The following is a 72089-nucleotide window of genomic DNA, read 5'->3' as shown; positions in this document are numbered from 1 at the left end:
TGATAAGCGTGCTAATGGTTTTGTGGTGACGATCACGTGTGCTTATGAATCGGGTTTGGGCGCGGTGGAGTCTAGGGTACGTGGTGGAGGGGCACGCAGCTGCACTCATACAATATAGAAGTAATATAGGATTTTTAAGACTTAAAAAAAAAAATTCCATAATTATCCTATATTAAGTCTTCTGTTAGTATGTTCATCAAATACATGAATATATGTTTTTAAACAATTAAAACATTCACGTCTTTTTTGTACGGGTAGCCGTACATGACGTCAAAGGGTATTCGTAGCGTATGCTGAGAATGATTAGCAGTACAAACTATGGTGCGATCACTCTCTCACTGTCAAATCAGAGCACAGGGCATGCTATGAGAATGGTTAGAAGTGCTGAATCATTGGAGATCCAATTCAGGTGTGTGGCTTATCCAGGGTTATCTTTTAACCTGGTTAAGTTTGAGGTTTGCATGAAATACTATGCTATAGGCAGATATGGATGTTTAGGGATGGCTTATCTGTATGAATATTGGTTATTACCATTCACATATAGGTGTCTAAGGGAGGGAAAAGAAGTCTATGTGAATGGCGAGGATTGCACAATAGTAGCAGATCACTACTTAATTTGTAGACACATACAATTGCATGGCTCTTGTATACAAGATGCGCCTAATTTGGACTGAGTTTTGAAAGGTAGTCCGACACCTGCTATCATAACAACGTTCACTTTACAGGAAACGGGAGTTATTTACTTTGAAATAATGGAGATTGTTAGCAGGCGTCGCTTACAAGATTACGGTAACTGAGCATGTGGTTTGATTAAAAAAAAGTTGTGTTAACTCCTCTGTATGGGAAGCTGGATGTTTCCATCTGGCTGTCGATTTCGACCTTGAAAGCAGAGTCAACCAAATGAGTCGTATAAGAGCGCTATTGTCTCAAAAAGAGGTCGCTCTTATATCTGGTACAGAAACATTTGTCCTTCATGTAGCAAACACCCGCGCAGAAGTGCATGCTATATTAAATACAGACGTGCTCTTGAATTTTGGGGAGTTAATTTAGAGTATCTTTAATGTGTCCTTGACTACGGGGTTACCTTACTTTTTTAAAGTTAGAAGCAGTGGCCTTGTGACTTCTGTAGAAAGTATATTTGGTGTCTTTTCTGGATTTTTTCATTCGATTTTTTGCTGCATCTTTGTTGAATTGCGCTTAATACTCGCATTAGTTGCCGGTGCGCTTTTATTAACTTGTTTACATAAATATGGATGCACATCCTGCAGCAGACGATAATATGTCCTGGCTGTTGCTGCTTCGCAACCGAATGATTAGTTACTATGGAGCGCTGCCTCTTGCAACGTTGAGTGCAGTTTATGGATTATCGTTTCGATTCTCCTTTTTCACATGCGTTCAACCTGTCTTCCATTGCCTGAGCTGTGATTTCAACTGGGCCCTGGATTTGTGTCTCTGCAGTACGGTGTCTCCCAACGCGGATTATGACCAGCTGATGAGCCCATTACTGGTTCATGACGTGCTCTGTTCTGGTGGCGGGATTATGGCCTTAGCAGCGACACATGGAATAATGGGACGTTGGAATGTTTTTGCAGCGGCGCTTGAGTTCTTGGCACGGAGTTACATTGAAGATGACCCGAGTTTTCCTCCGATGGTGATAGAGGCTCCGGTCATTGAGGAACATGTATGTTCATTCCCACTATTGAATTGGATGGCTGAAATGTGGGCGTAGTTCGCGAAGTAGCGCTACGCGAAGCTACGCGAAGTGCACTTCGCACTACGCGAACTTCACGTAGCACTACGCGAGCTGCGTAGTAGCATGTTCGCACTGTGCAAGATGCGTTTTCGATGATTGCACAGTGCGGACAAGCATCCGGCACTGTGCAAGCATTGAAAACGCATCTTGCACAGTGCGAGCTGTAGTTTTCTGCTGCTCGAGGAGATTATTACTCGAGCGGCAGCTTTCTCAACGCGAACAGGTAGTTTCTCATTGAGAGCGGTCGCGAGCATGCGCAACCACTCACAATGAGAAACCTGACCTCCTCGCGTTGAGAATCTCGCCGGGATGTCATTTTTCTTGCTCGCGGTTGCGAACATGACGTTCAGGACCGCGAACAAGCAAAAAATGAGCACTGCACTACGCTACGCTGCACTACGCATGTTCGCACTGTGCTACGTGCCGCTCGCGTAGTGCGAAGTTGCAAAAACTTCGCAAACTCCGCGAGCGGAGCGTAGTGCTTCGCCCAGGCCTATTCAGATGAGAACAATGACTTCCTGTTGGAGGCTGTTGCTACATACTGTGCTTACACGCTGTTGGATTAAGACTCATTGATTTTTTTAAGTATTCTTTATTATTTAGCTACTGCTTTCTATCAAAGGGCGAATAACTTTTTTTTGGAAATGTGAACTTGACTTTGCTTTTTAGGCTTGGACTCTGCTTTTTTAATTCACTCACGTTTATATCACGTGCTTTGATCAAGAAAGGGTGCTGTGGGGCTGAGTGTTGCACTCACACCCTGTTAAGTTAGCATGGGTTTATTAGAAGCTTATACACTATTTTTGCTTTCCTGGTCTGCTTTGCACATGACAAGTACTTGTGATATTGTTTAGAGAAGGCTGAGTATTTTGCTTTATATGAGAATAATTTGGTATGCTAGATTTGTAAACTGCCTCGCTAGTTTTGTGTGTATAGTGAGAGCATGGAACATCAAGGTTATCTTGAATACTGTGTCTGTTCTTCAGAATGATCCTCGCACGTTCGAGCCATAATACATATGGAGCTGTGGCCACCTCTGATACTTGCGCGTTTCATAATCCATTGTGGAGGCAAAGTTACACACAGTTGGAGAACATTCGTTTCTTGACAGTTTGTGGAGCACTAAATGAGATCCACTACTGCTGAGTACCAGAGGTATGGGCTGCCCATATAATCCTATGAGACTTTCTGTAGTTATAAACTAATCTGCTAGGTAGGGAGGGTTAAATGTAGGTATATTTTAAATTTGTTTACCTTTAGCATTATAGGATGCTTTTTCCGTTTGTATTTCATAGAATAGTAACAATGTTGACAACCTTGTTTCTGATAATATGTTTGGTTGTATTTTCTAAGGTACTGTGCATGAGATTATGGTGTTAGTAATAAACATTTCAAAGTTGCACGTGTCTATATTTACATCTTGTTTTGGACTGGTGTAAGACTATATTGAAAGAGTGTTTTTGTTATCCACTTTACTTCATGTAATCTAAGTCGCATGTTCTGGGTTGACTAGTCATTGGTGTTTTTGCTCTAGGGCGAAGAACCAATGAGTCACTGATTGCTGGTTTGGTAGGGGGTTTGTGTAGTAAGGTGGGTTTTGGAACACCGTAATTCACTGAGGTCCTAAGTCTTTATGCACAGTTCTGTGTCTGAGCAGAATTCCTGGAACAGTAGTTACAACAAAAAGGCTCTATAAAGGGCTTGCACTTTGAATATGAATATAAAATATCAGAATAGTTGATAATCACAGCTAAGGAATGCAGCAATTAGATGTGTGTATGTGTGGATGATGTGTAGATTGAGTGGAAGATGAAAAACGTGAAAAATAAGAAAGGTTGGAGAGACGCAAACTACCCACTGCATTGTCAGTGAAGTGGATCTTTGGATTTACAGGTCATTACGCAGATAGGGTGTTGGATTCCGCAGTGGGAGCAAGAGAAACTAGTACAACAACTAAGGAAGAAAGATAGTGCATAAAGTACACACAGTTGGTCAGATTTACAAGGTCGTGGGAAAAATGATGCAAAAGTGGCGCAAGGGGCTTGTAAACTTGTCGCAGTGTGTGGTAGAAAAGACACAAGAAAGGACAGAAGTGTGCAAATTACCCACTGCTATTCACAGGTAGTAGTTACCAAGAAGGCTGAATAAAAGGCCTGCACTTTGAAGAATAATTGATAAGCTTAGGCAAGAATGGTAGCAAGTAGGTGTGTGTATTTGTGGTTGTTGAGTTCATTGAGTGGAAGATGACTGATGTGAAAAATTAGAGAGGTTGCAGAGATGCAAACTTTCCATTTCTTTGTAAAGGAAGTGGGTGTCTATGTTTCCAGTGCTTATATATATTCACTGAAAAAACATAGGTTTCAGGCACGTTACAGTTAAGAATTAGCGTTAAAAAACCTTAGAAATTCCCTGGAAAAAACATAGGTTTCAGCCACGTTATAGTTAGGTATTAGCATTTTAAAAACCTTAGAAATTCACTGAAAAACCATAGATTTCAGCCACGTTATAGTTAGCAGGACATTTCTCGCATACAAAACCATTGAAATTCCCCTGTTATAGTTAGTTCAGCTAACTATAACTCGTGCACCCGCAATGCATTGCTGATGACGTCACATATTACATCACTCATCACATGCGCTATTTATTTTAATGTCACAGTTTTTTCAAGAGTACTTCAAAAGATAAATTATGGCTGATGCGTTTTGGCAAGACGCCTTCAACTCGGCATATTCTTCACTAAAGTGTCTAATATTTTATAGAAACCCCTACCCCTTTTCCCTTTCTATGGCCCAACAACCCCTAGAATGTAAACCAAATCACCGAATTGTAGCTTGTCTGCATCCATTTTCCATTGGACTAGATAAACCTCTACCCATTTAATTGTGTTACCTTCGCTTTGGCTTGTACAAGATTATGATGCACTTGATCTATCAAGGCAACCATTCTATATATGTGGGCCATTAAAAATGTTACGACATTCAACCAATTTATCAGCTCTTAAAAAATACCTGATATAATTTTTATGACCATGATGATTCATACGATACTCATTTACAAAGTGTCCACAATGTTCCAGTAGAAGCCATTCTCAAACATCTAACTTTCACTATAAGGTGTGCAACTCCGAACATATTTACATCTGGGAACCCTCCAATTTCTTATTGCACATACCCCCCTGAATATGACCAGTCCTTAACTCAATCACCTCATTATCATTTTCCAAATCATTGGGTTCTCCATCGACAAAAGTAATTACAACTTCAGCAAAAGGTGCCCATGCATGAAATAATTTTCAGTATAATGCACTCTAAATCCCAAAGTGCCTCAGCAGAAAGTTCAAATGCATAAGATAATTTGTAATTTACTGTACTTCTAATCCTAAAGTGCTTTCAGTATGAAGATGGCTCTTTTTTCATAATATTCAAATAGATAAAGAGGCATAAAGTGCCATCTGGGACCAATATCTACAAAGAAGTATCCATTCATCACTAACCAACCTAAAGTGCATCATATTAAAGTGCAAAAGTTAAGCATAAAGTGCTAATGTGGCTTTAAAATTAAAATCACCATTTTCCCTCACATGATTTCTCTGCAACGGTGTTCCCATATCTGCATATACTTTTGAAATAAATCTCTGTTTTTTAAGCAATCATGCACAAGTAAATTTGAGGTAAATGAGCAAATCAAATTAAAGCATCATGATATGCACTCCATTCCAAAGCATGAACAGTACTGGGACTCCACACTCATATTCATAATATACAGATGTACATGAAGTTCCACATCAGTAATATGACCCACAGTATTTCAGTCCCCAATAAAAGGATCAATTTAACTTCTTGTTTTCTTAGTTCTTATTCTCTATCACCCCCTCTGGGATGAGCCTTAAGACGTTTTATACCACAATACTTCAATCCTACTAATGAATCCTGGTGGTATTGTATAAAGTGAATGACCATTGGATAATTCTCATCACCATTCCTGATTGCTATTATATTTTGTAGAATTCTCAATTTTAGATTCTTGATTGTGCTCCCTTTATACAGTTTACCACAAGCACATTCCAAAACATATATTGCAAACTCTGTGTTGCAAGTTATTCTGTCATGAAAGGTGCTTGTTCGTCCCTCAAAGGTCTTATATTCCTTTCGATTTTATCCATATCTGCAAGCTTTGAACATATTTCATTTTACGAAGCCATTCTCACTCTCAGTTAAGAAGTTACTTTTCCTAATAGGGTCATAATAGAGCTCTGTATTAAAATATTGCCTAAAGATGCAGGGGCATATTCCCAAGGAGCCATTCCCGAATTAATTACACTTTATCGCAGCCAAAGTCGTGATTAATTTACCCCACCATTCACAAACTGGTGCTAACAGCCCACAGCACCAGTTTTCTTGCTATAGCAGCTGCAAAAAAAAAAATCGCCACGGAGGACCACGGCAACTATCTCTAATGTGATGTAGAGTAGGCATTCCAGTGGCAAAACCCACGACAACACCACACCTCAACATTCACAACGACCAGATAGATCGGCGATAAGAACACAAAATACGTGATAAGGCGCGTTAGCAGCAGGAAATTTACACCTGCTCTGACCTGGTGTAAAGTCGAATGGCAGCCTGCACCACAGTAGGGAGCCCAGCCCAGGGCGTCATCGGATGGGCATCAGATGCCAAGGAGCAACTGGCCCCGGGTGGGCCACAACACCCACCCGGCATACCCCTCCCCCAGACCACCACAGAGGCAGCACAAACAAAGATAGCAGCCCCCCAGGAAACGCACCTGCCTCACAGGCACAACATCTGACAATATCACTATCCACTACAGGATGAAAGGGACAACCATCCTACACATTCTGTCCATCCTCGCCCAGCAGGTCAATGGCACCAACACAGCGGGCAACCAACATCCCACCCCACACCAAGCTGATGGCTGTGCTGCACTTGTTGGCCTCTGGCACACCCCAACTAACACCCACCAGAGTCGGTGGAGTCTCACAGCCAGTCACATCCAAGTCCCCCACACCTGTCCTGGACATCACCATCACCGTGGCTCCCCAGGCCCCGTATGGCCAACACAATGCGCAGGAACCACTGGAGACCAAGCAAGGACCATACGCCATAGCTTGATGCACGCACATATTGTGGGCAATCCAATGCACACGTCTCACCTATGCCCCCTGGTGACACAGCACACAATCAGCACAACAGGAAGCACACATCACACATAAATGTAAAGGCAACATCAGAACACCGTGGGACCTACACCAATGTCGCCTCCAAATACACAGCCAGTGTGCATGATCCCTTCACCCTCCGACAGTCCATCAGCAACTAGCCTTCCCAGGATGGGACCAAGGGAAATGCACAGCCCCTTGGCAAGTTCCCAATTACCAGCCCACTCACCTCAACTCCACAACCATGCAATACACAACTCTGGCAATGAACACGTCACAAGTTCACAACCAAGATGCACAACAATATACCCACCCACCAGACACGCTAGAACAACTTAAAATGGTAACCTGGGAAAGCCCCAAACATGAACAATCAACCGCATGGCACCTCAGCCACACAATAGACGAATGTGGGGAGAGGACAGAACCAGGCATGTGTGAAGGATGCAGTAGAACCAAGATTGGGAAAGTACACAAGACCAAGAGTGGCGGCAAAGTGCTGGACAGACCTCAGTATGCAGAACACACCCATATCCATGACGACATACACCCCTGGTGTATGGAGTGTAGTGGACAGTGGACGCAACCATGTTACCCCAGCCGACATGTTGCCTGTTACACCCCCTGTAAGCGTGAGCAGAGTGGGATGGCCCGGCGTACGCCAAGCCAGTGTAGGGGTGTGAATAAAAAGCACGTAGCCCTGGGCATGGTCCTCCTCTGGAAAGCCCAACGTCTCTGCCAGGACAGCACCTCCCACCCCAATACGAGGCAAACACGTCCTCATTAGCAGAGTTGTCTGACATCCTGTTTGCCTGCCATACCCCGGCCCGCTGGCCACAAACCTGTCAGGCCCGAGCGTATGCAGGCAGGCCAGACTGATTTGCATCCGACACTGATGTGTGTTATGGAGGGCCCACCACATGCCTGTGTATGCTCCAACCCTGAGGCCCTCGACCCGGCTAGCCTTTCAGGCCACCGCTGTCCCCCCTGACGGTGGCTCACGTTGCTCCTTCCTCATTGACATATTCTACCGGCATCCTATGCAGTGCAGCGTGTCCCATATGTGAAACTGTGTCCTGGCCCCTGAATGGCAGTGACCCGAAATCCGGGACAAAGGCCACAGCACCAGACTCCTTTTGATTCGTGAGGCACAGTTCCATATGCGCATCTTTTGACACGTGGTGGCACTAACCCTGTTCTAGCCATCCGGCGACACGTGCTGCCACAAACCCTGTTCAACGCCATCTGGTGACACGCGGATGAGGGACCAGAACTACCCTGTGGACCAGTAGGTCTCACATTTAGCACCTAGTCGCGATTCACAAATGGCAAAGTCCACACCAGTGGTCGCACGGAGAGGAGTAAGAAGAAGATATGGCTCGGTCCGGACGAGAGCCGGGTCACAGTCATGGAGGTGACCGAGTATGTGGTGCCACTGAACCTGAACTACGCAGACCGGTGGGGCCACCAACCTATGCCGGAAACACTCAGTGAATGGCCCGTGCTGACCACTGCCTCCATCCTACTCTGCGGTCCAGTAGGTCACAGAGTCATGATTCAGCAATGGTGGAGTTCATATCATTGTACCGGCATCATCGCAGACTGCACCCCCACTCAGGCCCAGTGCCACTAAGCCTGTTCCCCGACATTCATGGACACTCTCTGCTCGAACTGTGGTGGCGTCTGAGCCTATAGACTAGGGGGCAGTTTTCATCCTCATGTAGCTGATAGGAATTGGTGGTGGCAACGGGGCTGTCGCATTTCACTCCTCCATTTGCTGCTTCTGGATAAAATCAAACTTTTCGGCGTCTTGCCCTGGAGGACATCTTCCACTGTCCCCCGAAACACTCGGCCTTCCCCAACCCCGTTGTTCCTTGCTGGTAGTCTGTGGGGGTTGTGGGGTTCGAGTTGGCCTCTGCGCTGGGTCAGGGTGCATCCATGTTGCTACGTGCTCTGGTTTGTTTCTGGTCTATATTTCCTGAGGTATTCATGGTGCATTGGCCCGCCAGATGCATGGAATTTGCAGTTTTTGCTACTTTTTGCACCGCTTTGGCCTCATTGCATGATTGTTTGCATTCCCGTTTTGCATTTTAGTGGCGTGGCGTTGATTTTAATGCGGACATTTGGCGCGTTATCTGGTGTCTATCGCATGCTACTGCCTTGTGAATTCCACGTTGCCACAGGTTTTTTTCCTGCGATGGGCTGCGATGTTGAAAGTTGCGTTACGCTACTCTTGCGGTAGTTGTCACACGTTCTCATGCATATACCCTGCAAATTTATGATATTCACTAAGGATCACTGACATAACCTCGACAGACCGAATATCGACTGGACAAAATATCGATGACAAATTATCGACAAAAAAATTATCGATTGACTATACTTAAACAACAAACCACAAAAATATCGAAACCACAATATCGACTACTAAAAACAACGACTACAACAATATCGACTAACAACATTATCGATTTCTAAAACATCGATTATAACATATTTATATGGAAAAACAGTCAAAATATCGAATAAAAAAATATAGAAAGCAAATTGATCGACTTTTTAAAATATCGCCATTAATACATCCTTGAATAAATGACTTTATTATTTATAAATTGAGTCATACTAATCATAATTATTCAGATATTGTTTATATAAATAGATAAAATATATTATATATTTTCCTAACATTTACAACACACAATAAATACAAACATACATTTTATAATACATAAACAATGTTTCGAACCACTAAACATTTCTTACTGCAAATTATATATATTCCTCCACTTTACAAATATAAAGATAACATTACCTATACTAGATAAGGCCTTACACATTAAATAAACGTTAATTGGCGTCACCCATATAAGGAAAGCAATTAGCATAACAGAGAAAAAAATTCAAATCCACAAATAAAAACAGACTATCAATTTAAACAACCAATCCTATTTCTGAAACAATTAGACTAATACTATATAAACGAGATTACAGCAAACTAAAAATGCAGGATACATCTCCTAAGTAAAGGAAAAAGAAACTCTGCAGGATTTCTGAAAGAAAACTGATTGACTTCAACATAAACACAGCTACACATATCTAAAGTAAGTACTACTACATTATTAGTCAGCGAAAATGTAACTCTCAAACCTCACACCTATGTTTAAAAGCCAAATACCTAAAATATATGTTTTTTTTTACTACTTATCCTACAGACAAAAAGAAAATACAGAAGACCTACACAACACCTGGACATCAAAAGTTACATATAACTAAGTAAGTATATATTTGAAATGTAAATTCGACATTTAATAGATAGGTAACTAAATAGAAACTAGCTAAAAACCTCTATCAAAATATCATAAATAGTAATGAAATATCTGTACACATTTTCTCAACTTCCACAGGTACAAAAAGATATACACAGAAAATAACAGTTTGAAGAACATCAACACCTGAAAATATCTACTTTAAATCATCAAAAGATTTACAGGTAAATTAAAAATTTATTAAACTGTATAATTCGATTAGAACATTATTTTTTCTACAAATGTAATGACATTCTCTTTTAATTACCTCCTAGCACTACAATACAATGTTGACTGAAGGAGCTAAATTCATTTATTCACAAAATAGGAAAATGCTTCTTTGTTACATGGGATATGTCTACACTCAAGAGAAACAAAAAGATTTGAAAGTGTTTTGGAAGTGTACGAAATATTATGCCAACAAATGTTATGGTAGAGCTATAACTCAGGAAACTACTGTTACTTATACTAAAGAACATAATCACCCACCCAATGTAACAGAAATAGAGATTAGACAAATGCTAGATTCCCTTAAAGAAGCTAGTACTAGAACTGATCAACCAACAACTGCTATTCTGAAACACCATTTAAGTGTACTTCCCCAACATGCTTCTAGCCAATTACCATCTATCGAATCCCTTAAAAGAACTGTAGCTAGACAAAAAAGAGCAACATGCACTACTCCTCCCACACCAAAAACTTTAGAAGTCCAAATTCCCCCTGAACTCTCTGTAACTCACAATAAAGAAAATGTTATACTCTATGACAACAAATCTAAAGATAAAAGAATTATACTGTTTGCCACAGCAAACAACATGACTAAACTTACCCAATGCCAAACTTGGATGATGGACGGTACTTTTTCTGTATGCCCCAAACCTTTTTATCAATTATACACCATCCATGGTCATTTCCAAAATGCAAATATTCCATTCCTTTATGCCCTTCTACCAAACAAACAGCAAGCTACCTATCAAGAAATACTAACTGAAGTCATTCAACATACTAACAACTATTTTCCACAAAAAATTATCATTGACTGCATCCTTAAAACATACCCACACACAGCAATACAAGGTTACTATTACCATTTTAATCAATGTATCTGGCGACATCTACAAAAATCAACCTTGAGTATCCAATACGCCACTGATAGCACATTTGCTTATCAAATCAAAAAACTCATCGCCCTAGCCTATGTTCCACTAACAGATGTAACTGAGCACTATAACTTATTAATAGACAGCCCCTACTATAAAAGGAACGAAGAAAGACTAAGCCCTATGCTTGACTACTTCGAAGACACATGGGTAGGAAGGCTACACAGATCAGGCCATAGAAGACAACCCAAATACCAAATAGCTTGGTGGAATGTCTACCATAGCACACTAAATAAGGAAGCAAAAACAAACAATGCAGTTGAAGGATGGCACAATGCCTTCCAAGCAACTACAGGCCGAGGAACGCCTACCCTTCACAAATTAATACAATCCTTACAAAAAGAACAGAGTTACCAGGAGCTCCGAATGGAGCAATCAGTAACTTTGATCGGACCTAAACTCACCAAAGAAACTAAAAAAATGTATAACACACTCCAAAGTCAAGTTACCCTCTATCCAACTAGCAAAGGACTAGAATATCTATCAATGATTGCAAAAACTATTCTTTAAAACATTACATAACTATACACGTTAAATTAAGCATTTTTTTTCTAAAATCCTTGATTATAACATGTAACAATTTGAAATTAAATTATCAAATACATAATATTAACATATATAAAATGTATTTAGATAATGTATTTACAAAATGTTACATACAACGTAAGTAAAGCAAAAATTAAAACAGTTTCCCCACCCATTAAATGTTCAGAAAATACTTACATTTCTGTTGCAGCTTCAAACGTAATCCAATTCCAAGCAATCCATAGGACACCATAGCAAAAACCCATACAATCCATGGAAGCCCAAAAAAAAATGCAAAAATACAAGCAAATCCATAGCGACTCCTTTCCACTTTAATAGACACGAGATACGATAGAAAACCCGAAAAAAGTAATGTAGAAAAAAAAACGCTCCAGGAAAACTTGAAATCCCAAAAATTTGTGTGCAAAAATAAGAATATATAATACTCGTCACACAACTCTGATCAAAAAAGAAGGAACTCCTCAAAAACAGTGAAACGCGACGATAACCTAGAAAAAAAAATTACATACCCACCCACACAAAAACAGCCATACATATATAAATACACATATTTGTACACCAAAAATATTATCTTAGTAACATTTAAACATATTACCTCACCTCACACACCTACAACAAAAACGCGGTAAAAATCAAATATCGTACACTCTACCTAACACCGAACACACAATCTTCTCTTAATAACCCTATTTACATAAACCTAAACACACCACACATACACTAACAATAACTTCATTAACTTGTAAAAAACAATTAAAACAAACTTACCCTCTCTAACGCGAAGCAGCATCCAACCGCGATCTGTTGAAGCACCAAATAAGCCTAAGTAACATTACGCGGTTAAAAAGTAGTCCCTGTATACAGCAAAATCCTCTTTAATTTCTATATTCCAACACTTAAAAAAATACACAGAGTATTATATTAAGTGTAAATAATTATTTAAATTGTAGAAAATTATTTCATAAATATTCATTATTTTGAAATAATTATTCAACTGTTATGTGATACTTTAAATAATATTTGATGATTTATAAATACATTTATAAAATAATCTATATGTAAATAAAATTTGCATCGATAACTTTGTTACAAATAAATTGTTATTAAAAATTGCAAATATTATTTTAAACATTATGTATGTATATAAAAACGTATTTTTGTGTTTATCTATGTAAAAATTAATATTATAAATATGTTCAATATTCATAATATTAATTAAAAAAAAATAACATGACTTTGTAAAAAACAAAAATGTTACTGTTACAAAAGAAATGTACATATTTATCTATGACAATATATTCAATGTCTATGTGAATAAAATATTTGTTATTAAATAAAAAGTACATATGACCAATTTGTTTCTTTAACTATTTAAATTACAATATATGTAAATAAACATAAAATTATGTTAATATCATTTATGTGTTAAAAACATATATATGTACTTCATATATTTTTTAGGATAATAAAAACTGTGTATTAAAAAATGTCAATTGAAATAAAAAATTATTCTCTACTTACAATGTATTGTTTATATGTTAATAAACTGTTTTTCATTTATTGCATGTAACCCTGTGTATGTTTCCTTCTTTATTATTGTATATAAATATTAATTGCATATGAAATATTCTATATAAAAATGCCTTTTAAATTTTAATATTTGTAAAAATGTATTCATCTTTTAAGTACTACAATAACAATAATTCTAATGAGAAAATAAAATTTCTATGTAATGTAAAAACTTTACTATATTATCCTACCAATAATAATTATTTATATAAAAATGTTTTCTTATTTCCACTGCACCAATTATAAACTCACAAAACCATACTACACATTAAAACCATACAAATTACAATTCCCATTTCACCAATTGTAAAGTCATGGAAGGTGCTGGACACTGAACCCATACTAATTACTATTCCCACTCCAGTGGGTGCAAGAGTAGGGAAAGTAAATACTTCATATATTAATAAATAAATAAAAAAATAATATCAATATAATTTATTTAACAAATGATTAACTATTTAATTTAACATAATAATTAATATATTAAAATTACTAATTAACTATCATTATTTATATTACTTACCTATTAATAATAAATTACAACTAATTACCAATAATTTATTAGATAATTAAAAAAAAAATTTTTAATTTTTTTCTATTAAATACAATTAAATAAAAGATATATTAACTTTTAACACATACTTTTACAACGCATACCTTTACAACAAAACTTTAACAAAGCAAATACCATTACACCACATTTATTTACAACGAATGTTTTTACAAAGCAAATACCTTTACAACGCATAACATTACAACATAACTATTTATAATTATATAATATTTTGTTTAATGTATATTAATAGAAATATATTTTATTAAATGTATTAAAAATTAAGTAATTTAATGAAAATTTAAAATTACCTTATTTTTACCCTGTACCCCTCTACCCTAAAACCCCAAACTGACCCTGAACCCTAAAAACACCCCTTTACCCACAAACTGAAAACTGACCCTGAACCCAAAAAATACCCCTTTAGCCACAAACTCAAAACTGACCCTGAACCCTAAAAATACCCCTTTAGCGACACACTGAAAACTGACCCTGACCCCTAAAAATACCCCTTTACCCACAAACTGAAAACTGACCCTGACCCCTAAAAATACCCCTTTACCCAAAAACTGAAAACTGACCCTGACCCCTAAAAATACCCCTTTATCCACGAACTGAAAACTGACCCTGAAACCAAAAAATACCCCTTTACCCAAATACTGAAAACTGACCCTGAACGCTAAAAATACCCCTTTACCCACAAACTGAAAACTGACCCTGACCCCTAAAAATACCCCTTTACCCACAAACAGAAAACTGACCCTGAAACCTAAAAATACCCCTTTACCCAAAAACTGAAAACTGACCCTGAACCCTAAAAATACCCCTTTACCCACAAACTGAAAACTGACCCTGACCCCTAAAAATACCCCTTTACCCACAAACAGAAAACTGACCCTGAAACCTAAAAATACCCCTTTACCCAAAAACTGAAAACTGACCCTGAACCCTAAAAATACCCCTTTACCCACAAACTGAAAACTGACCCTGAACCCTAAAAATACCCCTTTACCCAAACACTGAAAACTGACCCTGCACACTAAATATACCCCTTAATCCCCAAACTGAAAACTGACCCTGAACACTAAAACGACCCCTTTACCCAAATACTGAAAACTGACCAAGAACACTAAAAATACCCCTTTACCCAACAATCCAAAGCTATAACATTTTTAATATAATTATATACTTACCAACAGTTACGTTGTAATGGTATGCATTGTAAAAATACCTGCATAGTTAAAACATTTAATCTAAATACATGCGTTACTATGGTTTTAGCGTTGTAAAAGTTTCATTGTAAAGGTAGTGCATTTTAAACGTTGTGTGCTAAACGTTTTATACCTTAATTAAATATTAATATTTCCTTATTTATTATTATATTACTTCCCAATCTATTCCCCTATAAACAAACAACCCACTCCAGAAAAGTAAAAATGTTATGTAACATAATTAGCAATTAAACAATTAGATTACATTATTTACCAATTATATTTTAAATAATGAACATTAATTTTTTTATGAGCAAATAATTAAATATTACTACCAATTAATAAAATTACATATTTAATTGATTATAATTTAATTACTTCCCACCCTATTTCCCTATAACCTCACAACCCCCTACATAACATAAATTACTTAAAATAACATAAATAGCAATTACTCAATTAAATTATATTATTTACCAATTAAAATTAAAATAATTAAAATACATTATTTAAGTTACAATTATTATAATATTACAACCAATTAATATTTTTAACTTTTGTAAATAATAATAATAAAATTACTTACCACCCTATTCCCCTATAAACCCACAACTCGCTACATGACATAAAATTTATAAAGTTACATAATTAGCTATTATTCAATTAAATTAATTACCAAATAAATTTATTAAAATTAAAATATATGATTTACTGAACAATTATTTAAATTTAAATACCAATTAATACATTTACATATTTAATTATTTACAATTAAATTACTTCCCACCCTATTCCCCTATAAACCCACAACCCGCTACATGACATAAAACATTAAATTTTATATTTTTAACAATTATTCAATTAAATTAAATAAATTACCAATTACATTATATATAATTAAAATTTTTTATTTAATTAACAATTAATTAAATATTAATACCAATTAATTAATTCACATATTTAATTATTTATAATTAAATTACTTCCCACCCTATTCCCCTATAAACCCACAACCCGCTACATGACATAAATTATTTAAATGAGCATAATTAGCAAATAATCTATTAAATTAAATTAATTACCAATTAAATATTATATATTAAATTAAATTTTAAATTAACTATTAATTAAATATTCATACCAATTAATAGATTTACATATTTAATTAATTATATTTAAAATACTTCCCACCATATTCCCCTAAAAACCCACTACCCGCTCCTAGAAATTATTATAGTAATTTAATAATTTTTTTAAATTATTAATTATTTTTTTAATTATTTCTATATAAAAAAAAAATACAATATATTTTAACAATAAATGTATTTATAAAACATTAAAACAGTGTACATTTAACTATTAGATATTATTTATATCCATATTAAGAGTCGATATCATGACAGTCGATATCATGACAGTCGATAACACAACTTTCGATATTTTTAAACTACTAAACAAATCGATATTTTTTCCTAACGATATTACTTACTCGATATTTGATCTATCGATATTTTTTTACATACATAACAATCGATAAAAAATACATCGATATTACTTACCTCAATATTAATGCCATCTCGATATTCTGGAGTCGATATTATGTCCATTCGAAATAAAACACTCGATATTAAGACTGTACACCATTCACTAAGGCATATATTTTTGATAATTAGTTCTCGTTTGGCGGCCAATAATACTCCTTGGATGCTGACCATGTTCCACAATATGCTGATTCTTTTTCAATATCTTACTAATGTCAAATTGAGCTTGATTGTACTCCCAAAATATTCTACAAACATTCTCCTTAATGTCAGATTTAATTTCTGTTCTTGTCGATCTAGTGTCATACTCATATAACAGATATTCCCTTTGCTTCTTCCCAACTCTTTTGAATTCATCATCGAGTACACTGTGGGGGTAGCTCCAGTGAGTAAATCTTACAATACTTTTTACTGCTTCCAATTCAAAACCCTCTTATGTGGAGCTTATCCTCCAAGCTCTCAACGTTTGTCCACACAGAATGCTCCACTTCAATGCCTTTGGATGTCCTCGGTTAGCATGTAATATTGAATTTGCAGCTGTTGCTTTTATGTGATCAGTCGTTTGCAAATTTATAACTACCGCTACTATTTAACTTGATGTCCAAAAATCCACAATGTTCTTTACTATATTCCTTAGTGAATTGAATATTTAAGTTGTTCGTATTTAATATCAATGAGAATTCTACCAATTTATATTCTTTACCATACTACAGAATGAAGAGGACATCAATTAATCGAAAAGTATGATGTTCATCATAAATGATTAATTCTTCTCTGACTAGGCAACCTCCCTCTCTAGTTGTCCACTGCTGTTGTAGGTATACCTTATTATCAAATAGAAAGAAATTATGACTGAGGCAATATTGCAAAATGTTCAACATCATATAGGAATGTTGAAGAAGCTCAATCAGTCTATCTCTCAAAAAGTAGCTGCATGAGGCAATTCCATCCTTGTGATCTATTGATATGTATAATGATACAACATCCGATGTCACCATAATATAGCTTTTATATACATATAGTAATACAATGGACTCACCTGTGAAGAAAAGGTCTGAGAAGTAAAGACTTAAAGAAACAGGATTCTATTTAAATAATCATAATGTACTTACTTGCAATGTAAAGACTTTCTCATTGTACCTATCTGTGGAATAACGTCCCTCAAATTAACACCACTGATGGGACAGCAAATACTACTAAAGCATGGAGCCTCAGGATATTCATGTGATTCCACCTGAAGCTACCACACCCCACCTTCAAGATGTACATCAGAATATGTCTGTGGGGTGGCATGGCTTGGATGGCAAGGAGGATAGACGCCTAAGTCCAGACCCTCCGCACACCTCGAGGAAAACGACCGGCGACTACTACGGCGAAAAAGCCCCAAACCAGCAGCCAGACAGAAGGGAAGGTGTCTAAAACATCAGGGCACAAACAGGAGGAAGAAGTTTGCAGGGAGAAAAGGAAGCAAACAAGATATAAGCAAGGAAGTGCGCGAGCAGAACAAGAAGGAGGAGCGCAAGATGGCGGAGCACTAAGCCTGGCAGCAACAAAACAACAAGCCCAGAAGTTGCCAACAAGTGGAAGCCAAGGGGTACTGTACCAGAGCCAAGCGCCAAGCGAAGACCAGTCGGCAAGAGGACAAATACAGGCAAGATCCGTAAACCAGCAACTTCGTGGTGCACGAGCAAAGCACAAACGAAACCAAAGGCAACACTGGGTGCGGCCATCTTAGGACACCACCGGAACCAATAGGAGAGCACGGAAGCCGACCGGCGAGCTCGAGGTAGGAGCCGCAAAAAAAGAGGAAGAACCGAGAACTACCGGAGACAACCGTTAAGTCAGTGCGTGGATAAACAAGCCGAAACCGGTCAGTCAAGCGGACGATGACCAGCCCACCGCGATACCATAAGGGGCCATAACACCGCAAATACCGCAATCTGAAAGGGAACGACAGTAAAGACACGAAATAACAAGAAAGGAGTAGAACGACAAGCAGAGCCATAGCGCAGAGCCATAGCGCAATAAACACCGATCGAAATCGTAACCGGAACTCTAAACCGGTGCCGGCCATCTTGCAGGGGGCAAAAGACGCTAAGGTGCTCACAGAGGGACCAATGGTGCGGTAGCACCCTGGAGAGGCAGCACGCACTAGCGGACAAACGACTGAAGGCCAGGGCACATACTAAGCCGCACTCGGTCCAGAACAGCACAGCGATACCGGAGCAAAACCGGAATCGAACTGAAACAGGTGCGGCCATCTTGTGGGGGGCATTAGGAGCTACTGAATAAGCAGGGGGGAAAAGAGGAAGCACGGACAAGCGAGCAACGCCGGAGAGACAGGGCACACACCAAGCTCAGAACAAGCACAAAGCCGAATGGGAGACCTATGGGCCGAAGGCTGAACACGCACAATCAGATGTAGGTGCAACACGCGCACCTAGCCCAGAGTCAACGAGTGACCTCAACAAAACAACCTCAACAAACAACAGAAGCTCAGTCAGCTCACCCCCCCAGCCAATGAACACTAAGCACGCCGGCTCCTCAAGACACCAAGAAGACCATACCAGCCAAGCCAAGAGAGCTGGGCCAGTGAAAGAGGCCAGAGGCTATAAATCAGGTTTCCCTTAAGAATAGAGCGTCCTTAGCCAACAAGGCGAAGGATTGCCATTCGACAGGCTTAGCTGGCGGGTGCCAAAACAAGGACAAGGACAAGGACAGTCCGGAGGCCAACTAGATTCCGTTCGGACACTGCACCCACACACAGAGAAGCGGTAGGCACAAAAGCCAACCCGGCAAAGCAACAGAGGGACGACAGGCTGTGCACATACCTGGCCAGAAGAGGTTTTGAAACCATGGCGGGACGCGACGACAAAAACTCCAACAACTCCAAAAAGGTCCGGAAAGACCCTCTAGAATCGCCAACAAAGCTAAAAAACAACCACAAAAATGAAACGACACTCGACACACTACTAAAGAAGATAAACGAAGGGAACGAGCTTGCCAAAGCTACGAAAAAGACAATTGACAATATGCACCTAGAACTGGCCGTCATCAGAGCGGACCAGAGCAAGACAAACTGCAGAATAGAGTTAGACACAGCTGAAAAGAGAATAAGCGACTTAGAGGACATTACAACTAGAGCGCACAAAGACATGGGATACATGGCCAGGACAACCAACAATCTGCAGAGGCTGCTGGCGGAACAAGACAACCGCAGTAGGAAGTAGAACATAAGGCTCCTGGAAGTGCCGGAAGGGGAGGAGGATGCCCCAGGCTCATGTGCAGCCTTACTGGAGGACCTCCTACCAAAACTGACGGGTCTGATGTTCGACAGGGCTTTCAAGGTGGACAAAGCCTACAGAGTGCCAGCAATCAAACCTCAACAAGGCCGAGGCCCAAGGCCAATTATAGGTAAGCCACTCCGCTCCAACCACACTGAAGCGATCTTCTCCTTCGCCAGGAAGGGGCAAAACCTGAGATGGAGTGGACAGAAAATCGTCATCACACAGGACTTCTCAAGGCATACGGTGGAAACTAGGAAAGGCTTCCTAGCCATGAGAGATAAACTCAGGAAGGAAAACATCACTTTCAGTTACGCAGGTCCGGCAAGAATGAAGAAAACAGACAGGCGTGGCACAATAGTTTTCGAAGAGCCTAACGAGCTAAGGAAGTACCTACATGGGCCTGACCCAGAGGAAATGGAAGCACAAATCCCGGGGGCGCCCAAAAGAAGAGCCGAAGAGGGAGCAGAAGAATGCTAAGACCCGGCAGGCGAGCAAGTAACAGACAATAATAACCTAAAAAAACTGACTACCTCAGGCCCAAACTCTAGAGGCCCTACCGCACTCCAAACAGAAGCATGGTAATACCACCTCGCGAGAAACATACTACCTCAAATGGAAAATGCAAGATGGACAGTACGTGTCAGGCCGGGAAAGACTAAGACTAAAGACTAAAGAAGAAGCACACATATCCTTTATTCACTGTCTCTGGGGTCTGCGAGCTCACTCGTGCTATAAGAGCACTACAAGAGAGAGGTTTCCCCCAGGATTGTCATATAAGGGGCCATGATCAGAATTTTCACTCGGGGGCGGCGGGAGGGGGAGGGGCCCTTGCTGTCGCACGTCCATAGTACCAGTGATGGGGGGAGGGGGGAGATGGGGAGGTGGGAGGGGAGGGGAGGGAGATGCCTCCAGTACAGTCATATGTGCTTCTATGTTTCTATTTCTTTTCTTTCTCTATTCTCTTATCCACACCCACTATCCACAAGGGGGATACAGCCATCACCACAGCATACAGGTTGGAGCCACTAAGCAGGCAGTACAAATCACAAGCGCACACCGGGAAGAATCAGAGAAAGGGGAGGGTGAAGGCATCAATGTCGCACACCAAACCAGACAGCGAGAACACAACACAGCTATGACAGCCCCAACAAAGAAGCCAATTGAACTCAGAGATTAAGGTGGTGTCCCTCAATGTAAAAGGCCTTAACCACCCAATCAAACGTAGGAAGATGCTAGACTACTTGGCAAAACTTAAGGGGGATGTGTACGTCCTCCAAGAGACCAAACTCTCGGAGGAGGAGGCACAACACCTTAAGGCAAAGTGGATAGGGGAGGCTGTCTGCTCACCAGCCATACATAAGAAAAGAGGGGTCATCACCCTAATCAGCAAGAGGGCCAACCTAACCCTACAGGATAAGTACGCGGACAACGACAGCAGACTACTAGTGACAAGCCTCAAAAGAGGAGACGAGACAATACACATAGCCAACATATACGGGCTAAACTCAGACGACAAGGAGTTTTGGGAGAGGGTGGAGTCCAGGCTGGGCGACCTCCCGCAGGACGACCTGCTGCTGCTGGCAGGAGATATGAACCAGGTACTAGACCACGCCACAGACAGACACCCATACAGGCCTAGCCATTAGTCACACGACACAAACAATCTAAAGAACCTTTGCACCAAACTTCAACTCAGAGACCCTTGGAGGCTGCAGCACCCGGACGCCAGGGAGTACACGTTCTACTCACACCCACATAACTCATACAGCAGGATTGATTATATTCTAATGTCAACCTCATACACGCATCTGATTGAACAAACGGCAATAGCCCCAATCACAATCTCAGATCATGCACACATCACCCGTACGGTCAGCGGTAGACACAATGAGAAGCCGAGTTGCAGATGGAGACTTAATAGCGACATCCTACAACTCCCCGAGAACATAGCGGAAATTTAAGAAGCCATCAGGGAATACCTAACATTTAACGACACTAACGAGGTGGACAGGGGCACCCTATGGGATGCACTAAAAGTCACGTTAAGAGGTAAACTTTTAAACATCAAAGCCAGGATGAACAAAGGTAGGAACAAGAAAATAGCCGAGCTTGAGAAACAGATCATAGATCTAGAAAAGGGACACAGTGCTAACATGACGGACAAAAACACCCTGACAGAACTGACGAAGACGAAGTATGAGCTCAACAAAATACTAAGTGAGAGAGCAGGCACATGGATCAAAAGATACAAATCCATAAACCTATGCTCGGCCAACAAGGCAGGGAAGACGCTAGCGTTGTACCTGAAAGCAAAACAAAGACAACACTCAATTGCAGCGATAACTGACACAGCGAAAAGAACACAAACATCCAATAAAGGCATTCTGAAAGTGTTCAAAGAGTTCTATGAGGAGCAATACAGGGCGGACGGAGGGCTAACGGCAGACGGAGGAGCAGGACTGCTAGACAGGCTTGACCTACCTGCGCTCACAGCACAATAGAGATCATCACTAGAAAGAGACATAACAGAAGTAGAAATAGAGATGGCCATAACATCACTCAAAGCCAACAAAGCGCCGGGGCCCGACAGATACACAGCAGCTTTCTATAAACAATTTCTACAGCTGCTCAAACCCACCATGGTACAAGTTTTCAACCACTGCGTCCACAAGGGACGCATGACTGACTCAAGGGCAGAGGCAAACATTATGGTCATATCGAAGGAAGGCAAAGACCCCCAATACATTCAAAACTACCGCCCAATATCGCTCATCAACGTAGACTGTAAGATATACGCCAAAATCCTAGCGGCAATGCTCAACACACTCCTACCCCTTCTAATCCATAACTCACAAGTAGGATACCTCAAGAACAGACTGTCCCAAGACAACACCAGACTCCTGTGCCGCCTCATCAACCAAACAGCCAACAGCGCAGACCAGGCAGTTATGATCGCACTCGATGCAGAAAAGGCTTTCGACAGGGTCTCATGGCCGTTTCTAGACCTCTGCATGGAGAAGTTCGGCCTAGGGGCCGGATACAGAGGCAGTGTAATGGCTCTATACAACAAACCAAAGGCCCGAGTCATAGTGAATGGAGGCTCGTCCGAACCAATCACCCTAGAAAGAGGTACAAGACAAGGGTGCCCGCTCTCCCCTGCCCTTTTCCTGCTAGCACTGGAACCGCTGCTGTTCATGATAAGGAACAATGCAGCCATAAAAGGAGTCAGTATCAAGAATAACACGGTGAAATTGGCAGCGTATGCCGACAACATATTGATTGCAACAAGAGAACCTACCACATCAATAGCGGAGCTAATGGACACCATAGAAGAGTACGCGTACGTCTCAGGCTATAAGCTAAACAGGGAGAAATCAGAGTGCAAACCCATGAACGTCCACACAACAAAGGCAGTTCTGGGCACCTCAGGGCTGGCTTGACAGACTAAACCACTGAAATATCTGGGCCTCCTCTTCGGCAGGGACCTGAGAACGACTCTTGAACACAACAAAGAAGCCATCTTAAAAAAAGTCAAAGGTAAACTAGACTCTTGGTCCCCTAAATTCATCAGCTGGTTGGGTAGGGTCGAGACAATAAAGATGATGGTGACACCTATGATCAATTACATATTAGGCATGTTGCCACTAACAATGACGGAGGATTTCCACAAAAAACTGGACAAAATGATAAACAGATTAATATGGAAGGAAAAGACACCTAGGATCAGTCTGCAAAAACTGAGATTAGACAAAAACTTAGGAGGGCTAAACGTCACAGACTTTAAAGTCTTCCAGTCAGCATGCCTGGCCAAGCAGGGAATTTTTGGGATAATCCAAAACCAGGAATACACACCAGTGTGGCTAGCACTAGAGAGAGACACCCAGGGCGGGCTAGACCCTATCGCCATGCTTACAGCCAACAAACACTCTGAAGGAAGAAACGCTATCATCAAAAACACCAAAACAGCCCTATTGAAGGTAGACAAGAAGATGAAGCAAAGCATCAGAGGGACCAGATGGGAATCGATCTGGTTCAACACTAAAATACAATACAAAGGGCAAACACTAGACAATCAGACTTGGTATGAGAAAGGGATCACCACACCGACACAACTGGAAAAAGTAGACAACCCTCTAACGTTTGAGACCGTTAAACGGGCCTACAACCTGCCTAGCATAGAATTCTACAAATTTCTGAAGGTTAAGACAGCTATAACCAAGGCGAACCTAAGTAAAGAGCCACCCATCATCATACAATACATGAGTAACCTAAACAAGGTCGGGCACCAGACCGCCCACCTATACAAACTCCTACGCCCTAACACGACTATGCTGAACACCAAAACAATTAGTTTCTGGGAAACACTACACAACAGACAATTCAGTGAAGAGGAAAAGGCCCGCCTCTGGGCCTCAGCCTCCAAGAACAAAGTCTCCACCAGCTAATGCAAACAAAATACTGGCTTCTGCACAGAGCATTCTGGACACCAGCTCGCCTAGCGGAGGTCGGTATTAGTGAGAGCGACACATGCTGGAACTGCCACAAAACAAAAGGAGACCTGGCACACCTCATCTTCGACTGCCTGAAGGTTAAAACATTTTGGAGGAAAGTTACTGACCTCATCAACACAGTAGTTAGGGGAAACATCCCGCCTGGATTCGGAGGACTAACCACCGCGTTCATAGCCCCAGACCTAGAGTGCAAAGAGGACAGGGAACTGGTTGACCTCCTACTCACTGCAGCAGTCAAAACTGTATTAGTGAACTGGAAGAACACAGCTAAGGCGACCTTTAAGGGCTGGGTCAACTGGGTCATCTTCCTCAGGGGAGCGGATAACATCACGGCCAGCCACTCGCCCAACCACACTGCGAGGGGCGAGATGTGGGCAGCTCTAGACACACACTTGGGGTCACACAAACCTCCGTAGGTGCACAGCCACCAACAACACAGCCCCACCCCTAGCACCAGACTGGCGAGTGGCACACAACGAGCAACCAACGAGTAACAACGAACGACATGTCCCCCCCCAAACCACCCTTTCTACCTCTCCCTTTCTTTTCTCTTCTTCTCTCTTGGGGCTGTACAGGATCTTCAAGACAGAACGAGCCTACCCTGCGGCACGACTAATGTAACCACAAAAACACCAAGTATTGTACCTGTACCGCCTTGCATTACCACTGTACTGTATTTCTTTTTAAAATTTTCAAAAAAATCTTTGAAATAAAAAAGAATATGTCTGTGGCTACCACACAAACCCACCAGATATAATTTACAGTCAATCTGAGACCACACCACTCAGCCTCTGTGACGTGCACAACCCTCCTACACCAGCTACAACACCCAACTTGCATGATTTACACCAGACTTCTTAAATGCCTACATCACTTAAGCCTCTAGGCTGCTAATGCTGAAAAGCAGTTTCTACATGCATTCATTCCTTATGTGGTTGCCACTAGTTCCTAGGTGAGCTGTACAGAAAGTTTACTGAATATTAAGAACGAAATAAAATCATGATCTGAAAACCCCTCACTTTAATTGCTGATTCCTCAAATTCTTGGGCACACACCTACTTTTTAATGATGAAATTCTATACGGAAATCATTGAAATCCTTCACGCTATTTTAAGACGAATATTACGCTTGGTTGCGGACTTCTGTTATTGACTACAAGCCATTGGAGACCGAGATTATACAAACTGCATGGATTGAGCAAATTTGTACCAGGATTCTTTTTAAAGGTCTCTTGCACATAGGGAAGATAAGTACAATGGGCCCGATTCCCAAAGGTAAACTTAGACATTTGGTGTAAACTTAGACCAAACATCTAAGTTTATCACTTTCAGGAAATTACAAAAAGCATTTGAAATGAAATGAAAAGAACATTTATAGAGCGCGGTAGCTACCCTGAGGCGTCCTAGCGCTGCATACAAACGCAGGTGAGGGAAACACTAGGAGCCTGTTCTAGTTGTTAAATAGCTGAGTTTTTAGCTTTTTCCTGAAGGACAGTAGGTTGTGTTCTGCACGCAGGTGAGGGGGGAGGGAGTTCCAGAGTTTGGCCGTGGTGTGAAAGAAAGAACGTCCACCACATCTAGCTTTCTTGATTCTGGGTATTGTGAGTAGGTAAGAGGAGGTAGACCTTAGCTGTCTATTTGGTTGATAAGGTGTGACAAGAGTGTGATTGATTGTGGCTCCTGATTTCCAGAATGCTCTATGTGCAATGCACAGACCCTTGAATACAATTCTGTCTTTGACAGGGAGCCAATGAAGCTTTATGAGTTCTGAATGTACTGATGTCCGACGAGGAATCTGAAGTAGTGTGCGTGCTGCACAATTCTGAATAACCTGTAGTTTATTCAGGGTAGATTGTGGTGCCCCTAGATAGAGGGCATTGCCATAGTCCAGGCGTGAGAGGATTTGGCCTTGGATCATTATCCGTCTGGCGTTAAAGGGAAGGAGGGACTTGATTTTTCGGAGGATCCTGAGTAGGCCAAAGCAGGTGGCTGATAGCTTTGCTGCTTGGTAATTGCAAGTACAATCTGTATATCCACACTCAGGGCGGATCTCTACCTCAAGTGCAGATATAAAGATAGTAGTCATGAATGCCCTTTGTGAAGTCCCAAAGTCGTAAACTTAGGCTAAATGTCTAACTTTACCTTTGTGAATCGGGCCATTGTTCTGCTGTAAAGAAGCACTGACACAAGCACAGATAAACTGAGAACAATAGCACTACCTTACAATTAGTGTCACAAACTGTAACCTCCCGCATCAGAGCCCAAAGTAATATTCCTGAAACTTCCCCACCAAGTTCCAGGTATTTACCATTGTCAGTTTGCTAGACTGCCGTAGAGCACCTGAGCGCTTGGGCTGCTGCTCTTTCAGAACCTCTATGTATAACACCTCTCTACCCTATCTTTCTGCTTCCATCACCACTGAGGGCCAGATGTAGGTAAAATCAAATTTGCTAGTGCTTAATAGCGAATTTTACAGATTCGCTATTAAGGACTCGCAAAATTGAATGTAGGTAAGAATCGCAAAAATATTAATGATTGCTTAATATTCCTTAATAACAAATCTCAAATTGAGATTTGTTAATAAGGAATACCTGCCCAATCATTTCTATTGGCTAGGAGGCCAATAGGAATGAATGGGAAGAGAGTCACTATTTGCAATTCTTTATTAAAATATCACAAATAGCGGGAGCAATTTCAAGGGTGCTAGGGTGTCAAAAGGACTCCCTGTTGCACCCCTGAAATGTGCATGTGTGCACATGTGGCGCACATAAATGCCCTAAGGGCATGATTGTGTGCCACATGGCACTTTAAAAAAAGCAAAGAAGTGATTTTTTAAAGGAAATCGCTAATTACCACCAACTTGAAGTTGGTGGTAATTAGTGATTACTTATGGCTAAAGTGCACTTTCTTTAGTGCTACTTACATTGCATTTAAGGAAGTGCAATTTCCGATTCCTTAAATGCAAAAGCAAAATAAGGAATCACAATTTTGCGATTCCCTATTTTGCTAGTAGATTAAAACTCACCTACATTGCTCTCAGCCAAATACAGATTGCAAATGCTGAAATTCTGTGAATTTCAACGTTAGCGATCTATATTTGCCCCACCTACATCTGCCCTAAGTCTCCAGCAGTTTAGAATTCCTCTGCTGAGACAAACTCCACTCTTAGAACCTGATTCACAAAGGTAAAAGTACACTTTAATGCAAGTTTCCAATTTTTTTCGTATTCACATGTTACTATTTAATAATAACTTTATGCCTACGATTACTCAGCAGTCGGGCAGAGAACTCTGCACATAAAAAGACAGGACAGGCTAAAAAGATAGGACAGGCCTATCTATTTATGTGCGGAATCTTCATCCTGACTGTGGAGTCTACTCAGGCATAAAATTACTGTTACATCATTGTTTGTGAATACCGAAGAAAGTTAAGGCCCTTAGTCATGATTCAGATAGATCTAAATCTATGAGCTGGTTACAATACCTGCTCAATTTCAGACTGTACGAGGGGTGCAGTGGAGATCTCCACTAACAGAGGATGGTGGACCGGGTGGGGAAAGTGTGGGGGTTTAGCATGTTAATAATAATAAAAAAAACTTGCCTGCGCCGCCTCCCGCGTCACAACGCTCCTGCTGGCCTCTTCCTGGTCCCAGCAGCCCCTGGAACAGACTCCCATCCAATCCTCGTGCTGGAGAGCAGCACATGGATTGCCTGAGCGGGCAGGAAAGATGCACCGCTCAAGTCATAGAGTCTGTGGGGTTTCACTAGTCCGGTTGCTGAATGCAGCTGGGCTGGAGAAATCTAAGTGCGCATGTGTGTTTTGGTCAGCCTGAATCGGCTGGCCAAACACATATGCATACTTTGGGAGTACACAAGCACTCCTCCTCCCACCTCCGATGCCCCGCCCCTCGATGCACAAGCTGGCTCCGAGCTGGCAAATGAAAAATAAAACAATGCTAGAGCATCGTTTTATTTTGTGTTTGTGGCTCTGCGCCAGGCAGTTGGGCGATGCTCCTCCGCCACTGCTAAGGAGCAGCCACTGCAGGGGTGCAAATGCAAACGGTAAAACCCAGTGCGTTTCTGCACACCATTTTCCCCAGGACAAAATCTGGCCTGGAATATAGGAAATCATGCACATTGGGACCCAGTGAGGCCCTCATATTGCCTCTGATTATGGACCCTGAAACTCAATATGTCCGGTGTTTGGAAGGGAAATACGGTTCATATCTATCCAGCGTGATGTCTACACCTCTTTTTGGTTGACGTGTAATATGCCTGTTAGTATTCACTTCCTTTATCTCTTGCCATGTAATTTTCGGAATAATCAAAGACAAATATTTTAAAGGGGGAATGGATTGTAAAGATCAGATGCTACACATTTATTGCCTATTATGGCACCTCTCTTTTACAAAGGCTGAGTTTATCAATAATCAATTAGACCGTAAATCTGTCGGATCAACAAGGAAGAGAACAGATGGACGAGGTTTATTGGACTGATATAAAGCTGCATCCCATTATAGTACTAAGATCTGCCGCATAAAACTAAATGACAGCCCTGAATGTTTGTGGTTTAATAATGTATCAGAAGTGTCAAAATAAACCAATAAATGTCAATTCCACTTAATAAAGCAGTGATGGTAGCATCCCAGGGACCAATGACAGTCACCTGAACAAGGAGAAAACAATTCACATTTATGTATGTGGCAAAAGAATAACTGTAAAGAAAACTCTTCAATAATGCATCTGGTAATAACACACCTGTATAAATGTAATACCCATGGAGCAGTTTTCAACCCAGGTGATGACTTCACATTCAACAACTCATATTAACAATCAAACACTTAACAGCCTAATGAATGCCCTAAAGCTGTTAGAAGTATATGTCCCATGTGGAAATATTCCGTTGGTAGGGGCTGCCTAGGGAGGTGTGGGATCCTCAAGATATCGCTTTAAAATCTATGTAATGTTGCAGTACTGTAGGTGTGAATGTGGACATGTGAGCTGTTTGTCCCAACAGAGCATAGTAGATTTGGCAACATAGGTAAATAGAAACTTATAAGCAGGGTCCCTGGAATTATGTAGCAAGGGAGGGTCAAATTATGTGACCGGGTTGAGTACATTTTGCAACAAGAAAAGGCAAATTATGTGTCGTAATGCAGCACATTTTGTGATAGTTTTACTTCATTGTTCTGTATGGCTCTCATAGAGAGCCTCTATCATCTATTTCAGTTTCCTGATGTCATAACAGATGAATTTGAGGGCAATACATAACATAACATTATAAATAGGTAAAATGTGAATTACGGGTTGTTTTTCACCTTGGGGTTCTGAGTGTCATCATAGACAACTCAAGCTTCGCTCTCATTTTCTATTTTACCTCATTCAGAACCCCTTAGTGAAAATCATCCCTGTAAATTCACTGTTACCCATCTATTATTCTATTTATTTTGTCATTTTAAAATTGTTAACACGGTCTGGGCATTGATTGCACCTTATCAGCACCAGTTTAACACCCAAACACTGCAATAAGCAACAGAAAGGTGGTCAGTCAACCTTTGCACAGGGTTTTCAACTGAGCAGCAACACGTTTTGCTGAAGTTTCAGAAACGTTTGAACCGTTTGAGCTAGAAATCTGCAGATTATAGAGCAGATGATTGAGTATGTGGCAAATGCGGCACATCTATAAATATGCAAAAAACGTTGTGGCCATACAATTGTATAATTCCAGTAGCCGTGATGATTATAAGTAGTGAAGGAAGTGTGAGGGAGATTAGGCATCAAGGTTGTTAAAGATGACAGTAAATCAGATTTGAAAGCTATAGTTGTACCATTCCTGTGAGGTGCAGGGTGACAAGAGACCCAAATGTCAGATCCAGAGCCTGAGAATAGTGGCTAAATCGACCTATGTGTCCATAGAACGGCAAGGAGAGAGTGCCCTGTCTGAACATTGATCTGACTTTGTGTGTCACGGTCGCACCAGTGTGGGCAATGTCAATCAACAAGGTCTTCTCTATGAGTGAGAATTCTGTAACCCATTATCCTCTAAACTAGTCAGAGAGAAAGCTACCTCAAATCAGTTATAAATGTTCATGCATTCATTCAGTCCAAATATCACCCTTTCATGTATTGGCATTGTTGTCTGTTCACTGTCCATTAATTTATTAACCTTTTAAGTGTGCCAGAGAGCCAGCAAGGAAGATGGCCGCTTGAATAAAACCCTCTAGTGGCCTCCCTGAAAATAGCAGCATCTATGCCAGAAAATGTGAATGAACTGTGTGCAGAAATGAATATGTAAGCTGAAGAGGTACTGAGGTGCTCCAATGTTGACAGATTTTGTCTCAGAGTGGATTGCAGTGTATTTGGTGAGCAGAAATTATGAATGAGGAGCAGGCAACGCTGTTGGCCGGATCCCTGACTGTTGGTCCAATCCCTGGCAGACTGCACCAATCCTCTGCCATTCCCCACTGATCAGTGTTATGCCGTCCCCACTCACTTGAGGTGTTCAAATCTGGAGCCTTCCCCCTGCACTCATAAGTCGGCCTGTGACTACACTGGAAGCAACGGCAGTGAGAGACGGTTGCCACATCTTTCCGGGGATGTGAACGCAGGGCCCTTTGAGGTACGGGGACTCTGCAGCCTCTGAGAGTCTGAGCTGCGGCAGTACGGCGGACCGAGGGGGAGTGCTGTGCGCTGGTTGCCCAGATGGTGCTAATGCTGAATTGATGGTCTCCGACCTTGTCATAATCTTGTCAGGTAGTACAAGGATATAGCCAGGGGAGCTTGTGTGGCTGGGGCCGGTCGAGGCTTGGGAATGCTGTTGCATGGTCAGCCAGTCTCCCGTGGGAGCTGCTCGGTATGCCCTTCTGCTGTGTGCTACCTGGAGGCTCTACAGATAAATTGCCTTACTGACGCTAGTGCTGTCGTGTAATGCATCAGTAAGGGAGGTTGCAGATGATCCCAGCTCCGGGTGCCTATTACTGCTCTAACATAGGTCTCCTACCTAATGCATAAATCAGTTGCCCTGCCTCAGTGGATCCTGAATTGTGGTGAGCGGTGGCCCTTATCGTTGCCAGCAGCCTCTGGTGATGCAGGGTGACTGCCTGTTGATTGGATCTAGCACATGCCCCCCACTGCTGAGATAGTTCAATTTCCTGACACTATCACCTGACCACAAATGCATTAGTGGAACTCTACAGCCACCTCTGTGTGCTATCGGTTAACTTTGTGAGTATTGATGTAACACCAACCAAAAATGAATTGGAAAATCAGACAATAAACTTACCAAGCGACAATTAAATAGGAGACAATCTGTAGTACGGGCGGACCAGCAAGCGGTGGTGCCTCCAGAGGGCATCCCAGTAGTGGCAATGCTTAAAGAAGTTTAAGACAGTCTTATATCCATAGAGGCCAAGATGGACATTCTAAGTACTAGACTGAACAGATTTCAAGAATGCATTGAAAACAAGATACTAGGCTGGTACAGGTGGAGTACCACATCTCTGATCTGAAGGATGCACAAGTTGACATGAGTCTGACCCTGGCTGTGCCCGAACTGAAAGCTATTAAAAAAAAAATGTAATATTTGGAAGGGAAATTCTGTCAAAATAATTTCTCAATAGTAGGGGTGCCTGAGGCGGCTGCAAGCACTAACAAAAGGGGTTATGTTGAGGACCTCCTGGATACTGTGTTCGGCCGCAGCAGCTTCGCTAACGTTTTCATTGTTGAGAGTAAGCACCACACCCTGGCACCAAAGCCAAAACTTGGGCCGAACCCATGACCGCTTAAAGTACAAATACTCAACTATAGAGACACAGACCTCATAATGCGGCTTAATAGAGAAACACCAGAGCTACAATATAAGGCCTACAAAATTGTTATCTACTCTGACTTCACTTCGACAGTTCAGGAGGCTTTGCTGTCCTTCTTAGAAGTTAAAAAGATCCTGAGAGCCGGGGGTGTTGAAATACTCCATGCTGTTCCCAGCCAAGCAGCGCTTAGAATATAAGGGAAAAACACTTCTTTCTACAACGAGATTCTGTATTGGATTTGATAGAACAATATATGGCCCGTGGTGGTGCCGGTATCTATGGTGCTGCCAGCCCAATCCCATCTCGAGGGGGTTGGATGTTGGGGACCTCCACCCTCATTGATAATGACTAAATCTTTGTGTGGTCCCCAAGCACTTAACTGCTGATTACTGTACTTGGGTGCCCAGTGCTTGTTACTGGATTTGAACCCTCTGCATACTGATACCCGTTTTTATAGAGGGAGTAATCCATTGTGAACTGTACCTGTTGGTACATTTATTTAGAAATTGTCTGTTCTAACACTTTTCCAAGATGTTGTGTATGGCATGAAATAAAATGTTTATTGTTTGTGACTGCACGCAGTGATGATGGCTCAGGGCTTTGCTCTGCTGCACTCCAGGTCTCCCATCTTTTATGGACAGGTGTTTCTGTTATATGGTCTTGTATCTTACATGCCCCTTTATAGTGGGTTGGAAGGTATTGGGTTATTAATGACAATTGGGGTTGGTGGGGGAGGCGGGAGGGGAAGGGAAGGGGGTTGTTCATATGTTGATTTGGTTGCTTTGGGTTTTTAAAGGCACAGCACTATGCAGGGACCTAAGCAGTGCATACATAGACATGCACACATATGGAGCACTACTGGGAACACACCAACAGCTAGTTGACATTACCAACTTGGACATGCCTGGGATGGTTAATTTATTGACCTGCAACATTCAGGCATTAAATTATCCCAAAAATATCAACAAAGGGAGTGAAGAGGTGGTGCAACAGGGCACCGCGGTGGGCTAATCCTCCTCTTATGAACGTTTAAATAATCAACAGAGACCACCTGAAACAAATATACAATACATATTCCGATGGTGTTGGAATACACTCAGTGTGTTAAAATACCCCTCACACACCAAAAGGGCCCTTGGTGTCATGCTTCATCATCGGGGTCTTCCCGCCCCCGCTGCGGGACGGGGCAGTGCTGCGACAAGCGGCTACGCCGGAGCACCTTTTCAATTGTGAGTACTATGTGAGTGATAATGAAGTGAGTGTCAGTGAGGTCAAAAGTGATAAATAGTGAAATAAAATTAAAAAATACCTGGCCTGGTGTTTAGAAAAAATTATTTAATAGGCACTGGCTGGTATCGTTAAAAGGGGTGAGACGGAGTGCAAGATCGGGTTACTAGTCTTGCTCTCCTGTGTGGGTCAACATGTTTCGGGGCGACATGCCCCTTCGTCAGGACCGGGAAGTATAGATCCCCCTGTCACTCACTAATGCGCTCCCACAGATAGAGAGTGTTGAGTACGATCAATGTGTATACATAATTTAAATGCACGTGAAAAAGCTCGGTCAGTAATACTGATGATGTAAGCCTGCAAGGATAAGAACACAGGATTTTAGAAAGAGCGCGGATCCCAATGCGCTTTACTAATGAATACCTGTAAGGGATGAAAATACACATAGGGGAAGAAAACACACTTTAGGCTGTTACATGTCACGCCAGAGATTTCTTGGGAGGACCTGGATAGCCGAATATGAAAAAAACACAATATATAGAACTGTGGAGAAAAGCTTTCATGGGCTTATTGCCTGGCAGGCCAAGGATTTCCTGGAGGGGCCAGGTAACTTCACAGAGTGCCAATGGGAAGGAAAAAACACACATAAAAATATATACACACACACACACAGAAAATATAAAGCGTCAGAAACTGCTTGTTCAATTTTGATACATACTTATTGAATGATGAGACAATGCCCCATGAGCCAAGCTGGGCGAAGGGTATAGAGGGTCCAACTGTGGGGAGACATGGAGAAATAATGCCAGGACTCAACCCCCACACCTCAGTGCTTCCTCCTTCGTCAGTGGCTTCCGTGGTAATGGAAAGCCAGGGCAGGGCGGGTCTTATATAGTGAGGCAGAGGCTTGTTAGAGGAGCCTTAATTGATTAACTCGAAACCGATGTGCGTGTTCGGTCGAGTGGTTTTGGCGTGTGACCAGAGCGGCCATTGATAAATGTCCGAGGTCGGCTGGGCCGGGATAGAAATTAGCAAGGGTAGGATGCATTTCCCTTCCGGTAGGTAGTAGTCGGCGGAGGGGGTGGATAGATTGTTAGGATCCCCCCTTGGTCTGCTCTGATGTAAGTATCCGCGTGTAAGACGACACAAGCGCCTGCGCGGTGGAGTGTATAGACTCCGCGCATGCGCAGTGGTGCTGCATACTGGCTCGCTTGTCGCGCATGCGCGGGAGAATAGTGTTCCTCCGCGATGCTCGTCTGAAGCAAGGAGGGAATTTTTCTAATGGACACATGGAGGGACATGAATCATTATAAAAGCGGAACATGTGCTATTTAACGACCGTCCTTGCAGGCAGATATTCTCACATTATGTACCTCTTAATAATAGGTTCGCAAAACAAGAGGCTCATGGTAGTTTACAACTGTTCTGAGCGAATACCTCTTATTTTTGTTCACAGTTTGTAAGAAGGAATAATACAAAAATATTAAAAATTAAAAACTCGAGATCATCATACATATTTACACATCATGTCGGCCAGGACCACCTTGCAGGTTCTGTGATTACTGGTGGGACACGGTGATGTAGGGTTTTATATTGGTACTGTGTTAGGGTCCCGAACCATGATGGGCGTGGTTTTTATCATGCCCTAAATTGTGACCAAGGAATATCGTCATTTAATCCTGTGAGATGGGTGCCCAAGCGATAGACCCAACGTTGCTCTTTTGCAAGAAGGTCCTTATCACTCCCGTAGGCTTCTATGACTGTCCATTGCAGATCGTCTATGCTGTGACCCATAGTGGCATAATGGGTGGCCATTCTTGTGGTAGTTTTTTTGCAACGTACGTTGCTTCGATGTTCGCCCATTCGTATCTTGACCGGTCGTGTGGTCATGCCGATGTACTCTTTCTTACATGGGCAGGTGATCAAATATACCAAATTCCGGCTGTTGCAGTTGGTAAAGGAACGTTGTTCCCAAGTGGACTTGTTGGAAAAAGTTATATTCTGACTTTTTCTTGTATATTGACACGATGTGCACGAGCCACATGGGTGGTGCCCTCCAATGGTTGAAATAGCAGAGGGTCTCTCGTTCGTGAGTTGTTTAGGTCTTGTGTGGACCAGTAGATCCTTCAGGTTCTTACCACGCCTGTGTGCAAACATTGGTTTTGGGAAATCTAGTTTCCCGCAATTCAAAATTTTCCAGTGTCTGTTCACAATTTTTGTGATCTGGTTCGAATTGGTGTTGTACGTTGTGACACAAATCGGGCGTTGGTCTTGTCCAAAAGGGCATCTCGGTTGTTGTTCCGTGCTCTCTTAAAACCCTTGTTGACTACCTCCTAGTAAGGTAGTCAACAAGGGTTTTAAGAGAGCACGGAACAACAACCGAGATGCCCTTTTGGAAACTACAGCAGAAAAAGAACAAGACCAACGCCCGATTTGTGTCACAACGTACAACACCAATTCGAACCAGATCACAAAAATTGTGAACAGACACTGGAAAATTTTGAATTGCGGGAAACTAGATTTCCCAAAACCAATGTTTGCACACAGGCGTGGTAAGAACCTGAAGGATCTACTGGTCCACACAAGACCTAAACAACTCACGAACGAGAGACCCTCTGCTATTTCAACCATTGGAGGGCACCACCCATGTGGCTCGTGCACATCGTGTCAATATACAAGAAAAAGTCAGAATATAACTTTTTCCAACAAGTCCACTTGGGAACAACGTTCCTTTACCAACTGCAACAGCCGGAATTTGGTATATTTGATCACCTGCCCATGTAAGAAAGAGTACATCGGCATGACCACACGACCGGTCAAGATACGAATGGGCGAACATCGAAGCAACGTACGTTGCAAAAAAACTACCACAAGAATGGCCACCCATTATGCCACTATGGGTCACAGCATAGACGATCTGCAATGGACAGTCATAGAAGCCTACGGGAGTGATAAGGACCTTCTTGCAAAAGAGCAACGTTGGGTCTATCGCTTGGGCACCCATCTCACAGGATTAAATGACGATATTCCTTGGTCACAATTTAGGGCATGATAAAAACCACGCCCATCATGGTTCGGGACCCTAACACAGTACCAATATAAAACCCTACATCACCGTGTCCCACCAGTAATCACAGAACCTGCAAGGTGGTCCTGGCCGACATGATGTGTAAATATGTATGATGATCTCGAGTTTTTAATTTTTAATATTTTTGTATTATTCCTTCTTACAAACTGTGAACAAAAATAAGAGGTATTCGCTCAGAACAGTTGTAAACTACCATGAGCCTCTTGTTTTGCGAACCTATTATTAAGAGGTACATAATGTGAGAATATCTGCCTGCAAGGACGGTCGTTAAATAGCACATGTTCCACTTTTATAATGATTCATGTCCCTCCATGTGTCCATTAGAAAAATTCCCTCCTTGCTTCAGACGAGCATCGCGGAGGAACACTATTCTCCCGCGCATGCGCGACAAGCGAGCCAGTATGCAGCACCACTGCGCATGCGCGGAGTCTATACACTCCACCGCGCAGGCGCTTGTGTCGTCTTACACGCGGATACTTACATCAGAGCAGACCAAGGGGGTATCCTAACAATCTATCCACCCCCTCCGCCGACTACTACCTACCGGAAGGGAAATGCATCCTACCCTTGCTAATTTCTATCCCGGCCCAGCCGACCTCGGACATTTATCAATGGCCGCTCTGGTCACACGCCAAAACCACTCGACCGAACACGCACATCGGTTTCGAGTTAATCAATTAAGGCTCCTCTAACAAGCCTCTGCCTCACTATATAAGACCCGCCCTGCCCTGGCTTTCCATTACCACGGAAGCCACTGACGAAGGAGGAAGCACTGAGGTGTGGGGGTTGAGTCCTGGCATTATTTCTCCATGTCTCCCCACAGTTGGACCCTCTATACCCTTCGCCCAGCTTGGCTCATGGGGCATTGTCTCATCATTCAATAAGTATGTATCAAAATTGAACAAGCAGTTTCTGACGCTTTATATTTTCTGTGTGTGTGTGTGTATATATTTTTATGTGTGTTTTTTCCTTCCCATTGGCACTCTGTGAAGTTACCTGGCCCCTCCAGGAAATCCTTGGCCTGCCAGGCAATAAGCCCATGAAAGCTTTTCTCCACAGTTCTATATATTGTGTTTTTTTCATATTCGGCTATCCAGGTCCTCCCAAGAAATCTCTGGCGTGACATGTAACAGCCTAAAGTGTGTTTTCTTCCCCTATGTGTATTTTCATCCCTTACAGGTATTCATTAGTAAAGCGCATTGGGATCCGCGCTCTTTCTAAAATCCTGTGTTCTTATCCTTGCAGGCTTACATCATCAGTATTACTGACCGAGCTTTTTCACGTGCATTTAAATTATGTATACACATTGATCGTACTCAACACTCTCTATCTGTGGGAGCGCATTAGTGAGTGACAGGGGGATCTATACTTCCCGGTCCTGACGAAGGGGCATGTCGCCCCGAAACATGTTGACCCACACAGGAGAGCAAGACTAGTAACCCGATCTTGCACTCCGTCTCACCCCTTTTAACGATACCAGCCAGTGCCTATTAAATAATTTTTTCTAAACACCAGGCCAGGTATTTTTTAATTTTATTTCACTATTTATCACTTTTGACCTCACTGACACTCACTTCATTATCACTCACATAGTACTCACAATTGAAAAGGTGCTCCGGCGTAGCCGCTTGTCGCAGCACTGCCCCGTCCCGCAGCGGGGGCGGGAAGACCCCGATGATGAAGCATGACACCAAGGGCCCTTTTGGTGTGTGAGGGGTATTTTAACACACTGAGTGTATTCCAACACCATCGGAATATGTATTGTATATTTGTTTCAGGTGGTCTCTGTTGATTATTAAATTATCCCCGCAAGGCTCAGCAAGTGCTCATATTATTATATTGGCACAAAATAGATATAGCTATGCTTCAGGAAACCCATTTCTCACCTATGGGCTGCTCACATTTTATTTTTTCCTGTGGCACACACTATTATTTCTCATACTCAAGCGACTCACATAGAGGGGTCACACCTATAAGGAAGATGGACTACTTTACATTGACAGAGCACATCACAGACTTATCTGGTAGGGTGGTTGTAACGGCGGGCACATGAGACGGGCAACATATTTTGTTAGTAAATGTATATGGCCCAAATATAGACAATCTGGCTTTTTCAATGACATATTGCAGTTATGCACTTAGTAAAGTGAAGCGTCGATGATATAGGGAGGTGATTTCAATATTACATTCTCAATAGCACATAGACAGAACATCGGAGGCAACACAATCCACTCTGATAGCCCCTCAAGCACTGCTACAAAGTATACACTTACGCGATCTATCAGATGCATGGTGAATGACACATACGGGACAAGCTGAACATACATTTTACTCCACAGTGCAGAATGTGTCTTTGAGACTTGACAAGTGGCTCATTTCAGGCAGACTTATGCATAAGCACGGGTGGTGAAAATAATCCAGTGCACATTATCTGATCACTCGCCTCTGAAGATGATGTTACATAAGCCTGAGCCACCTACAACATTCAGTAGTTGACAACTCTGAAGTGCTGAATTACAAGATGAGGTGTTCTGCAGTGCAGTCAGGGAGGCTATTTTGGAGTACAAGCGTTTGAATAAAAATACAGTAGATAACGTTGCAACCCTATGGGATGTTTTCAAAGCAAATGTTTTCGGTGTGTGTATTTCCAAGAGTTCGAGTGTACTAAAATGAATTTGCTATCGTCTCTCCTGACTTGACCAGCAGCTCAGAGAGCTGGAAATCAGATTGGCTAACTCCCAGGACATAGCACTCCTAGCTCCGCTCCAAGAAATATTGTCACAATACAGAGATGAAGCAGACCATGAGATTCTATATTAAGGGCGGTGAGCACCAGGAGATTTTTAGTGGGGGATAGATCTGTTAAAACGCTTGCCTGGCTCACTTGAAAAGAAACTAGATTTCAAAGTATTGCTACTTTTAACTACTCTTAATTAAGGTGATGTTGGGTCGCGTCTGACCAAACACTAATATTAAATGAATTTCAGCAGTATTATTAGCGCTTGAAATCGTACCACATAGCTGGAGGGGACGTTGGCCTGCGATCCGTGTAACTTCGAAGTAATTTGAATACATGGGAATGCATTACCTCGAATATTAATCGGGAAAGAAACAGAGTAAGGAGTATCGAACGGAAGAACACGATACATCTGTCTCACTAAAGAAAAAGTTGAGGGACACACTACGTACTGAATCGGTGAACACCCTCGAAACGTTCCTTCAGTAAAAATCAACCCAGCGCAAACGAAATTCATTTTCTCTTCATGTTGGGGGAGCCAAAGTTGAATCGTCTTGATCTACAATTATACATGGTTCATCACTTTTTTTAATTCTTTCTTAATGGGCTAGGATTAGTAAACTGGTTTTAATTGTCCCCTGGATATTTGGGTTTGGTTGTCTGGAAGAGGCCCTGAAGAAGGTGGCCTTGTGCCGCCGAAACGCGCGTTGACCAAGTGAGGGGTCTCATATTGGGTCCTAAGACCTGCAAATTGGCAGGATGTTTCTGCCAATCTAGACTCAGTTCTCTTTGTTCAGATGCTGTGACTATGAATGTAGTGAGGGTATGATTGTGTGTGACTGCTGTGATAGACTGTTAGTTACCAGGGGCATGAGTATTTGGGTGAATTGCTTTTGTGTATACAGTTATTGTCGTATTTACTTTATTGTATGTTTTCTTTCTTGTATGAAGCATGAAACTGTTCATGAAATTTATATTTGTTAAAATGTCTTTTATGAACTTAGCAATGATAAAAATGAATAAGCAATGATAAACTGAAAATAATAAAAAAATATTTTTTTAAATATTTTTTGAAGAAAATAAATACGACTATTGTGTATCTGTCACCTGCATTATATCAGGAATGGGATATATACCGGTATTGCAATATTGTGGCCATTGAGGGACTATTGCTCTCGTTGTTGTGTCCTTATTAGCGACTCTACTCGTCTAAAACAATAGGGAAGGTTCTGGGATCTGAGGATATATAGACCAGGTAGCCCTAGTCTGAATAGATGGCGAATACTCAACTCCCCCATAACACTAGAAGACTTTAGGCAAGCAATTATGAGTTTGGTCAGTGATAAGGCACCAAGGGGTAGTCTTCCCGTCGAATTTTACAAAATATATCTCTAGATATCCTCGCTCTGAAAGAATATAGTGCGGCGATCACTAAAGGAAGCTTTCTGTCCTCTGCTATGGAGGCTGTCATCACGGTAATACTGAAACCCAATACAGACCCCATTGAGTGTTCCTTGTATAGACCATTACCGCTGCTCAATGTTAATAATGAAATCTTTGCTAAAATGTAGTGCACTCACTACAACCCCTGATGCATTTTCTGGTAATGCCGGATCAATCAGGGTTTATACCACGGCACTCCACAGCTTTTAATCTCCACACATAATGGCTATACTTCAAAGAGTAGACCCTCAACTCCCAGCAATCGCAGCCCTGCTTGGCGCCGAAAAAGCATTTGATTTATTAGAATATCGTTTATGATTGAGGTGCTGCGTAGATTGGGATTGGGTAATTCTTTATGTCCTTAATTTAGTTGTTAATTCGCTCTCTAAAAGCAAGAGTCGGGTGAACACAGAGAATTCACAGATATTTGATATAGAAAGAGGTGCACACCATGGATTTCTACTTTCTTCTTTAATTTTTGCACTTGCAATAGAACCTTTAGCGTTCTATGTGTATTTCCACAAAGGATTATGCCTTGGCAGCAGATCTCTGATAATATCAATGTATGTGAATGATGCAATCCTTCATGAACAGCATCCAAAGGATAATCTTTCCCCCATTACACAAGAGGTGGTTCGATTCGAGGAATACTCTGAGTTATAGATAAAATGGACCAAGTCTGAACTCTTCCCATTTACAGATTTCCACAATATTCTGACTCTGGACTACACTTTACAATGGAGCCCAGATGACGTACACTGTGTAGGAGTGTCACTATCTTGCAACTATGCAAACTCATCCACAGTAATTTTGGAACAGAACTTGAGCAGCTAAAATTGCACATAGACCGATTGATTTTGCTCCCCCTCTTGCTGATAGGCAGAATTTCATTAACCAAAATGATAGTGCTGCCAAGATTCTTGCACTTATTTGCTAGCCTTCAAGTTGCACTGCCACTCCACTTTTTCCAAAGCTGCGAGGACAGCCAAGGGTGCAATGGCACGCAGTGTCCAGACCATTACAAAAAGGAGGACGGGCATTACCGGACCTCTATAGATACTATCTTGTTGTGCAAGCACATTATCTAAAATACTGGGCTTCTTCCTAGACAGTGCCGATGCATGCTAGAGTCGAACGTTCATTAGCCCAGATGCACTGTCTACTGGGACAGATCAGTACAGCCCCACGCGTGACCAGGCAGAATGTTGATGTTCTGGCCATTGAGCCTTGGGCCGGCTATCCGATGTGATTCTGAAAGGGATTAGCCTTGGAGTTAGTGTGATTACAGGCGACCCTTCCCCCGGGGGACTCATGATGCGATATTTAGGCATAATACAAATCATCCAGGCATAAGACCAAAACGGTGCTGTATTTATATTTACTTTCCTTAGCGTGCAGATGGTTTGCAACTAGAGTGTTTTACAGGAGAGATATCAGGGAGTAGATATTCTTGGTCCTGATGAAAAGCCTTGGGGTAGACCCTTAGAAATTCAGGAACAGAATTCCATTGAGTATCATTATTTTCTCAGTTTTTTTAACCATACTGATTAGAGGTGTGAATAAAGAATATTTTTCCTACTAGGCAGGTATTTTTAAATTTCCACAACAAACCCCCCACACCTTGTCTTTACATCTATATTCATCTACTATATTACACCTATAAGTGATCCCACGTAACTCGTAGGTTGCAGCAAACCCCGTTCCACAGTGGAACGGGAAGGACCCAATGAGAAAGCATGCCACCAAGGGGAAACCCTGGTGGGTGAGTGTACTCTAAAGGAAAACATTCTGGGGCATATTACCAACGTTAAGCGATATTTATCGCTGACGATGCTTAGCAGCGAATTTTTTAACACTAAGCATCGTCAGAAATTATCGCAGATAAACCTTGCTATTATCAAGGTTTATCGCAAATGCGATAAAAAACGGCCGCAATGCATGAATATCGCTGAAAAGTCAGCCATATTCATGCATTACCGAGCTAATGCTCTTAGCCATGTTATCCACCTCCCATTGGATAACATGGCTAAGAACTGCTCAGGGCAGGTGTTAGTTTTTGGAGATATTCGCGCTTAGCGCGAATATCTCCAAAAGTTGGTAATAGGAGATAGCGATGTTAGCGACTGTTTCCAGTCGCTAACATCTTGGCACGCCCACTTTGCATGTCATTAGTGATAAATATCACTGACATGCAAAGTGGGGCCCAAGATGGTCGCTATCTCCTACTAGCTGTCGCTAACTGGTGTTAGCGACAGCTAGGTAATAGGGAGATAATTTTATCTCCGCTTTCTTGTCTTTTAAAGCCAAAAAAGCAGAGATAAACCCCCTTGATAATATGCCCCTCTGTTTTCTAACCAGATGTGGAGGTCAAGCCTAAGAGTGACGGACGGGCTCTTTTTGTTTGATGACAATATTGATAGGAGGACGAGTCCCTCTGTCTTTCCTCTACCTCCCCCCTTTGTTCTGAAAGATGTTCTGTCCTTGACATGCCGCGTGTGATAGGAACTAGTGAAGAGTGTGTACCTTGAGCGACCATATTCCCTGATGATGATGCTTCTGGTATATATTACTGTGCTTCCACCCACGAAGGAAATGCTGTCAAAGCTCTGCTGATTTTGTGAGGCTGACGATGATGGGGGATGGGGGGCCTCTTCGAAAATGGCCCTTTTATCTCCAGAAGTGTTTTTTGATACTTGCCCTGGCACCATGCCACTTTCAGCGTTTTGCTACCTCAGACTTTGATCGGTGACTAGAGCAGGTCACCTTAGATTTCCAGATGAGCCACCGTAAATGCTACTTCTCATGGCCTATATAGACTGGGCAGTCCTGGGACACTCTATCACCTAATTATACACTAACTAAAAGGTCAGTACATCTGCTACACTAAAGAAGGCTAGGAAGAAATGGGAAGACTCTTTAGGAAACAGGCTTATTGATAAGCCATGGGCATATTGTTGTGAACGGGTAAAGAACGCACCTCGCCACCATAGGCACAAACTTATGCAGTTTAAATATTGACAGCAGTACTACTACATCCCAGATCGTATTGCTAAATTAGGTGGGGCCCGGTATGGCAAATATGGAAGATGTGAAAATATGTTAGTCAACTTTTCACAAATGTCATGGACCTGTAATGCACTCAACCCCTCCCCCCAAGCGCCCCTCCCAGGGGACACTTCAGGTATGCCCAGTGACAACGACGACTTGCCTCCTTTTGTATTTGCTAAAAGGAGGGTCGCCATGGTCTCGATGCAGAAGCATACACCATTGATTATCCTATGTATTAAGGATGCTGCCTATTGTAAGGAAACTTCAGAACTGTACGCTGACACTGTACACCCCACAGCTCGCCCTAGATATATTTGGGTGAACTTTTGCACCTACCTTTGCTGCAAAGACATTTCTACCCCACCCCTAACACTGTCCCCAATCTAACTAGCATTGCCCTCACAAATCTAAGTGTCTAACTGTGATGTTTAAGACTTCTATTTGGACTGCTACTGAGGGTTGTGCTTGTTTTTAATGCCCTCTCCTACGGGTATAGGTCGAGTCACAGGAAGTGCCTGTGACGAGAAAGAGGATATTGAGCAAGCACTGACAGAAGAGCTATTTTTTTTACCAGTGTTACAAATTAAAAGGAGAAAACCAGAAACTGAAAAACTGAAATCTTGAAGCAGAACACTTTTCAAGTTCTCTTGGCTGATCTGTGATATTATTTACCATTAGGAATTAACTGGTGTAGAAAAATGGATCAGGCTCCCAATTTCTGTAGCTGGGAAAATCATTCTCCTGCGCTGGTGCCCTTTTGGTTTCCTAGCACCAATGCAGGCACCCTTGCACCATGGTGCAAGGGTGTCTGCGTTGCATGCAGGATTGTTTTTGTGAAGGAATGGGCACCTTCCTGCACAATAACAATCCTGGGGGGCAGATTCCTCTTTCTATGTGCGCTGTACAATGCATCAAACATAGACAGAGAAAGAAAGGAGTAGAAATAGAGCTATTTCTCCTTTGTACGCCACGCCTGGGAAGGTGTAAAATGTTGGCACATTGCTAGGTCTACAAGTTCTTGTATATCTGGGAATGCGTGAAAAACCATCAGAGTTACTGAGGAATACCAATGCAATGCCCAATGGAACACCTTCCCAGGGCAGAGTAACGCAAAGCAGTGATTTGAAGCCCCTCTGAGCCAAGCAAAGTGGCTTTGCATGGCTTAAAAAATGTTGTCTTGGTCTGAATTACTCTTGCTCTATGATGCGTGGTTGAAGAATGATGCAAACCGGGTAATAAATATGACCCCCATGGATCTGACTTGCCTCTATTATGCATTATGTGATAATTAGAACATTCACAATTACCCTAAAGTAGAATGAACCTTAGTGAGGAAACAAGACACAACAGAAAATATTTCCTGGAAATTCCTGTTACTTTGGGTGCACTTCATTCAATGGTGCAGCAAATATGTGGTCAAAAGTATGATTATACCAAGGGCATTAGCGATTAATCAAGAGTAGACTTGGTGTTCATGGTTTCTGAATTAATATAACCGTACAGTGAAGCATGCCAAACTTATTTTTAGGTGGGGCAGATCCATATCAGGATTTCAGGAAATCAAAGAACTAAAACTATTTGAAGACTGAATCTAAATGAAAGTTATGAAGATAGTGAGATCATGTTATGTAAAGCGTGGCTTGGATCCGGTCCTCCTGGAGCCCATGGTTTTGAATGGTCACTGACAGAATTTCTATTGTAATCTGCCGTACCCAAAATGTGCCTCCTCTTTTGACCCCTGGTTGTTTGTCTTTATGGTAGTTTCAAAAAAGAAGAAGAGGAGACTGGGAGTGAATGAAGCTCCAAAACTATAGTCAGATCAAGGCTGGAGGGCCACTGTTCCTAGGTAGGTTGTAGGTAGATCAGAAGTAGGACAGTCAACAAGACTGTTTCTTGTTGCCCACATACACCCCTAGGGATGTTATGCTTCATCATCAGGACAGTGCTGCAATGCCAATGGGTGCCCGGAAGTGTGACTTTGATGGAGGTCCTTAAGTTTTGGTTGCTATATGATGAGTGCGAGGGTGTCCAAAGTGGGGTGATCAGTGAAGTGTGGGTATAGCGAGCTAAATCTAGCTAGTGGATGTCAGATTCAAATTTATTCTGTTGACTCCCCTGTCAGGTTTAAAAATCAGAAATGTTAGTGATACTTCTAAGGTCAATAATAGACCCAAGTAGCTAGTGAGATAATGTGCGGGTCAACATGTTTCGTGCCTCTATACAAAATCCGATGCACTTTATCAGGACCATGAACAAGGGTGAATTAGCTTTCCCACTTAATTTTAACATGTTTGGTCCCCCTTATGCGGGTGGTACCTGTTTGTTTTGTGGTAAAAATGGTCGTCCCACCTGCAAAAGACGAAAAGAATAAGAGAGAGGAGACAATAACAAATGCGAATATCTCATTTCATTTCCGGCACATGCTTCCCTGTATACCAGAAAAAGCCCCCTGGGGTGAACTCATATGTGTATCAAAGGTCAGTCCCTGGCACTAATTATCCAACATTAATATATCCAACACACAGTTTGTACTGCAATCATGAATCAGATTCCTAATAGAAAAGCCATGTCATCATATGTCAAGACATTCTTGCATCCATTGTCTGATCATTACCATGCCCATGCTCTGAAATATTCTCTATACATTTGTGACATGGTGCATAGGTAATGTAACAGGTAAGGCATACAAACAAGCTCATCTTGGTGCTCCCTGCAGCCCGATTCGCATAGCCCTACCAGGTGGATGGTGAACTAAGCCCTGTTGCTCGGGGAAGAGGACCAGCACTGAGAGGCAGGACGTGGAGGGAAAGGGGAAAAAAGGAGAACAAGGCTTTCTGTGATTAAAACATTAGGGCAGAGGACGGTCGAGAGTCAGTTATGGCCTCCTGTGTCCTCTCAGAGTCGGTGTAGTGAGGTACTCACGTATATTCAGTGCTCCATTTTCGGTACACCTACCTAGTCCCTCTGCTCACCCGGATCTAGAATGAGTGTTGGGGCGTTTTGTACTTATAGGCATTGCTGCTATGGTTATTGGGAAGGGGGTCACCGTGCATGTCTGTCGGCCATAGTGTAACGGTGTGGAGACCAATTGTTATGTAAATTGGAAATTGATACTTGTATAGCGCACTACTCACCCGCAAGGGTCTCAAAGCGCTTGTACGAATGCCGCTGTGGAACCCATCCTGGCTTTCCGTGTGAGGTGTCCACTCCTGGGCACCCCCAAGGTGGAGGCCAGGCATACTTAGCATTGTGGGGACCGTTGTGGAGATTAAGCAAGCTATTGCCCAGAGTTACAGAGTGGTACTCCATGATTGGAATAGGCACCGAGGCGAGAATTATCAGGTCCGTGAAATTTTTGAGCCCAAGACCGGCCGAGGCGGGGAATTGCACCCTGGTCCCGGGCTAGACCTCTGCATCAGGGTCTGCCGCTCTAACCATTGAGCCACACTTCTCCAATTGTTCTCCAACCAGTTCACAAAATCGGTGGCAATATTATATTTTTAAGAAGTTGGTCAAATATTGCTTATATTGTTATAATCAAGTTGACAACACCATCATCATGAGCTGTCACAAGTTCATATTTTACATCGCCTTTTAGGTCAGGTCTACACTGACCAGGGTGGGGTGGAGAGGAAAAAAAGCTAAGGCCGTGGATATGATCAACTTTGCAATATGAGGTTGTGATTCTTAAGCTTTAGCAGTCAGAAACATCGTTAGGGAGTGGATATCAGGTACTGGTTATGTATGGATCCCAATGGACATGACTGCACTCGTAGTGTCTGAACTGAGTCATATTTTGTAAGGAAGTTATACATTTTATCACAAGCATTGTTAGGGAGTCGATATCAGGTAGTGGTTAAGGATGATTTTCAATGTTAAGTGGATTAATTTACTGTAATTTCGCCTTTCCATGTTGTTCTCATGTTATACACAGCCTGTTCTGTTTTCTCTCTTCTCACATACTCAGCCTCACTCTCATAAATGCAAAAAGAACAATTGATGGACAGAATGCAGAACAATGTCATACATTCACCCCAGTACAGAGATCGGCGCCTAAATCCATCGTTTTTTTGCTCACTATGACATTCCAGTTTGGACCCAGCCATATGCAAATCAGTCTTGACCCTGCACCCAATGAGAACAGTCCAGCCCGAACTGCCATTCCAGGTCCTCCCTGGACTGGAGACAAGCATCCTAGGACAGGTTTTGCCCTAAGTGCGCCAGGTATGCCCAGATGTGGGTCCCGGGTTCACTGTGCCCCTGGATTCAAGCTATCCTGGCTGAAGAGGGGTGAAACCCCGAAACCGGTCCTAGGATGCTTGTTTCCGGTCCAGGGAGGACCTGGCTGAGCAGTTCGGGCTGGACTGTTCCCATGAGGCACAGGGTCAAGACTGATTTGAATATGGCCAGGTCTAAACTGGGGTGGCACGGTGAGCAAAAGAATGATGGATTTAACCCAGATCTCTTGACTGGGGTGAATGTTTTGATTTGTTCTGCATTCCATCCATCAATTGTGTGTCTTTTGCTTCCTTGCCCTAAGTGAGCCGGGTACGCCCAGACGTGGGTCCTGGGCTCACTGTGCCACTGGATTCAAGCTATCCTGGCTGCAGAGGGGTGAAACGCCGAAACCGGTCCTAGATGTTTATTTCCGGTCCAGTGAGGACCTGGCTTAGCAGTTCGGGCTGGACTGTTCCCATGAGGCACAAGGTCAAGACTGATTTGCATAAGGCCAGGTCTAAACTGGGGTTGCATGGTGAGCAAAAGGATGATGGATTTAACCCAGATCTCTTGACTGGGGGTGAATGTTTTTATTTGTTCTGCATTTTATCCATCAATTGTGTGTCTTTTTCTCACTCTCATAAATAATACTAATATCACTGCTATCATTACAAATGGTGAGGTCTGATTCTAGAAGTTTAAATTTCTTGTATGTTTTTCAAAGCCTTTTCGCTCTCTTTTCATGAGAACGATGTGCACCTTCTATCCGACTTTTGGTTTCTGTCACGTGCATTCTCATTTGAAACAATGTATGTAAATAACCTTTAGAGTTGCGCAAATTGGGAGGTGTTAGCATTGGATGATCACTATTAATAGTGGGGATCTATTGGAGCTTCACAGAGCAATATTGCAGTTCGTTTGTTATGCTCAGTAAACCAGTGCAGACTTCACATAGGCATATGACTCTTCTTCTAATTTTTAATAATCGTAATTTAATCCCTTTTTAGGGGTTGCCTGGTCAGTTTAATGCTTGCTTCCAGAGGACTTAAGATGACCACAGACTCTTCTCATCTTCCACAAGAACCGTAAAACATGCATCATGCATTCTGTACTTGGACATAGATACGGTGTTGGGACTCATATGATTCATTGAAACACTAAGTTGGAAATGGCAATTCTGTCCTCCAGCACCACATGATGCTGATGTGCAATATCCTTGACTTGATGTAGCATAATCACATCAGAGATGATTGTCATGTGATGCACATCCACACTGTTTACTAGAACATACAGGGGCTCTGGCATTGCTTGTAAATGTTGACACATTATCCAGAGCTAGGGATAATACACTCACCTGTGGCGTGTGGGTCCATAAATGCATCCATATCTCCTTGTGTGATCAAGGGTCTTCCTGCTGTTGGAAAAATGTGAAAGGTACAATTAATGTCATTACCATCACATTTCGCAAGATCCCATACATCATTGATAGTTAAATGGAAAAAATACAGTAATTGGAAAAGTCAGGTGTGTTGCCACATTACGTACATGTTGCAATCTGCTGAATTGGTCTTACACACAACACATGTCAAGGTCACACTGGTGCTATAATGAGCATCCATGCCATGATCTGATTGACATAACAGACTACGACCTATCCCAATTCTAAATGGATGTTAAATCTACTCTTACACATCAATAGGTGTTTGAGGGTCAAATCAGTATTCAGACACGCACGGGTATGTCACGTGCTCAGAACTTTTGGTGACCCACATTATGTTTCTTGTAGAGATTGCCAGCCAGTTGATCATGTAAAGTGTACCCAATTATTAAGGATGTAGGTGTTTTACAGTATGTCGTGACAGGAAAGCTAGTTTGCCAAATGGCAATTTGTATTATGTGTGCGTCTATCTTGTGCACCACAGAATTTGTGTCCTGTGCATTCATCCTCTGATGTGAGACGATGTTGGTCATGTACTTACCACCTTGCATCCCAACGATTAGTCCAAGTTGATCCAACAAGTCCCCCTCACGGCCAAAAAAGTCCTGCCACAGGTGCTTCCACTGCTAGAGAGTCCTGTCCACACCAATCATGTTCAGCATCTTTTCACGCATGTGCTCCCAACTCACCTTCCGTACCTTTACATCGTACCCAAGTAGGATGAGTGCCCCAGCATCAATCATCCTGGACAGGTAAAATATTACGAGCCAGAGGAAGGCCAATACAATATGTTCCCCAAGAAAACCCCAAAAAAAACCACAGGCAACCCTTATTAACTAGTTAACTATACAAAGATACCCCAGAGACGTACACCTGACAAAACAATCAGACAGTTGCAATTCACACGCAGGGACTGAGACACAGGACTTAACTAGGATAGTATGGACAGTAAACAACACACAGAACTCTCTCAAACACACCAAGAACGGAAGACATCTTCAAAAAACTCCAACAACTCTCACAGCACAGTAACAGTGTGGCAGAAAGAGAAGGTGAGAGCGTAATGTACACCTCCATGTGCCAGGATGCAGGCGGACATCATTTCTTGTCAGTTTGCAGCCAATTTTTTCATTTTGCAACGAAATTTCATACACCTAGGGTTGAGCAGGAATAATGCATGTTAATATACATATATGTATTTTGTGAGTCTTTTTCGTCCCGTAAATGGAAAAAACCCCAGTTTTTTTTAAATTGCTAATGTTTACATGAACAATATATGTCCCATTTCATGCATTTAGTCTAGAATAACAGCACAATATGTATTAGTGATGTGATCTGTGTGTTGTACTTTTGTGTGGTGTCTCTGTTCTGTACATATGTTAGTGGTCCTAAGCCATTTGGAGGCACTATTTTCTCACATTGATGTCTGTTCATGACTGGACACGTGTGTACGTAGATCCCTTGCGAGGGTGTCACACATTACGGTTGGCATTGGTGGTAGGTGTCACTTTTGTGAGCCTCTTACATCACACATTGCTGTGATGTTTGTGCAAGTTTAATGGTCTTGCAACACATATGTACTTGATTAACAGGCAGTCGCTACTTGTCTCTGAAATTTGCAAATCCGCATGCAATACACAGTTATGGCTGCACATTCACATTGGAGTGTATGAATATCTGTAGACACAGAGGGGGACATTGATGACAGTCTGGGGTATGGCACTCAGGCTTCATTTTAACTAGATATGTGTATGCTTTCCCTGCATTGCTAGCCATTTCATTGTCTCTGCTCGGTGTGCAATGACCATCTCCATTGTCAACATTACCTAAAATGCTAATAAAAACATTACATGGTGTGGGTCTGTTCTTGTGCACACATCGTCACGTGAAAAGACGCACATGTCAGCAACAAGCTAATGTCATCTTGTATGTTTCAATATGTATTGGTTGCACAGTTAGCATTGTAAGTTAGTTTTGGTGTTGCCTCTGCATATATTATTAGTACCCAATGGTATCGTATAGACACAGATCAGATGATGCATACTTACTTGTGTGTAAGAGATAGCATTAAGGAGCTGCATCCTCAGATTTACGCATAGCTCTTCATGACACACTGGGCCATGATGAAGCATGTTGCAGACCCAGCTGCACATGTGAACATGTCATTGGTCCTTTTTAATGCCAAGGCTGCACTTTGCATGTCACAGTCCTGGCAAAAGTAAAATTGACAATGACTGGTATTACGAGCAGTCCACATTTCCTGCGGATCATACTGTGCCTTTGTATGATACCCTGGTGTCTAGACACAGATGCTGCTGAGTTACAGCAGAGTGACAGGGGTGGCATTGCCTGCATTGTACGTGATCTAGTGGCCTCATTCGCTTTGACTTATTGCATGAACAATGAATATAACCTAATGGCAAGTCTTGTCATGTTCTTGTTTTAACATCACTCACATGTGAAGTATGCATGTTGCAACTTGTTGTGATCATAATTGAAGGATGGTACTGGTTATGTACAAATGTTAGTGTGCATTTTAGGACACACACCATAAGTACACTGATGTTGCAGGGTGGAGGATGTATGACAGTACAACGCGATCATTTTGATCGCGGTACTTTACATGGCGGATTTTACAACGCAAGTCGTTACAACGACTTGCGTTGGAGGGCGCAGATTGAGGATTATTATTATTTTATATTCCAACACCAGTCCACGTAACAGTAGGGAAGGTGTTGGAATATAAAATTACAATATTCTTTAACCAACAGCGCTATCCAGGGCAAGTCGTAGTGACGACTTGCGTTATAATGGCAGCGTGGTAAAGGTCGTGCGGTGTAAACCCTGCGTTGTAAACGACGTTTACCCAGGGTAGACATCCTATTTCTTTGAAGGTGCTCTCAACGTATGTAAGCAAGAGTATGTTACGCAGACCTTTACTGTTGAGGAGGAGGCCCAGCTGCTCTGCTTGACTTGTGATACTGGCGACACGTGATGAGGCAAATTGGAGTGTCCACTACCATCCCCTGCATCAGTATTTTGAATTGCATAGTTTGCATTACATGCTGTACCCTGTGTTTGATTATCTGTGCTCACAAATTATTATGCTTGTTTAATCAGTGAGTCAGAGGGAGTGTTGTATATTGATGCCTGCTGTAGTATTGAGTTGTTAATAATGGTTGTGCGTGTGGGAGAGGAGGACCAGGGATTGTATCAGCAGAACATCCATGAAAAAGCCAGCCTGTGCCTAACATTTTTGAATGGAAAACATGGTCCATGTGATCTGCTTTTAGATGTTGCCATTCAAGAGGCAAACATATGTTGCATCCTACACATGTTTTTAAATTTTGTTTTTTAATTGCCATTTCAAATACATCACAGGACATCCAGTGTCCGAACATGAGGCAGTCACACCCCTTACAACATCACTGCATTACAACACTCCTCCTCCAATAGGGCACGTTCATGTACATTACATTTTAAGCCAGTATACATTACATCATGTGCGCATTACAGCTGTTCATCTATTCCAGTTAAATAGTCAACTAAATAATGCCAGTAGTCTTTTGGTCTCGATCACAGTGGTAATTCCTCCTCAAACAGTTTCAAATTGTCTTTGCAATAAACCATATCCCGTATCCATTGCTTTGTCTGTGGTGCCATTTTACCTCCCCAGCAGATCGCTATTCTTTGTTTGGCCATAAGGAGGGCTAATACGCAAAACTTACGTTTGCGAGCTCTAACAACCGGCAACAACCCAAGTAAACACGTGCGAATATTACAATCAATCTGGGCGTCTACTATCTTTCCCAGTATATTGGTCACTGACAGCCAAAATTTCGCCACCCCCCCCACAATACCACGCCATATGTATAAAATCAGCTTCTTCGGTCCCAAACCTCTGACATCTAGAATCTGCCCGCAGGCCATATTTGTTCAATCTCTTAGGTGTGTGGTACGTGTGATGTAAATATTTCATGTGTATCAACCGTAGATTCCCATTTGGGGTCAGTATTTCCGTGAGCGTGCCCGTTGTGGACCACTCCTCTTCAGTGAGTGGGGTGTCCAAACAACTATCCCATTTTTGTATCGCCCTGTGCGCTGTAATACCCATTTCGGCCTGCAGTGATACATAGAGCTTGGACACCAGGTGTCTGGGGTCAGGTGTCGTGAGTAGTAATTGTAGGTTCAGCAGTACGTGTGGTTCTGCTGGGTAAGTCGGATAAAGTACTTTTATTGCCCTGTGTAGTCTATAAAACGTGAATTTGAATAGCATCGATTGGTTCTGAACGTATGCTAAGTCCTCTAAAGTTTTGACCACCCCTTCCTGGTATAAGTCCCCCATGGTATCCATGCCAATCCTGTTTAAGGAGCTCCATCCCCACCTTCTCTTGCGTAACCGAGATGTCCAGGTGGTGGTGTAGCGGCAGTTCTAGGGCATAAATTGGCTGCTTATTCGCTTTTTTAGCCATGTCTCCAAGCTTCGTTAGTGGTGTCTATTGTGTTTATATCCTGTTTGTGCAGAGGGGGTCTGTTGTGTGTTAGTATTGCGCCCAAGGGAATGGGAAAGGCGTCTCCCTCTTCAACGGCAACATGCGTAAGGAATGGGACCTTGTGGTACCAGAAATGGGCATATTTGGCCTGAGCGCACAAGTAATACAGGAGGAAGTCAGGGGCCTTGAAACCTCCCCGTGCAAACTGTAAGGTCAGTGTTTGTAGGTCTATCCTAGCAGTTGTACCCGCCCAGATCAGCCTTAGCGTAATGGAAGTTATTGCACGAAATACTGCCATTGGGGGCTTTATCGGTATATTATTAAATAAGTATAGTAGTTTTGGGAGAACCACCATCTTTACGATCGCTATTCTATCCGCTAGTGACAATGGCAGTTGTATCCATCTATCAATTTTCTGTTCCAGCGTCGTGACTACTCTACCGTAGTTCGTGCGGATCACTACTTCGGGGTCCCTATGAAACCACACCCCTAAGTATCTAACTGGATCTGATTGCCAGTCCAGCGGGTATTCTGTTTGAAATGGGAGTGTGCTGTTAGTGAGCGGGATAATCGTCGATTTAGACCAATTAATACTGAGACCTGAGTGGTATCCAAATTTAACGTATTCACGCAATAATGGGTTTAGATTTTCTTTCCGGTCTCGCACGTACAACAGCATATCGTCAGCATAAAGCGATATGTGCAGTGGCCTTTGGGGAAACTGCAAAGCTGAGTAGTGGTGCCCCTGTCGTATCTTGCAAGCTAGGGGTTCTAACGCTATGGCTAATAGCAGGGGGGACAGTGGGCATCCCTGCCTGGTGCCCCTTCCTATAGAGAATGGCTCTGAAACGTATTTGTTAATCCGAAGGCGCGCAATGGGCACAACGTACAGTAATTGCACCCACTGAAGGAACATTGTCGGGAAGCCCATCCTGCTCAATATTGTGCGTAGGTAGGTCCAAGCTATGGTGTCGAAAGCTTTTGTGGCGTCCAATAGAACCGCCGCAGCCTTGGTAGTGGGAATCAAATAGTGGGAAATCACAAATAAGGTTCTGTTGTTATGGGACGTGGACCACGTTGGGATAAAGCCCGACTGGTCAGGTAGGATCAGCCTGGTCATCAGTCGTTTTAGCCTAGTTGCCAAGATTTTAGATAGTATTTTAGTGTCTACATTTATAAGAGACAGTGGTCTATAAGATTTTCATTTCTCCGGGTCCTTGTCCGGTTTCAGGATTGCTAGTATCATAGCCTCCCGTAATGAAGGCGGCAATATCATCTCCCAGTATAGCTACAATATGTGGGGCCAGTAGGTCCACGAAGGCCTTATAAAACTCTCCCGTATACCCATCTGGTCTGGGCGCCTTTCCATTAGGTAGTGACTGAATGACTTCAGTAACCTCCTTCACTGTCACTGGCAGGGAGAGGTATTTCCGCTGTGCATCAGACAACCAAGCTAGGGCCACATCATCACAGTATGATGCTATTTCCTCCGCTGTCGCCGTTGTGTCTGCTGTGTATAGTTTCCTGTAAGTACACATAAATTCCTCCAGTATCCCCTGCGCGTCATGTCGGAGCTCACCCTTTGTGTCTCTCACCGCCGTCACCACGGGTGGGGGTCTCTACGCACTTCTTTTGGCTGCCAACACAGCACCCGGCCTCCCACCTTCACCGTAACTTTTCGCCCGTCTCTTATGGACATAATTAAGTTCCTCATCTGCACACTTCTGATATTTGGATACCTCAGTTCTAATTTTTCCCAAAATAACTGGATCCTGAGTTCGCTCATATTCAAGTTCTAGTTCTCGTATTTTTGCTTCACCTTTCGATAGCTGCTGTTGTAGGTCCCTCAATATACCTGCGTTAGTGCTGATGCATATACCCCTAATAGTGGCTTTGAAAGCTTCCCACAGTAACCCAGGGTCATCTGTGGTGGGTGCATTTTTCTCAAAATACTCCACTATGGCCTTTCTGATTGTTTATTTATAGAGAGGGTCCAGCAGGGCTCTCCCGTTGAATCTCCAACTAAAAGGAGGGGGTACATAATTGGGCAGTGCTAGAGTCAATAGCACCGGGTTGTGGTCCGACTGAGTTCGGGGAAGGTGGGTTACGTTCACCACCACTGTAACACCTCAGGGGAACCCAACCAATAATCTATTCTCGACCAGCTACCATGCACCGCTGTTGTGTGTGTAGCTTCCAATTTTGTTGGTTTTTTTGTTCTCCAGAAGTCCACTAGTTGCTTATCTAGCAAGATGTCATGTATTTTCTTTAATGCTTGTTTGTGAGATTCCGCCGATGTGTGTGATCGATCAACCATGTCATTTAAAGCTACGTTGAAGTCCCCCCCCCATACCACCGGGACTTCTGGGAGTTCATTTTGTTTCATCCAGAGGGTATTGGAAAAAGTTGGATCATCAACGTTTGGTACGTATATATTCAGTAGGTTGATCCTTTGCCCCCTAAGGGTGCCTGTGATGCCCACATATCTCCCCTCGCTATCTGTGTGAACGTGTTCCGTTATGAAATTCAACCCTTTCCTGAATAGTATTAGGACCCCTCTCGAATATGAAGAGTATGCAGCCCCATATGTTGATTCCGCCCATCTGTTGCCTATATGTGTCTGTGTATGAGGGTCAATGTGCGTCTCCTGTAGGAATGCTATGTCAACATGTAATCTCGTGAAATATGCCAGTATTTGCCTAATTTTGTTTGGGTTTTTGAGGCCTCGCACGTTCCAGGTTATGAGTCTCAGTTTATCCAACGTTAGTTTCTCAGCCATCTCCCCTCTCCAGTTTTATACTGTTCAATCTGTTACCAACTGTAGCGTTTGTACAACACATGTTCCATAACTGTTGTGACATACAATCAATTACATTCCCCTCTAGGATTGAGGCAATGCTTCTCAAATGCAGCGTCTCTTACCAAACTGCCCCAACTCCTCCCCGCCACCCCCCACCCACTTTAGCATCCCAATCATGCCAAAGACACTCCCCACTAACAACAGTTAACTCGTCATAACCATGGTAGGGGATCACCCTATTGGGGGTGTCCAGCCCGGTCACACAAACTCATCCAACATAGTGGATATGGCCAGGTTAGCAATGTTCTGGCTAGTACACCACATCTGTGTTAACCCCACATGTAGCAGAGTCTGGTGCCGCCCCCGCCAACATCAAGTGTCTATATCCAATGTGTCCCGAAATATGTAGACGCGGTCAAGGCGAAAACATAGGTATATACTCATTATAATCCGTTGCAGTCTATCTATCTGTGCCATTCCCTTCGCCCCTCTATATCACACCAGTGCATATTACTTTTCCGATACCAGGTCTAGAAGATATTTTGGACTAACATTACCACATTACGCCATCTCTTCTGGTCGATTCTGGGCGACTACCTCCATCGTCCCAGCCCGTTCTGCCAGTCATCCACTCTACAGGCCATACGCTATACAAGGCGGAGCGGCGCCAACATGCGCCCAACTTGCTCCCGCCTTTAGCAAATATTGGGTCGGCGTCATCTCCACCTCAGGGAATGGATGGCTTAAAATCCCGTTGGATGACTCCTTCATTTCGTATCCATGGTGCCGTAGCAGTAAACCAGTAGTGTTCCCAACATGTTGTTGTCGCAGCCAGTGTGGTTCCATCTTGCAGTTCACATCCTCACGTCTCTAATCCGATTCCTGATTCTGCTCCATTCTGCGTTGCTCGCGGCGCCGTTGTCCTATCTTTTTGATGTAGTCGTTCGCCTCCTTTGGTGTTTGGCAAATCACAGTCTTTCCTTCCTTCGTTATCTTCAATCTTGCAGGGTAGAGCATCGCATACTCCACACCCATCTCTCTGAGTTTCTGTTTCACAGGTGCACATTCTCTACGAGCCATTTGGACGTTTATCGTAAAGTCTGGGTAAAATTGCAGTTTGTTCGACCGTCTGCTTTTCCCTCGCCATTTTCAGAACTGCATCTCTGTCTCTGTAATTCAGAAGACGTGCGACTATCGGTCGTGCGGGAGCCCCCGGTTTCGGTCTAGGTGCTAGAGTCCTGTGCGCCCGTTCCACAATAAATACTGATGACAAACGCTTGGTCCCGAAGATGTTTTTCAACAGGTCTTCCACGTAAGTTTCCATTTTGCAGGTGTTAGTCGATTCTGGAACGCCCGCGATTCAGACATTGTTTCGGCGGGACCGTGCTTCCAACTCCTCGGACTTGTTCTTAATGACCTCTAGCCCTCTGTCCATTTCTGAGCATTTCTCCGTGGTAGTGTGGGACTCATCCTCCACTGCAGACAGGCGAGTCTCGGCCTCCTCAAGTCGTTCGCCATGTTTGTCTAATTTTGCCGCCATGTTATCGACTCTCTGTGTTATGGAGTCTAATTTCCTGTGGACGTCCTGAAGACTTTTGTGGATAGCTTTCAACGTTTGCTCCATCACATTGGTTGGCTCAGTGTCATTATCCGGTTCGGTGTCTGAGGGAGCATTGGAGTCCTTCGCTGTCTTCCTGGTGTCAAAGGCCAGCTTAGATTGAACTTTCTCGGGTTTGCCCATAGTTTCCGCTCCACAGGATCTCAAGGCTCGTGGAATCGTGATTGCCTGTCTATACTTATTTTCGGCTGGTGCCCGCTTCCACCACGCGCATCCAATGTGCCCGTCTAACACCAGGCGCTACGACTATCCTGGTCGTCCTTCTGCTCCGGGTGGGCTCGATGCTGCAAGGGAGCGCTTCCAGGGAGTGCGGTGATTCCAACCCAAGATGGGGGTGCAGTGGGTCGGCGTCTACTCCGGTATTTCTGCACTCTGTCACTCGCTCGTATAGCAGCTGGTAGGGGCCAGGAGATGCGGGGGTCCCGCCTTTGCCCCACCTGATCCCAGCTATGTTTTGTACACTCCGGTGCTCCCATCCAGAACTTGCCAGTTGGGGCGGTATGCTGTCCGCGCCGCCCTCCCCGTTGTAAGCTCTGTGCTGTCCGCGCTCGTTTTCCTCTCCCAGTGCCTCCCAGTAGTAGTGTTCCCGTTATAGGCACAGTGCAGTCCGGGTCACATGCGGGGTGAAGTGAGGTCAATACTGTTGCACTTATTATTTCCGCAGTGGCATAGTCTCAGAACCGTCTCTCACCGCTATTTCTGGGCAGTGAGTCCCTGCCGGCAGCCCCACGTTCCGTTATTGCCTCCCCACTTCAAATTCTTATGGGCGCCGCCATCTTGCGATCGAGGACAGTGTCTTCTCAATTATAAACGTTATTGCGGGCCGTCCACGTTGTTTTGCGGCATCAGTGTATTGACTAGTTCGCCTGGCGCATCCCATCCGTTGGGGCTCGATGTAGTGTCAGTTTGGGAGCTCCTCGTCAGGACTGGCTACATTTCTCGCTGCCGTCCCTGATCGCCGCCATCTTACACCCCGTACATTAATAGACCACGATACCTGGGACAGGCCGCTGCTGTGCCCTGCCAATAAGTCCATCCAGCCCTCGTAGCACGCCACTCAGGTCCTCCGCACCTGCTCCGGCAGCCGCACTGGAGTTCCTACCGCTTATACTCTGCATCCGTAGTGTCCCGCAGTGCATTTGCTTTGCGGGTCCGCCATCTTGGGCCGAGACGCTCACCAGCACCGCAGGTCTCCGGGGCAGATTTCTGGTCGTCTGGTGTGTTTCCACTCAATTCCGCCTCACCCCGACATTCCTGGCACTTTCCGACATCGATATGTCCCGTCAACGATTCTCGGGGCACTCGCCATCTGCTAGTAATTGCTGTTTTTACATCCTGGCTGGCGAGTCTGTCTCAAGAGGCAGCCATTCCGCTGTGCGCCCTCTAGCGCCCCCCCTATCATCAACACATGTTGCTGATCACTTTGTTGTATATCATATTCACATGTATGATTGATGCTGGTATAAGGGGGAAAATGGCGGCCGCTAGGTAGAGCAGTCGCGGGCTCTCTCTCAAATTTGGAAGATTGAGCACATTGCGCGGTACCTGGATGTGAAGTCGGGAGATTTTTACAGTGGCAACAGGGACGGCTCTCTTTTTCTACTCTTTGTTGTTTCTTTCAGTATATTTTCGAGCAGCTCGAAGAGTGACGGTGGCGGCCGGGAAGGAGGAGACTTCGCTGAGGAGCCGCTGGACTATAGTGGCAGCCCCGATTACGCGTGGCAGGCGCACCGTGGCTAGGGTCAGCTTCCGGGGCACCGGGAGTCGCGTAACCGATTTCGCTGCTCCCCACATGTAAGCCCTGACAGTCCCTGGTGTACTGGTGCGGACCCCCTCTGAAACAGAGATCAGAGCTGAATTAGATTATAACAACGCGGAAACCGCAAGGTTTCAAAATAGATCGGCATACTTGGGAAAGGCTGGATATTGTCTATGGCACTTGCCAATGCTCCCAGTAAGGAGGAGAAGGGGGAGCTGGGGGCCTAAATTGAATGTAGAGAGGGGCATTTTATATGAAGAACAGCAAGCTAGTGGGGACATTACTGGGATCTACACAGGTGCAAATCGGCTAAATAGATATACCCTTAGAAGCAGGGATATTTGGGACAGAAGTCGATCCCCACCTGAGGATTATAACAAAGAAACTGCCCTATCTATGGAGCAAATTAACCCGCACAAATCCGCTGGAGCCCCACAGGTGACGAAGAACTGACTGCAGAAGACAACACCAGCAACCTGCAGAGCCAGTCTCCCCCCAGGACATTGACTCTCTGAGGTTGACTCCCGGGATTCAGAGGAAGAGGAGCTCAAAGCCAACCCATCTGGTGTGCCAGGGAGTAACAGGTCCCAGGAACCCATCGTCCCCCCACCACAGCTGCAGCAACACCCTGCTGTTACGGCCTGTGCGTCCTCCACTATACGCAACGTTTGCGGGATTTGTGACTGAAAGTACATCTCCTTATCGAAGGAATGATTAAAGTCTCGGATTTTCAATTTTGGCCAGCAATCTGCAATAAAAAATATGGAAATTAAAACCCTATATAAAACTGGTCTAATTTCAACTTATCTGAAAAGGATTAGACGCTAAATGTTGAACTAGCGAGCCCAAGGTAACGCCCCTTTTCTAACTAACCCCGGATATAAATATCAGGAAGTGCTTCCACGCACCGAACAGAGGAAAACCGGGACTTCGGATGGATGCAGGGAGGCCGTAATTTTACTATAAGGTAAGCCAAGGAGGCGAAAATGGTTAGAGTAATAGATGGGGTTATTTCTCTACTAAACTGTATGAGCTTCCGTATTTTCATAAGAGACTTTAGTAATAGTGGCAACAAGAAACAACTTTTGTCCTAGCCTGCATAATTGAACTATGTTTGTAATTTATAACACATAATGGCTTCTACAAGCAGTATGTTTAAAGTGAATACTGCTAATAAAAACGGATTGTATGCCACAGACCACTCACAAGTAATCAGTTAAGAAAGGTGACCCTAGAGAAGAACAGTTATAAAATAGTAACACAATGATCTAAGACAGGGATATTAATCTACACAATTCTCCCTATAATCGATAGGCCGACGTGAGATGACCTAACCAATAACCCAACCAAGATTTTAAAATAAAGAGGATATAGATATCGATACCGCCTGGGGGTGAAGATTTAAAGCCAACAAACAGGTATTTTGAACATTATTGACGATAAGCTATAATGAACAACAATGGTAAAAGAGTGTAGAAAAATATTATTACATCTACTCATTAATTAGGTTGCTTTCTACCAAACCCTCTGAGGCGTCCTCGATGGTTGAAGGCATCTAATCGCGACTATCTAGCAGACCCTATCAGGCTTCTGGAAAATACCACGCGGTATGAGGCAAGTTGTTGTCCTATCTTAAAAGATCTGATCAGACCATTACTAGCTAATGAGCAAAGTGTAATCAACACCTCTAACCCGCATATTGGGTTTTTTCAGATTGTATCCAAAACATTTGTGTCTATTGACGGTGGCTACATCCAAAGTCCCCTCCTAGAGAAAAGTGTTCAACTGGTATGTATAAGTAGACCACTCCAGAAGACCGAGACTGTAATACACATAGATATATAATAAGCTAAAGTACCCTTTGCATCACTTGTAGATACCTAATGCGAGTGACTTCGTCATCAAAAAGGAGTCTGGCACTGAAACGCTGTACAAATTAACAAGAATACAGCGAGGTACTACATTACCAATGTGTTAATATTATTATTATGTTTTGAAATTTGAGACCCTTAGTAAATAACTTAGATAAACTGAAATGGGTTGTGTAATTATACCTTATAAATCCCCATTGGCAATTACATATGAAGGAATCGCATAGAGTCTAGTGAATGAAGAATGTCAGATTCAAATGCAGATACTAGAAATAATGGTGTCTAATCTTAAATCGATAAATTGATTTATTTGGATGTATAGTAAATTTAATGTTGAGAGATGAGTAATATGAGATGTATAGTAATGTGTCAGCCACACGTATCTTTAGTAACAACACGCTGTTTGAATTATAACACATGTATTCCTTATTGTTTAGAAAACTGTCCTGAAGAAGGTGACCAATCAATCAAATATCACCGAAACGCTGCGTCGACTTCTGTTTTCTGTAAACTTATTGTACTGTAATGACTTGTGACTGTTATGCCTTTTATTAATGAATTGTTTTTAACATGTGTTTGTACAAATAAATACTATGTGAATTTTTAATACACCAAAACTCTTTTGAATATATGGTCATTATTCTAACGCTGGCTGACACAGGAAAGTAGAGTTCTTCTAGCTACTATGTTGTGGTTGCTTATACATGTCTGTTGTTTAACTATATTCACATAATTGTATGTGAAATTTTGGGACGTTTTTGTGTTGCTCAGGATCTGACCCGGTCCCTATTGTAACAGTAGGGTATCTCCCTCTTTTCTGTAAAACTCTAACTGTACAGCTTGTTAGCTGGGGAGCGATATTCAGACCTTTCACATTATATCAATGGAAGGGTTAAAAACATATGGCTTTACAGAGGACCATTTTAATCGTATCATTAATGGTACCTCCAAAAATATATCCACTGTAACCATAGATAACAAAGATGAGGAACAGTGGAGGACTCTATGGAATTTGAAAAAAAGAGTCATAAGAACAGAACTCCATGCTGACTTTTTAATACAATATTGTAAAAGTGGGATTATTCCCAAAGGTTTGCAAGTTACTAACGAACCAGGAGTCTTTGTAAAAAAGACTAAATTTATTGAAAACTGGACGTTCATAGCCAACAGGTGCAGTCGCGATTGGATGCTGCTAATAATCGAAACTGCCCAAGAGGTCTTAATAATAGAAAAGGGAGAAATAGAAGAGATGGAAACAACACTAAAAAATATGGATGCACTAGATGAGGCAAAAAAGAAATTGGAGGAGATCGAAAAAGATATTGAAGGATATAGAGATTATATGGTTAATAAGAAATCTACCAAATTAAGAAAGGATATTGCCAACTACAAAATAGAACTGGTATATCCATTTCTCCAAAAAGACTTCTATGATAGGCCGAGAGAAGAAAGTAACTTTAGAAAACCATGGCAACACAATTCAAGAAATTTTGCCAACAATAAAAAAAGAGTGCGCTTCTTTGACACCTCATATACTAGCTCTGAGTCAGAGAGCGAGCCCAACCAGGAGCCGCAAAAATATCAGGAAAGAGAGGGGTGCTCCAACCCGAGTAAAGAGTCCTTATCTTTTTTAGACCATCGCACAAAGAACTTTGGTCCCCCAAGAGGCAGAGGGAGAGGGAGGGGCAACTATACCCAACAGAACCAATTCCAACAACATCCCTACATGAACACCAGAAGCCAAAAGAAATGGAACTAGACAATAAGGCACCGATCATCAACCTCTCCAAGAAAATTCTCTCTAAAGAGGAAAATAACGTTTTGGAAAAAGGGTTAGGTTATGCTATAGTTCAACCAATAGATAAATATAGCTTGGAAAGAGACCTCCAGAGTTTTTTTAGAAAAGTGAGATTGAACTCTTTTTTTGAGGGTGCTGCAGAGAGGGCCCCAATACAAAACAAATCAGGGTTAAAACCAAAATCCCAATGGACCCCTTCCATTACACAAGTGAACAAAGACATCGAAGCATTTGAACGATGTGTCAGCAAAAGTGTGGAAGATCTTCTTAATAAAAAGATATGGCAAGATAAAAATCTGACAAAGAATGAACATCAGGCCCTAAAAACTTTAGAAAACGATATGTCTCTTACCATTAAACCGGCAGACAAGGGAGGGAGTATTGTGATTATGGATACATCAGACTATAACAATAGAATGTACGAAATGCTAAAAGATGAAAACCACTATTGCCACTCAAATAGATCTGACTGGATGAGATTAACTAACAAAATCAAAGAGGTTTTGACCTACGCTAGAGAGGATGATGTCATCTGTAATGATGAATTTAAATACTTACTAAATGAGAACCCAGTAATACCGGCATTATATGGACTACCCAAGGTCCATAAGAGCATAGAAAATCCTCCGATGCGGCCCATTGTATCCAGCATCAACTCCTTGACAGAGCCCCTTAGTCAATGTGTAGATCACTTTCTTCAGAATTTGGTCAAACAGCAAAAATCATATATAAAGGATACTACTGCAATAATTAAAAAGATAGAGAATGTAGCCTTTTGCTCTGACACCCAATGCCTTGTTACATTAGATATCGAGGCGTTGTATACCAATATCCCTCAGAATGACACCATAGAGATGATTAGGACACTGTTCTCACATGATGGTGAAGACTTATCCACACATGCTGCATTCATTGTTGAATGTGTCAGCCTGGTTCTAAAAAATAATATCTTCTTATTTAAAAACGTGTTTTTCAAACAAACCAAAGGGACCAGCATGGGGGCCACCTGTGCCCCTAGCTTGGCTTGCCTATACGTAGCGGCATTTGAGGAAACCCATATATATAACGAGATGGCACCATTTTTTGAAAATATCTCTGAATGGTCACGTTATATCGATGACATTTTCTTCATATGGACAGGAACACACAAGCTGTTGTCGGACTTCATTAATTGGTTAAATCTTGGAGATGTCAACCTCAAGTTCACCTCCAACTGCAGTCATAAGGAATGTGAATTTCTGGATATCCTAATTAAAGATGTGGATGGTACTCTAAATGTTGAGTTATTTACAAAAAGAACTGATAGAAACACGATGCTCCATTATAGGAGCAACCATCCAGCAAGTCAGAGGGACAATATCCCTTATGGCCAATTTCTTAGACTTAAACGTAATTGCTCCAATATCAGTGATTATAATAAACATGCAGACATTTTGACTCAAAAATTTATAGACCGTGGCTATCCCAAAGGATTAGTAAAACGAGCATACAAAAGAGCCAAATATTTCAATATAGACAGTTTTTTTGAAGATAAAATAACAAAAATAAAAGAGGACAAACCCATTATATTTGTCACAAACTTTACCAGTATAAGCAATAAAATTAAAAACATCATAAATAGGAACTGGCACTTGGTAACAAACAAAGAAAGAAGGTCCCTTCCCAAACCAATGGTTGCATTTAGAAGGAACCGGACGATAAGAAACTGCCTCGTCAAGACCTATAGAGAAACAAAGATCAACAAACAGGCCCTGGTATCTCACACCAGCTTATCAACAGGCACCTTTGCATGCTGTAACTGTAAAAACTGCTCCAGCATAATAAAGGGAGCCCAAATTGAGGTCAATAGTGTGAAACATAATGTGAGGAATTTCATCAATTGCCACACTAAAAACTTAGTCTACCTCATCATATGCCCATGTCATCTGGGGTATATAGGGGAAACTGCCAGAGAAATTAAAATTAGGATAACAGAACACAAATCAGCAATAAGAACACAAAAGAAAAATGCCCCACTTGTTGAACATTGGACACAATACAAACACACAGTTGAGGAACTGAAATGGTGTGGTATTGAAGTCATGACAACCAGTATCAGAGGGGGCAGTGAGTCTATAAAAAGAAAAAAACGAGAACAATACTATATGTGTCTGTTCAATACTGTTAAAAGAGGACTCAATACCAGAGAAGACTGGGAAAACGTGATACAATAAAGTAATTGTCACGCTGAGATTCCAACTCTGTGACCACAGATTTTCGCTTCGAAGTCTGAACCAGTGAACAAGGGTGAAATTTGCTTAATGTATACATTTATACATCTTTCCTTGATTTACCACTGGAAGGAGAACAGCAGTAGAACGATGTGTATATATATACATATATATATCTCTACGTGTATACGTGACTTACCTAAGATGGCCGCCACATACACGCAACTTCTGCTGGGTTCAGACTTATAGTTCATTTATAAAACGCGGGAACGATCAAAGATCCGGAACTTTAATTTTAGGCTAGGAATTTGTATTAATATACCAGTAATCTGAAAGCCCATATAAAACTGATTCAATCTCAATGTAGTTAAAAAGAATTAGACAATAACGGTGAATAAACTAGTCCAATGTGCATACGTGACCAATCTAAGATGGCCGCCACATATACGCAACGTTTGCGGGATTTGTGACCGAAAGTTCATCTCCTTATTGAAGGAATGATTAAAGTCTCGGATTTTCAATTTTGGCCAGCAATCTGCAATAAAAAATATGGAAATTAAAACCCTATATAAAACTGGCCTAATTTCAACTTATCTGAAAAGGATTAGACGATAAATGTTGAACTAGCGAGCACAAGGTAACGCCCCTTTACTAACTAACCCCGGATATAAATATCAGGAAGTGCTTCCCCGCACCGAACAGAGGAAAACCGGGACTTCGGATGGATGCAGGGAGGCCGTAATTTTACTATAAGGTAAGCCAAGGAGGCGAAAATGGTTAGAGTAATAGATGGGGTTATTTCTCTACTAAACTGTATGAGCTTCCGTATTTTCATAAGAGACTTTAGTAATAGTGGCAACAAGAAACAACTTTTGTCCTGCATAATTGAACTATGTTTGTAATTTATAACACATAATGGCTTCTACAAGCAGTATGTTTAAAGTGAATACTGCTAATAAAAACGGATTGTATGCCACAGACCACTCACAAGTAATCAGTTAAGAAAGGTGACCCTAGAGAAGAACAGTTATAAAATAGTAACACAATGATCTAAGACAGGGATATTATTCTGTACAATTCTCCCTATAATCGATAGGCCGACGTGAGATGACCTAACCAAAAACCCAACCAAGATTTTAAAATAAAGAGGATATAGATATCGATACCGCCTGGGGGTGTAGATTTAAAGCCAACAAACAGGTATTTTGAACATTATTGACGATAAGCTATAATGAACAACAATGGTAAAAGAGTGTAGAAAAATATTATTATATCTACTCATTAATTAGGTTGCTTTCTACCAAACCCTCTGAGGCGTCCCCGATGGTTGGAGGCATCTAATCACGACTATCTAGCAGACCCTATCAGGCTTCTGGAAAATACCACGCGGTATGAGGCAAGTTGTTGTCCTATCTTAAAAGATCTGATCAGACCATTACTAGCTAATGAGCAAAGTGTAATCAACACCTCTAACCCGCATATTGGGTTTTTTCAGATTGTATCCAAAACATTTGTGTCTATTGACGGTGGCTACATCCAAAGTCCCCTCCTAGAGAGAAGTGTTCAACTGGTATGTATAAGTAGACCACTCCAGAAGACCGAGACTGTAATACACATAGATATATAATAGGCTAAAGTACCCTTTGCATCACTTGTAGATACCTAATGCGAGTGACTTCGTCATCAAAATGGAGTCTGGCACTGAAACGCTGTACAAATTAACAAGAATACAGCGAGGTACTACATTACCAATGTGTTATTATTATTATTATGTTTTGAAATTTGAGACCCTTAGTAAATAACTTAGATAAACTGAAATGGGTTGTGTAATTATACCTTATAAATCCCCATTGGCAATTACATATGAAAGAATCGCATAGAGTCTAGTGAATGAAGAATGTCAGATTCAAATGCAGATACTAGAAATAATGGTGTCTAATCTTAAATCGATAAATTGATTTATTTGGATGTATAGTAAATTTAATGTTGAGAGATGAGTAATATGAGATGTATAGTAATGTGTCAGCCACAGGTATCTTTAGTAACAACACGCTGTTTGAATTATAACACATGTATTCCTTATTGTTTAGAAAACTGTCCTGAAGAAGGTGACCAATCAATCAAATATCACCGAAACGCTGCGTCAACTTCTGTTTTCTGTAAACTTATTGTACTGTAATGACTTCTGACTTTTATGCCTTTTATTAATGAATTGTTTTTAACATGTGTTTGTACAAATAAATACTATGTGAATTTTTAATACACCAAAACTCTTTTGAATATATGGTTATTATTCTAACGCTGGCTGACACAGGAAAGTAGAGTTCTTCTAGCTACTATGTTGTGGTTGCTTATACATGTCTGTTGTTTAACTGTATTCACATAATTGTATGTGAAATTTTGGGACGTTTTTGTGTTGCTCAGGATCTGACCCGGTCCCTATTGTAACAGTAGGGTATCTCCCTCTTTTCTGTAAAACGTCCTCCACTACCACCACCATCACTACCAGTGCTGCCTGCAACACTCTCCCTGTCCCAGAGGATGATCAGCAAACACCACCAACTGAGGAGGGCAGGGAGGGGATGCGGGGGCCCACAGTGGTGAGGCAACAGGTCCGTGGCAGCAGGGAAGGTGGGAGGGCAAGGGTCAGTCACAGACAACCTGACCTTGGGACCGAAGCCCTGGTCAACATCAACAGAGTCCTTGGAGCCTATTAATGGGTCCAGGCATGAATAGGCTGGTCAGAAGAAGATTCACGTGAGCTCCTCCTGCTGATGAGGTCCATGGACACCCGCATAGGCCAAATTCTGGACCTATTGGGCCAGCTAGTGGCGGTACTGAGGGCCAGGCCTGCGCCACAAACAACAACTCCACCTCCCTCTGGCGTGCCACAGGATTACAGTTCACCATCCTCCCCTGCAGCCACAGAGAGGGGGGAGTCCTGAGACCCCACTGCCCCTACAGCAAAGGCCTCCCCTGCCAAGAGACGAAGGGGCCGTCCCAAGAAATCCCTGGGAGTATCCTGTGGCAAAGCACCTGCCAAATGTCAGTCACAGAGCTAGCCATGAAGGCAACCCTCTTCACTATTCCATTGACTTTTTGGACTGTCCTTCCTTACCCACTCTGCCTTGTGAATGGCATCTGTCTGTTGGACTGAGTCACCACATCAATGTGGAGACTACTGGATTCTCTCATTTACCATAACTGTCAACTCACTGCTTCACTAATCACCTCAATGTAAATGTTCACTCCCTCACATGTCACCATTGTATATAAATACTCCTCACACACATGTCGGTGTTTCTGCTCCATGTTTATTCCAGGAGGTACAGTCTTCTTCACCATGATTACAATGTACCAGGAGCATGGAATGTCTGTAGGCAAGGAGAGGCTGAAGGGACCTAGGAAAACACAAAATCACAAGATTCACTAGTCAGGGGTTGGCATCACAGATCTCACAACAACACTTACCATCAAGCTACTCCATCATGCATACGTCACATTGAGCAACAGTGCCAACATACACATCCTGTATATGTGCCAAAATACCCTGTTCCGGAAACATTGTCAGCCGCCACTGAGTCAACAACTGGCTGCAGTTACAAAGCTCACATAGACCTTGCCAACAACAGCAACATCATCTGACAATGGATCCGGTGTACATTGTCACTCACCTTCAAGTGAAGTAGCGGTTGATGAGCTGTTGACGCAGGTCGACACCTTCCTCCTCTCCACTATCCTCATCACTGGACACAGGTTGGCTTGTAGGCGAGGGGCCTTGGCTGCTCATCAGCATCCAAGAGCAGGGGGATCTCCTTACGAATGGCCAGGTTGTGGAGCATGCAGCATGCAACTACAATCATACATACCTTCCTGGGCGAGTACATCAGTGCACCTCCGGTCTTGTCCAGAAAGCGAAATTGTGACTTCAGGAGACCAAAAGTAAGCTCAACCACACAACGTGTCCTCCCATGGGCATTATTGTCATGGACTTCAGCAGGTGTCCTAGGATTCCACAGTGGGCTCAGTAACCAAAGTCGGTTGGGATATGCAGAGTCACCTAGGTGTGAGAAACACAGAGAAACCTTGCAATGATACTGTGGCAGAGGACAGCATGTCACACACACAGCACGCTTTTTGAATCTGCATACTCACCCACTATCCATGCACTCCTAGGTAGCAGTTTAGCCATCAGCTGTGGTACAATGCTGTTACTCATGATGTATGAGTCATGGGTCGAGCCTGGAAATTTGGCTCACACATGCGAGATGATCGTATCCCTCTGGCACACCACTTGCACATTTATGGAGTGGAAATGTTTACAATTCCGAAAGATGTGCTCACTTGCCTGTGGAGGAACCAGCCCAACATGTGTGCACTCAATGGCACCGACAACATGGGGATGTGTCCAAGGGCATAAAAATCACCCTTAACACCCGCCAAATCATGACCCCAGGGAAATGGATATATAGCTGTCCTTGAAGATCATCATAGCGGACAGGACATCACGCAGCACCATGCTGAACATAGGTTGCGAAATTCCACATGCACTGGACACCGTGTACTGGAAAGATCCAAACACAAACAAAATACAGGGCCGCCATCACCTTAGACGTTGGTGTGAAAGCACCCGGATATGTCCTCCAACATAGCACATAGGTCTTTAAGAGTGTCTCTATCCAGACGGAATTTCCATATGTCATCCTCTATGTCTGCCAGCACTGTGAAGGGACGATGTACCTCCTAGGTGAGATGAGAGAGGACACATGGCAATGTAATCTAACAGAAGATGTGTCTGACATCTTACGTTTTGACTGACACAACTGCAACAATGACTAGCATCACAGTTGAGCTTACAGCACACCTTACATGTAGGGACACCTCAGCTACACTAGTCATACACTTGTCCACCTTTCACACAGCAAGAACCTTCAAAACCATACCTGTCTATGAGAATGCCCTAAGGGATATGGCCGCATCTTGCATGGGCAGCCCTGAGAGTAGTTCAGACAGCATATGTGTGAAACAGCAACACAACTGTCTCATACCTAGCTGCAGTACCGGCCACACCCTCAGGCATAAGTCAAACAGGGTACACATCAACAACACAATGAGCACAGTCTGTGCGAAAAAAACAGGTATGTGCATGAGCCAAGAAAAGTAGATACTCAAATCAGCACATTGTTCAGTAAGACAATCATAACTGTGAGCTGCTCAGAACTTACACACATTGCCATGTGTACCCATTGGAGGGTCCATCGCAACACTCTTCTGAGTGCATGCCCAGCAATATCACAAGGGACATGTGAGGGAGTACATGCTAATGTCCCAAAGCATAAACACAAACTTCAAATCCCCAAGACACACTCGCGGTAGTGATATGCATATACAAATGGTCAAATGGCTGTTGGCATGCTCCACCACCCAAATCACAGTAGCTGCTGCCTGGCACCAGCGGTGTGTCACCGCAAATGCCCAAGACACACTCGCAGTAGTGATAGGCATATACACATGGTCAATGTCGTTGGCATGCTCTGCCAACCAAATCGCGGTAGCTACCGCCTGGCACAAGCGGTGTGTCACCACAAATGCCAAAGACACACTTACGGTAGTGATAGGCATATACACATGGTCAAATGGCGGTTGGCATGCTCTGCCACTAAAATCACGGTCATTCAGGGCAATGTATGGCACCCATATTGCGGTAGCTACCGCCTGGCACAAGCGGTGTGTCACCACAAATGCCAAAGACACACTGACGGTAGTGATAGGCATATACACATGGTCAAATGGCGGTTGGCATGCTCTGCCACTAAAATCACGGTCATTCAGGGCAATGTATGGCACCCATATTGCGGTAGCTACCGCCTGGCACCAGCGGTGTGTCACCGCCATGGACCATGACCTTACAGCCAATGGG

Source organism: Lissotriton helveticus, chromosome 3_1, assembly GCF_964261635.1.
Source record: "Lissotriton helveticus chromosome 3_1, aLisHel1.1, whole genome shotgun sequence".
Classification (NCBI taxonomy): domain Eukaryota; kingdom Metazoa; phylum Chordata; class Amphibia; order Caudata; family Salamandridae; genus Lissotriton; species Lissotriton helveticus.
This window is presented reverse-complemented; position numbering follows the sequence as displayed.